Here is a 72,089-nt window from a genome sequence, read left to right on the forward strand (position 1 = left end):
TGAGTAAATTGCACAGCATTTATATAAAAAATTTATAAAAAAAACCAAAATGGTTTCAAAGGAGATAGGTATATTAAATTTTGACTGCCAGACCTTTGATCATTCTTATAATTTTTGGAGACCTCTTCTCGTGGCTTTTACTCCCTCCGGGGAGTGTCATCCTCAAAAAGGCAAATTTTTCTTTCTAACCCTTTCCCATTTTGGAGCATTCCAGCATATTTCCCCACTGTTTTCAGCATTTTAGCATTCTGATGATGTCATTTGCGTCATTGAAATGCATGAAATGTGTCCCCTGGAATGCATAATTTTTAAAGATATTTTAGCTGTTGTTCAGTGATTTTTTTAAAGTGTTTTTAATTTTAAAAATAGTGATTTGAGGAGGCATGATGTGTTCTATCTATTTCCACCCTCGTTTTTTGGCTGATTTGAAAAGATCAATTTTTGTTGATGTCCAACGTTGTTAAAAACTATTTTGGTATAATAAATCTGTTGTGTTGGGTAACAATGACTGTTTATTTTCAGTTTTAAAGCAGTAATTTATGTCTGGCAAGTTGTTTTGGTGAATGGGTTGTGTCGGCATTAGCGCATGGCTTAATAAACATGGGAGATAGTTTTTATCCAATGACCTTTGACCCCAGCCACAGTGTTCAAAACTAGTGCTCATACACAGCAAGGCAGATTCCAGATCTCTGCCTGTGTGGTGTAGATGCTGCTGCTCTAAAGAGAAAGTGCTGATTTGTAAGTAGCCTTGGGTGTTTTTTTTTTACTCCACATTATTCACTTGGGTCGTTTAATTAAGTTTTTCTTTATTGTTTTGTATTTTAGGCTGTTTGGAGAGGGAATGCTTGTGTATATTCCCCTATAGGTATGTGCCCTTTTTAGTACTTTCATCTATGATGAATTTCACTCTGTCTTCATGCCTGAATTACGACTTTTATGTTAACATTTTGCATGTATCTTATTGATGGACTTAGCTCACGTTTGTCAGAATCATTTCACAAATGCTACACATTTATGTACGTAGCCATTTTTGTTCTCTGTTTGTTGTTTATGACTGCATGTTTCTATTATTTGTACGCACATAAAATAGTGTTCATGCTCAGTAGCTAAGTTATTTCAGATATGTAAGCCATTTGACTGCATGTTTTTGTATTTTAATTGCATGTTTAAGATTTTCATATATATATATATATATATATATATATATATATATATATATATATATATATATATATATATATATATATATATGAAAAAATATATATATATTATAGTTTAAAATGTAATTATAACTTATTGTTCTTTATTTGTTTTAAATGTTTAAATGTTTTTATTGTAGTTCTACCCCATGGCACAGCCTTTGGGCAAAACATGGCCACGTCAGGTTTACGTTTCAATAAATCACATTTCTCCATTTCTACTAGTCTGCCTCTGTTGTTGCAGAGAAAGACTTGCATACAATCAGTCTCCAATGCATACAGACTTATCTCATGCATATCCAGTGTGACTGAAATTATCCTGAAATTGTGCATTCAGGAGATGCTTGATAAGCAGTGAGACAACCACCTCCAAAGCAAAATGATTTGTTGTGACTTGCATATACAGTACCTGTCAGTCTCAGTGAAGACAATGACTTTAATAATATAAAGGGCAAAGAGGAAACAGGTTATAAGTAGAAACTCATTAGCAAATACCAATCACAGTTTTACAGATGAGTTTTAAAGGACACATCATTATCTTCTAGGTACATTAGACACAATTATTTTATTTAGATGCCTTGTTGACACCTTCTGCTACTGCTGATCAGATAGCCTTGTATGACAGGCTAGCTGTATTGTATCAAAAGAATTTGCATTAATAATTTGCAAGGTATATCTGCTTCTGCATGACAGAATACTTCTCCCACCTTCTCTTCCCCAAATCATTACCAGGGCATTAGATATATTGTCCCATCAATATTTCACTAACACTGATACAAAAATAACGCATATCAGCTAACGTAACAGAATGCCTGTCACAGAAAGTATTGTTGAATAAAGACTTTTGTTCACAGCCGTAGAATGAGAAAAATTGTTTTTGAATATGGCCCATAGTCTATAAAACTTACTATTCCTTTTCGTTATGAAGTATGGTCCTTAAAGTTGACTTTTCCTCTTTTCCCCTTGGCAATTAAAATATTGACTATACGAGACTGGGATTGCTTAAAACAATTGTTAGAACTTAATTTAAAAAAAGATTTTTTTTCTGTTACTCTGATAGCTCTTTTCCAATGTGCCACCATTTTTGTAAAACTTGTCCCACCAGGTGTGGGCTTTGAACTCTGGGCCCAATATTCAATTGATGCATGCTCCTAACTTTGAGAGTTATGCTCATAAATAGGCCTTTTTGAAAAATTCCTAGGGCTGAGTGCATACATTTTTACTCAAAATTTCACTAAAACTCTTATATTTAGGAGCATAAATAGTGGGTTGCAATGGGGTAGATTTAGGGCGGGAAAGAGAAGTTAGGAGCTTAGCACTGATTTTTCAGTATTATGCTCATAAATTTAGGCCTGCCAGCCTAAATTTATGAGCATAACATTTAAGCTCCGAAATTAAGATGAATTTTCAGCTGAAAAGTTATGCTTCTAAATCTGTCAGAAAATAGGGCATAAATTTAGGAGGTTAACTTGGGAGCATAAATTTAGGAGTTCAGCATTTTCTGAAAATTGCCCCTTCAATTTCAGTTAACCACTACTTAAGAAAATGAAATAAAGAGCTATAACAATGTATTATAATTTGTGTCATGTCACTGCAGAAATAATTCAACTAGGATTATGTCAAAGTGGTTGCCTAACCCAATGCCTCGCCTCACCTTATGCTTGGAATAAACTCCCTGAGCCCATACGCCAAGCCCCCTCCCTACCCATCTTCAAATTCTTGCTCAAAGCCCACCTCTTCAATGTCGCTTTCGGCACCTAACCATTGTACCTCTATCCAGGAAATCTAGACTGCCTCAATCTTGATTGACTGCACTTTTTGTCCTTTAGACTGTAAGCTCCTTTGAGTAGGGACTGTCCTTCTTTGTTAATTGTACAGCGCTGCGCAACCCTGGTAGCGCTTTAGAAATGTTAAATAGTAGTAGTAGTAAAGGACAATTCTATAAAATGGTGCCTATACTTACACACTAATGTGCATCAGAGGCGCCAAAATTGGCAGGTGCATGCATAAGTGCACTAGGTGCTATTCTATAAGGTCATGCCTAAGTGGTATAGGGCTAGATTCTATATATGGCACCAAAAAAAATCAGCGCCAAAAAGAGCACTATTATATAAGACTTGCTTCAAGTTAGGTGGGTATATAGAATAATGCTTATGCCTAGGAGTCGTGCCTAACTTTAGGCATGGCCATTTGCAGCAACTGAAATGTGGCACAAATATATCCCCCCTTATTCTATAACAACGCACATTAATTTTAGGAATGCTGCCATTACAACCATGACCCTCCCATTTCCACGCCCCCCTTTTCAGATCATGCATAAATTTTAGGCACAGATCCCATGCTTGAATGCCAATTAAATCAAATTAGTGCCAATAATTGCTTGTTAAAAAGCCAACTATTGGCACTAATTAGCCATTCTTCAATTAAATTGCATGTACAAACTGGGTGCGTGCCGAAATTTGCATGCACATTTTTGGCGAGTTTTACAGAATTAAGAGGATAAGGCTATATTCTACATATGGCACCTGAAAATTCCACATAGAAAAAAATACACCTAGGTGTATTCCCTAAATTATGCCTAAATATTATAGAATACTGTCAAATTAATAAGGCACTACTCTACAAATGGTATCAATATACAAAACAAAAATGGTAGAGAACTAAAATAAAAAACAGAAATGGTAGAGAACTATTATAGAATAGGCTTAAATTTCTGCACGCTATCCAGCTTATAATCGAAAGTGATTGCCGGCCATCTTCTGACACAAATCGGGAGATGGCCGGTGATTTTTTAAAAGCGGCGAAATCGGTATAATTGAAAGTGGCATTTTTGACTGCATTGCTGCTTTCCCGTTGCTTCGCCGGCGAAAGTTCAAGGGGGCGTATCGGTAGATAAGCGAAGGCGGGACATGGGCGGGCATGGGCGTGGCTACCAGATGGCCGGCTTTCGCCGATAATGGGAAAAAAAAGCGGCGTTAAGCAGTATTTCGCCGGCTTTACTTGGTCCTTTTATTTTCATGACCAAGCCTCAAAAAGGTGCCCTAACTGATCAGATGACCACTGGAGGGAATGCGGGATGACCTCAGTGGTCACCAATCCCCTTCCAAACTAAAAAAATAAAACTAAAAACCTTTTTTGCCAGCCTATATGTCAGCCTCAAATGCCATACCCACCTCCATGACAGCAGAATGTGTTGTATCCTCCGACAGCCTTTCCCTGGTTGCGATATGGCTCTTGGGTGAGTGTGACACCTTTTCTGTTAGGTGCCCTGCAGAGTCACATTGCATTGTGGTGGATGTAGGATACTGGGCTCTACTCCCCTGGTGCTTTCCCCCCCCCCCTGCTAACTGGGTCAGAGTGTGCCCTGTTTTGTTTCCTGTTGTAGTCCATGCGGTAGTGGCCATTTTTGTAAGCCAGATTTAGTTCCCTTTCCTGTGTTACTCACGTTAGAGAACGTAGTTCTTACCTTGCATGGTGCTGAAAGAGGGCATTGTATACCATTGTGCCAGCTCTGACCTACTGCTAATCTTAGTACCAGGGGACTCTTTGCCAGTGGGGCACAACCTCTGATCTGCAGTTAACTGTGAGTAAACGTGCCTATTTCAAGAAAGGACTTTTTCAGAGAGATTAGTCTTCAGATGTGAACTGGTATGCCAAAGTTATACAGCAGCAATAAGTCCTAGAGGCTGTATGCAGGTCCCTGGAACAATTTTAGTGGGTGCAGTACATTTGTGGGTAGTGGGTTTGGGGGGGGGGGGGTTGGGGGGCTCAGCTCCCAAAGTAAGGGAGCTATGCACATGGGAGCTTTTCTGAAGTCCAGCGCAGTGACCCCTAGGGGGGCCAGTGCACTAAAAATGCTGGCTCCTCCCACGACCAAATGCCTTGAATTTGGCCGGGGTTTGAGATGGCCGACATAACTTTCCATTATCGCTGAAAAACAAACCCAGCCATCTGAAACCCCTAAACTCCATGGCATTTGGCCGGGCTAAACCGTATTATCAAAAAAAAGAGATGGCCGGCCATCTTTTTCGATAATACGGTTCCGACCAGCTATAGCGCCGCCGCCAACAGAGATCGCCGGCGATCTATTTGGCTGGTGACGTTCGATTATGCCCCTCCACATAGAATATGCCAAGCACCCCTCCATGTGACCAAATTTAGTTGCGTCCATTTATACCATGTTATACTTGGCATAAATTCTAATGCCTAAGGGGTCCTTTTACTAAGCTGTGGGGAAAAAGGATCCTGCGGTAGCGCAAGGGCAGTTTTTCCCATGCATCAGGATCCTTTTTACTGCAGTGGGTAAAAAGCCCCTAAAAAAATGGCCATGTGGTAAGCTTACTCATACCACATGGCCATGCGTGGGGCAGTTACCACCACCCATTAAGATGGCGGTAAGGGATCCCGTAGTAACCCAGTGTTAATCGGGCAGTGCACAGTGATGCCCAATTACTGTCAGGTTAGCGCTGCACTCTAAAAAAATTTTACAGCACGCCAGAAATGGCACACACTTGAGGTGAAACTACCAACGGCAGCCGTGTTGGGCCAGCGGTTCTGATATAGCATGCAGTAAGCTCACATTGGGCTTACTGACACTTTGTAAAAGGGCCCCTAAATTAGACGCAGAGCATGTGTATTCTATAACAATGTGCATAGATTTTAGAAACACTCACGCCTTTCCCATGGCCATGCCCCCCTTTCAATGATGCACCACTTTACAGAATACACTTAGTGAGTTGTGAATGTAAATCTAAATTAATGCCAATTAGTGCTGATAATTGCTTGTTAACATCCTATTGACAGCACTGATTAGCTAGTTAAAGAATTAAGTTGTGTGCATTTTCATAGAATATGCTTCAATTTCCTCATGGAAATTAAGTTCCAATATATAGAATCTGGCAGATAGTATGTAACTGCAAGGAGATGTATAAAATGATATAGGATGATGTTGAAAGTGCAGAAAACAGAAATTATGCTTGTTGGAGATAGGAAGTTGATTCATAGCCAGCTTCAGTGGCATTTGGTAATGCTGTTTTACCTGTGAAACAATGTTTGAAAGTGTTGGGAGTGATGCAGAACTGCAGGCTTAATATGAAGGCTCAGTTAACTGCACTGATCTAGTCCTCTTTATTTCACTTTCGATTGTTGAGTCATTTGAAACCAATGTTGTCTCCATACGATTTTAGACTTGTGCAAGCTATGGTTTTGTTAAGGGTCAATTATTGTAATGCCCTGTTTTTTTGGTAATTGTAGCATCTCAATGTTTGCAAGTGATCCAGAATGCTGCGGCGCGACTTATTGTGAGGGGACCTAAATGTGCACGTTGCACCAGTCTTGAAACAGCTACACTGGCTGCCAGTGCACTTTTAAGTTGAATATAAAACTTTGATACTCCTTCATCAGACAGTGTATAAGCAGATACCCAGGCATTTTTCCCAGGTGATAACACTTTACCGCCCACGGTGATGTTTAAGATCAGAGGTGGGTATGCAGTTATCGAATGAAAAATTCACCTTGATGTGTTATGCTGAGTTGAGGGTAATGGCCTTTTCTGTGGTGGGCCCTTATTTGTGGAATTAGCTGATGGGTTACCTACATTTGTATAGTACAGTGAGGCAGTTTAAGAAGTTATTAAAGACATATTTGGAGTGGAGGAGTGGCCTAGTGGCTAAAACACCAATCTTGCAATCCGAGAGGTGGCCCGTTCAAATCCCACTGCTGCTCCTTGTGATCTTGGGCAAGTCACTTAACCCTCCATTGCCTCAGGTACAAGCTTAGATTGTGAGCCCTTCTGGGACAGAGAAATATCCAGAGTACTTGAATGTAACTCACCTCCTCAAGCTACCACTGAAAAAGGTGTAAGCAAAATGGAAATAAAATATTTATTCAGGCATGTACTTTTGGCAGTTTGATCTTGCAGTAATTGGGTGGGTAGGAGCAGAGAGTTGTTGGTATATAGGGGCAGCTATTGTCTTGATGTTTATGTTTGTGAGTATATTTATTATGTATGTTTTAATATTGGAACCCCTTTAGGGTTTAGGTGGGCTATAAGTGGAATAAATAAATAATAAATATGGGCAGAGCATGAGTGGGCTATGGGCTTACGTGTGTAACTTATAGAATACCAAAAGTTATGTTCTTTGCATGTTGCACTTAGATGTGCCCTTTTATGCCTGCCATTGAGCTGGCATAAATGATTGGGTTAATGCTAATGCTAGTATTCTAGTACGTGGCACTGATGTGCCTAACCTGGGAGCTGTTTTACTAAAGGGTTGCCACGAGGCAACGGACTTGCCGCATGGCAACGCAGAACTACCACTGGCACCACATGGCCACCGACGGTAGTTCTGCCTCGAATGCCTACCAATTCCAGTGCTACAGCGTGGTGATAACCTGTGAAAATCGGGCAGTGCCGTGGCTGCCCAGTTACCTCCAGGTTAACGCAAAAGCCCTTACCGCCACCTCAATAGGTGGTGGTACGTGCTCCCCCCCCCCCACATGGCCACATGATAAGAATAATCTTACTGCATGGCCATGTCTTTTTTAGGGGCTTTTTACCCACTGCAGTAAAAACGGCCCTAGCGCATGGCAAAAACGGCCTCTGCTGCTACTGCAGGGCCCTTTTTACCGCAGCTTGATAAAAGAACCTACGGAAGCACCAAGTTATGGACTTGCCCCCCTATTCACACATGTGGCACCGTCACAATATATAACAGCAAATTTGAGCAGATTCCAGAAAAGATCATGAAGATTACCATGAATAAAATGAACTTCCAAGCACACCTGGATAAATTGCCAATCCATGTTAAATCTTATCAACTCCCAAAGGACGCTCTCTTTGGCACAATGTAAGTACTATGGCAAGCTTTAGCAGTAAATTTGACAGACTGAGATCATACTTCATGTACCTTGGCTTAGGTGTGAGGTTTGTTACTGTCATGTTAGAAAAATAACCCATTTGGAGACATTGTCCCCAAGAGAAAGCACTACAATGGGGAAAAGATTGAATGAAAAGGATCTAAAGCATCCTTCAATGAGATAGGGCCCAATAGAAAAAAATACTTCTGTTCAAATACTTAAACCCTGCCTTTTCACATCTTGGAATGTGCAATGTGGTAAAGAAGGAGATTGAAGTTAAGGTTGAAATTACATGGAAATTAAGGTGCAATATATAGAATCTGTCAGATAGCGTGTAACTGCAAGGGGATGTATAAAATGATATAAGATGATGATGTTAAATGTGCAGAAAACAGAAATTATGCTTGTTGGAGACAAGAAGTTGACTCATAGCCAGTCTGATAAGAAAAGCAATACTCATGGGGGTAATTCTCTATAGTTCAACTAGAATTGGGTGCTGGGATGATGCATTCTGAGCACAAGTTTTATATTGGCAACTGTGCATATGGGGATACTGCATTTGGGTGATCAGTGTTTAGAGATGTGCATAGCACAAAAATTTCCAGTTCATTTTGGCTTTCTTTCACAATTTTTTGGATGCTTTTCAATTCGTTTCATATATTCATTTTAATAAATGGATATCGATACAAGTTAGAATGTTTTAATGCATATATGTAGTATAATAATGTCTTAGAATGTGTGCACAGGTTTATCCTATTAGAAGACACAGCTGTTTTCTTTTATGTACTTGTTTTACTGTTTGTAAAACACTGAGACCTGTTTGTGATTGGCAGTACACCTAAACCTAAATCTAATTGACTTAAGACATGTTAATTGGTAGGTTAATACACATTTAATTGATTTAATTGTTTACAAAACTGTTTAATCACACTAACAATCCACATGAGTGCCAACAGATGCACATCTCTCTCAGTTTTATTTGCAACTCTCATTGTAAATTCAAAGCTCTTATTATGTCTTAAATGTGTCTAATGCTCCCTGGAAGTATTTTAATGCTTCCTAGAAATGTAATGTTTCATACAATAGCCATGAACTCAACAACCTCAGCGTATCCATTGCTTTCACCATTGAAGATGATAATTTATATCAATGCAGAATGAACCAGTAACTCCCACAATTATGCTTGTAGTTGGGAGCAGCCTAAAAGTAGAGATATTCCAGTGGAAGGTCCCAGCATTGACCATATGTGAAGTCAAAGACATCCACAGTGAAAACCAACAGTGAAATGTTAGGTCATAGAAACCACAGGCTTAGTGCATGTCAGTGGAATTAGTGGGAGTCAGCCTATAACACTGAATCTGGGCCATGGCTTGCTATAATAATGATGAAGTTGAACCAGAGATAGGTCAAGGATGTCAGGACTGCAATAGCGAGAATCAAGCAGTGCTGATCAAAGGTAAGTCACAATAGACAGCACCTATATCACTAGATACGCATCCCCAGTGTGGGCTGCCAGACTTGGGAGAAAGATATCACTGGAGATGATAGCATCAACAGGTTCAGTATCTGGTATGAATGCAAAGGCAAATTTTGGTGCTTTGTGACAAGGGCAAAGTACTCCAGAGAAGCCACAGGGGCATTATGGGTAGGATTAGGACTCTACATGAGTGCAGAAGGTGAAAGATGATGAGACTGATTCAGTTGACATTGTTGACCTCAACAGCAATAGAACAGCGCTTGGTCTCATATTTTATACTTTTTGTCTTACAAATTAAATTATATTTTAAAAATTTGAATTTAATGTGAACCTGCTTCAGAGAGTTAGAAAAAATTGAAGGGGGGGGGGTATAGCAGTGTGAGTGAGAGTGGGGTGCATAACCTTAACAGACACACCCACTCAGATGGTTGAAGGTAAAATGAAAAAACACATTATTAATATTCAATAGAAGGTTCCAGCCAGTTCCTTTCACAGACGTGATAAAAGAACAAAACAACCTTTTGGATTCAAGGATAATCTGTTTGTAGCCTGTTTCTGGCAGGATCACAGGATGCACTAATCTTTGTCTTCAAGATAAATCAAGTTCTGGCCTGGCTCTAGACTGGCATCCAGGATTAAAGCTCCACAAGGTTATTATTATTATTATTATTATTATTGTTATTATTATTATTTATTACATTTGTATCCCACATTATCCCACCTCTTTGCAGGCTCAATGTGGCTTACAATTCATCATGGATACTGGAAATAGAAGAGTATACATTTGGTTTTACAGAAAGCTTTGGGTACATGATGGTGAAATACATGATAGTGTTAGAGCAAAGACATTAAAGAACATAAAGAACATTTCTGGCTATCTTAAAGAATGAACAGTTACATGTGTTGATCTTTGTGGTATATTCTGTCAAAGAGATAGGTTTTCAGCAGTTTGCGGAAGTTGGTCATTTCATAGACCGTTTTCAGGTTGCGTGGCAGCACATTCCAGAACTGTGTGCTTGTATAGGAGAAAGTTGATGCATGCATTAATTTGTATTTCAAGTCTTTACACATGGTAGGATGAAGATTGAGGAATGTGCGAGAGGATTTTTTTGCATTTCTGGGTGGTAGTTCTATTAGGTCTGACATGTAGGCTGGGTTCAAGATAAAACTTGGCCTACATGAATCAAGATTCTGCTGCTTACACATATGTGGTGAAGGCAAGTGCTGGAGGGCTGCTCTTGTGTTCCCTGGGCCTCTCTAGCTTAGCTGTGTTCAGGAGTTTTATCTAGCCTGGACCTTCACTGAACCATGTCCTCTCTGTTCTGTATTGTGGTGTTTAAAGTAGCACTGTGAGGGAGTGTTATTAAGGGGGACCGATAACTCCTACATATTTACTCATAAGGGGTCACTAGGAAGGATTCAATGAAAGTCTCTCTCAGAAATGACCTATTTGTGACATTTTAAGGACTTTATTTAAAACTGGAGACCCAGTTGAGGAGGTTCCATAGACATTGATGGAACATTTAAGGCACATTATATTAAAGTGTGTAAAGTGTTTAACAAGGAAATTAGTGTAAGCTAACAGTTTTTGAATGATAGTGTTCATTAAGCACAACAGAACAATGAATATTAAATTAAGTCAAACAAAATTAATGCATAAGTGGCAATTTTACATGGTGTTTCCCCCCTCCTCCCTTCCCCTTCCCTCACTCTCAACCCTCCCACCTCTCTCCCATTCTCTAAATTACCCAACCAAGACTTAAACAACTAAGAAATCCAAAGAACAATATTAACCTGTACAAAGAGTACTAATTGATATGGGTGTCTGCAGGATCAGAAAGTAAATAGCAGTAATGGAGGTCATGATGGTAACTATGAAAAATTATCTGCAGATCAGGAAGTCAGTAGTGTGAGTCCATCATAAAAGGTTCCCATTTAGTGACAAACCAGGAATTCCTCCCTTAAGCATAAATGTGAGTTGCTCAAATTTGTAAAGCTCCATGCAAACATCTACTCAGGCAGACCTAGAAGGGCCCTGCTTATATTTCCAATATCGAACAATGGCCATCTTTACCACCAGAACTAAGAATTGTTGGTACCATGTATAGGAATCAACTGGTATGAAACCCAATAAACACGTCAAAGGATCATTTCCCCAGTATTCCACAGTCCATTGTTGTATAGAGATCAATACCTACAGCCAAAAAGATGGGATGACCAGAGTGTCCTACCACATATGCTCAAAAGTACCAGCTTGACCACATTTGTGCCAACAAAGTCCCATCTCAGAACTGGAAATGTGAACTAACTGAAGTGGAGACCAGTAAAGTCTAGGAAGAAGTCTAAATTGTACCTGTTACAATTAGTAATCAGTGAACATTTATAGACATACCAGAAAACATGTTCCAAACCTCAACATCCAAGGGTCTCCCCAACCACTTTTCCCAAGCCTGTTGACAGGAAAAGGGAGGAGCACTCTCATGGTCCAACAAGGAACCATATATGTGTGATAGTATCCTTTTCCTATGAGGAATTTTAAATATCACTGTTTCTAGCTTAGTAGCAGCTCTATGTAAATTCCGTTTTGCATCCAATCCTAACAGTAGATCTGGGAGCTGGAAAATTGAAAAAAGGGAATTTTGGTATGAGTCCACTCCTGTAATTGAGCATGAGACATAAGAGACCCCCTGGTTGTAGAGATCAGAATATGGATACTATCCAAATTCTGTCAATCGCCCCTCAGAAAGGGCCAAAGCAAGCAGTAGAACTAGGGTAATTATGCTTCAATTTATTATAGGGAAATAGCAAACCTGGCATTTGCTATCCTTCTCTGACTCCAGTCCAGACTGTCATCAAGGGGTCCATAAACAAATGTAGGGGAGGTTTGGATTGAGAGCTAAGATCTACCCACTTTGGATTGTCAAAAATCAATAAGGGGTTCAGTATGGCATTTTCATGTCTAACCTAGCGAATCTGGGGGTGTTCAACATAAAAAACCCTAAGAGCTTTCAGTACAGCTGCCTGATAATATAATCGCAAATTAGGAAGACCAACCCCTCCCTATGCCTATGGCATGGAAAGGGTATTAATCTGAACTCTCAATCTCTTGCCCTTCCATATAAATGCTTGAAACATCCTCTCCAAAATCCTGAACTGTGCACTCGGGATATGAATGGACAAGTGAGAAAAAATAAATAAAAAGTTGGGTAATACCATCATTTTTATCACTGCAACCCTGTCCCACCAGGTCAAATATAAATGATCCCATCTAGCATATAATGATTTAACCTGTGTGGTAAGTTTGTCATAGTTAAGTTCATACAACCTTTCCACATTGTTCGTAATAGTAATACCCAGGCATCTAACCCCACTAGAAGCTATCTTAAAAGGATTTATGTCCTTGGTTCCTCCCTTTTAGGTTGTGGACTATATTGTTTTGTTATTCCTTTTTAACTAATGCCTAGCTAATGATGTTAACTAGCAAGTTCAGAATTCTATTTCCTTAATTTTTTCCTTATGATTGTTTAGCTAATGATGTTAATTGGCACATTTAGCTTTGTTATTACTTCCTTTCAAAGTTGTTTTTATAAATCATAAATGCAAATTTAAAAAAAAAGATATCTGGTGTTGTTCCTGAGTGGTAAGATTGAAACATAATGCTTCAGTTTTATCATTAATTATTTTAAATCCTAAGACTTCTCCAGAATACTAATCCCCTTTAACAGGTGAAGGAGGGAAGCAACTGGATTTTCCATAAATACCAAGGTGTTGTCTATGTATAATAAATGTTTGTTGTCTTCTCCTGCTATGGTTATAGGTTAAATTTGAGAATTTTCCTGAATTTTCCATGCTAGGGGCTCTAATGCAAGGGCAAAGAGCAATGGGGACATAGGACAGCCCTGCCAACATAGTAAGCGGGGTAAGCACCGACCTCTGGAGGGCGCTGCCCAGGTCTGCTCACTTCTTTTACCTGAAGTTGTGATTCTCCTCTCTCCCCTGGCTTTCCCTCTCCGTGTCAGGAAGTGAAGGCAGCCCAGTAGTGCTAAGGCAGACACGCTCTACTAAAGATGCTTCAAAGAATACAACAAGTGCTATATATGCCTTTGGTGTGGGGACAACTTTTCATTCGGGGTGAGCATACAGAGCCCCTCGAACCCAGGTGCCAATGGGCCTATCTAATCCAGTCTGATCCATCATTTCAAACAGGAATCTCCACTCAAACACCTTTTCAGCATCCAGTGTAACAGAAAGGCCTTTTGTTTTCCTCCTTTGCAGGCATTTGATCAGGTCAAGTGCTCTCCTCACATTGTCTTCCAATTGTCTACCTTTGATAAATCTCATTTGATCCCAATGTATAAGACTAGGCAAAATATCCTCTAAACTATTGGCCAGTATTTTTGCAAGAATGTTCATGTCTATGTTTAGTAAAGCTACGGATCTATAACTAGCACAATGTATTGCCAAACTAGGAAAGAGCAAAGGTCCATCAAGCCTAGCATTCTGTTTCCAACAGTGGCCAATCCAGGTCACAAATACCTGGCAAGATCCCCAAAAAGTACAAAACATTCTATACTGCTTATCCCAGAAATAGTGGATTTTCTCCAAGTCCATTTAATAATGGTCTGTGGACTTTTTCTTTAGGAAGCCACCCAAACCTTTTTTAAACTCTGCTAAGCTAACCACCTTTATTACATTCTGTGGCAATGAATTCCAGAGTTTAATTACACTTTGGGTGAAGAAACATTTTCTCTGATTCATTTTAAATTTACTACATTATAGCTTCATCGCATGCCCCCTAGTCCTAGTATTTTTGGAAAGTGTAAACAGACGCTTCACATCTACCCATTCCACTCCACTCATTATTTTGCAGACCTCTATCACATCTCCCCTCAGCCGCCTTTTCTCCAAGCTGAAGAGCTCTAGCCGCTTTAGCCTTTCCTCATAGGGAAGTCGTCCCATCCCCTTTATCATTTTTGTCACCCTACTCTGCACCTTTTCTAATTCCACTATATCTTTTTTGAGATACAGCGACCAGAATTGAACACAATATTCGAGGTGCGGTCACGATACAATGGAGTGATACCATGGAGTGATACAAAGGCATTATAAAATCCTCATTTTTGTTTTCCATTCCTTTCCTAATAATACCTAACATTCTATTTGCTTTCTTAGCTGCAGCAGCACACTGAGCAGAAGGTTTCAACTTATCATCAACGACGACACCTAGATTCCTTTCTTGGTCTGTGATTCCTAATGTGGAACCTTGCATGATGTAGCTATAATTTGGGTTCCCCTTTCCCACATGCACCACTTTGCACTCATGTTAAACATCATATGCCTTTTAGACGCCCAGTCTCCCAGTCTTGTAATTTTTCACAATCCTCCCGCGATTTAACGACTTTGAATAACTTTCAGGCTTATTTTAGAAAGAGAAGGACGTCCATTTTTCGACACAAATTGGAAGATGGGCGTCCTTCTCCCAGGGTCGACCAAATTGGCATAATTGAAAGCCAATTTTGGGAGTCCCCAACTGCGTCCCCAACTGCTGGGCAGACTTCTACGGTCTGTGCCCTGAAAATGGCAGATACAAATCAAGGTCATGTATACACATAAAGTAGAACATATGAGTTTATCTTGTTGGGCAGACTGGATGGACCGTACAGGTCTTTCTCTGCCGTCATCTACTATGTTACTATCCAGCTCATTTTCGAAAGAGAAGGGTGCCCATCTTCCGACACAACTGATTTTGGCTGCCCTCAACTGCAGTCCGTTGCAGGAGCAGCCAATGTTTAAGGGGGCGTGTTGGAGGCATAGCGAAGGCGGGACTAGGGCATGCTTAACACATGGGCGCTCTCGGCCAATAATGGAAAAAAGAAGGGCAGCCCTGATGAGCATTTGGCCGGTTTTACTTGGTCCATTTATTTTCAGGACCAAGCCTCAAAAAGGTGCCCAAACTGACCAGATGATCACTGGAGGGAATCAGGGATCACCTCCCCATACTCCCCCAGTTATCACCAATCCCCTCCCACCCTAAAAAAAATAAAAACATTTTTCCAGCCTCTATGACAGCCTCAAATGTCATACCCAGCTTCATGACAGCAGTATGCAGGTCCCTGGAGCAGTTTTAGTGGGTGCAGTGCACTTCAGGTAGGTGGACCCAGGCCCACCCCCCCCCCACCTGTTACACTTGTGGTGGTAAATGTGAGCCCTCCAAAATCCACCCGAAACCCACTGTACCCACATGTAGATGCCCCCCTTCACCCATAAGGGCTATGGTAGTGGTATACAGTTGTGGGGAGTGGATTTTGGGAGGCATTTGGGGGGCTCAGCACCCCAGGGAAGGGAGATATGTACCTGGGAGCAATTATTGAAGTCCACTGCAGTGCCCCCTAGGGTGCCCGGTTGGTGTCCTGGCATGTGAGGGGGGCCAGTGCATTACGAATGCTGGCCCCTCCCATGACAAAATGCCTTGGATTTGGGCATTTTTGAGATGAGCGCTCTCGGTTTCCATTATCGGCGAAAACCGAGTTCACCCATCTCTGTCGACCTAAATGTTGGGATTTGGGCGGCCAAGACCATATTATTGAAATGAAAGATGGGTGCCCATCTTTTTCGATAATACGGTCAGTTCCGCCCCTTCCCTAGTTCGCCCTTAGAGATGGGCGCCCTTAAAGATGGCTGCCCATGTTCGATTATGCCCCTCCATGTTACTTGTAGATGTCCCTCTACCTTGTCCAACCATTCCCAGAGAGCTAAAGGTTTTTCTTCCAGTTTCAATACCACAGCATCTTCAATGTGTGATTTCGCAGTTCACAGTTCAGTCAACACATCATTATTATTGGGGCTCACTAGAAGACCTGGGGTACTTGTCAAACTCCCCACCGGGATAGCACTTCCTGTCCGTTCCAACTCACGCTCATGCAGACATTAGTGGTCTTGCCAGGGTACAAATCTTTAATGCTGAGAGTTGATTTGTGCTTTAATACACATGGAATCTTGTATAGGAGTATTGAGCGCAACAGCACAATAAGATATTGCTCTCCAGAGGACTATCAAATGGCAAATTCTGAGGCAGGATCAGGGGGATTTTTGGTGAGGGAAGGAAGAATGGCCAACATACCGGAAATCGGCTAACAGTTAATATAGCATTATAAGGGTAATTCTATAATATGTAAGTCATAAGACTACCAGCATATATGCAAGGATGTGTGCACATATATATGCATGAAAGTTGCAGTTTTGCCTAAGTACTATTCTGTAAACACACATATATTTTATATAGAGTGTATTTGATAGGTAGCTGTATACATGACTTGCATCTGGGTGAAGCATGGGTAAAATTTTCACTTATGCACCTAGCTTACAAAATATTTAAAGTTATACGCACATCATCAGAATATATGCACAGCTCTATTGCTGGTGTACATGTGTGCACCTATGAACATATGTGTGTAAATACCCAGTTACACTAGTATTCTATGAAGAAAAGTAGGCACATATTTCAAGCCTATTATACTAGTAATCATTTCTATAGCACTACTAGATGTATGCAGTGCTGTACACAGGGCCGGTCTTAGCAAGTGCGGGGCCCTATGCAGACCAATTTGGTGGGGCCCCATCCTAGCCCCGCCCCCACCCCAGCTCCACCCCATTAATGATGATATTCAATTTTTAGAAAAATTTTTATTTATGAAATTTCAAATAAAGACAAATGAAGCTAAACTTGTACAGAAAAAACTGATTGAAATAATAAGCACAATGCTATCATGAAACTCCCCCTCCCCAGAAATTATTCAGTTCAAGTCCACTACAATTAGTAGTTCCAATTCTCATAACCCCGGGGGGGGGGGGGGGGGGGGTCAGAGGTGTGGACACACAATCTCTCCACTGCAAAACACTATACACAAACTTGTGCAAAAACACACTCATAACCTTACCAAACCATAACAGCACTAATTCCAAGGACAGGACGAGCACAACCTTATGCGTGGAAAGGCAGAACTGTAATTACACCAGGCTCTAAAACACCAATACACTACCTCGTAAAAAAAAACAAGACAAAAAGGGCTGCAAATGCTACACGCTAGCAGGATACTGCACCTTGATCACACATGAAAAACACATGACACAACAGATATGAAGGCAAAATACTGAACTGGAAAGTTACCTCAAGAAGTCAGACTCAGCATGCAGCAATACTAGAAAAATTGAAACTTACATGCAAAATATCACAGATGCACATTTCCAAAAGCTGACATATTCCAATTAATAAATTCTGAATAAAATACTTTTTTCTACCTTTGTTGTCTGATCATTTGGTTTTTCTATTCGCTTTGGTCCCAGTGTCTTCTGTTTTATGCAGTGCCTTCTTTCCATTTGATATTTTTTCTCTCACCATGTCCACCACCCTCCTGTGTCCTTATGTGTCCTGTCTACCATCTGTAGCCCTGTCCCTATCCTTTCTCGAGTTTCAGCATCTGCCTTCAAAGTGTTCCGATCCAGCCCTTAAATTCAGCAATTTCCCCTCCATGCATATCCAGCATTTCTCCTCACTCCCCTCCTTCCATGTGCATCTACTTTCCTCCCCTCCCCTACATCCATGTCCAGCATTTCTCCTCTATCCCTTCCCCTCCACCCATGTGCATCTCCTTCCTTTGTCTTTCCTTCCCTCTATTCGTGCCCAACATTTCTCCTCTCTCCCCTGCCCTCCATGTCCAGCAATTCCCCTCTCTCCCTGAGCCCTGCCCTCCCATGCTCCTCTGTCCCCTGCCCCCTCCATTCATCCCTATCCAGCAATTCCCCTCTCTCCCTGAGCCCTGCCCTCCCATGCTCCTCTGTCCCCTGCCCCCTCCATTCATCCCTATCAGCAATTCCCCTCTCTCCCTGAGCCCTGCCCTCCTCCCATCCATGCTCCTCTCTGTCCCCTGCCCCCTCCATTCATCAACCCTATATCCAGCAATTCCCCTCTCTCCCTGAGCCCTGCCCTCTCCCATCCATGCTCCTCTCCCCTGCCCCCTCCATTCATCCCTATCCAGCAATCCCCCTCTCTCTTCCTGAGCCCTGCCATCCATGTCCAGGTCCTCTCTCCCTTGCCCTCCTGCTCCCATGTTCAACTGCCTGCCCGCCCTGGCGCCCTCTTCTCCCCCAACCAACAAGGATCCTTTTTCTTTTAAATTTACCCTCCGTCGCTGACTCTCTGGAATCTGACTGGACAGCACAGCAGGCAGCGTCGCTGAAAGCGCTCCTCCCCTCCCAAGTGCCCCCGATGTCTCTAGCAGAAACTTCCTTGTTCGTTCATTCTCAGTGTCCCGCCCTCGAGGGTAAATTTAAAAGAAAAAGGATCCTTGTTGGTTGGGGGGAGAAGAGGGCGCCAGGGTGGGCAGAATAGCGTGTCGTCAGATCGCTGCCGGCCCTGGGAAGAGGCTGACTGAGGCGCGCCATGCGGGGCCCCCCTAAGCGCGGGGTCCTATGCGGCCGCCTCGGTCACCTCGGCCTAAGACCAGCCCTGGCTGTACACATCATATGCCAGTACTTTCTCTGTCCCTAGGGGGCTCACAATCTAAGTTTTTGTACCTGGGGCAATGGAGAGTTGTGACTTGCGCAAGTTCACAAGGAGCTGCATTGGGAATTATAAAAGTACCCTGGATTCTATGTAGTGCGACATAATTTGCACACACAAATCTGGTCGTATTCTGGATTTGCTTGTACAGCTTAATTAGTTTAACAAGCCAATTAGCACCGAGAATTACACTTAAGTAACAATTGACACTGATTGGCACTAATTATAATTTACATGCATAACTGTCTAAACATATTCTATAAAGTGATATGCATAAATTCTGAGACATGGATCTGAAAAGGGGGATAGGCCATGCATGGGTAGGTCATGGGTATTCCTTGAATTTTGCGCAGTTTTATAGAATATGCCCATTTCCCACATAATTTAGGCATCAGCATTTACACCAGGTTTTCATTGGCATAAATGGCTACGACTAAATGTAGTCGTAGAAAATGGGTGCTGGGCATATTCTATAAACTATGCCTAGATTTAGATGAATTCTATAAACCATGCCGAACTTTAGGCCTAGTTTATAGAATACACCTAGGCATATTTTTTTCAATGCCATTTTTTAGGCTTAATATATAGAATCTAGTCTTAAGTGCAGAGTGTGGAATGGGACAGGGGATGGGACAGGAAGGGGCATGCATTGTGTCTTACAGTCAACACATGGTCATTTATCATGTATTAATTGTTAACATGCCATATACAGTAGAGCAGTTTATGCCTCTGTAGGTGGCATTATGTGCATCCACATTATCTGCAATGCAGTTAACACCCAATAACTGTATGGTCTCTATATTTGCTGCATGAGCAGATGCTGGACACATCTCCTCCAGTTATGTAATGCTTTGCAATTACCATGCATTAATTTTGCATCTAACATATGGTAATAGTAGCATTTTAGTGCAGCTTAGTAAAATGCAGGAGTATTTCTTATTGCTCCTGAAATTCCTTTACTTGCAAATGAAATCAGATTTTATTTTTCTGAGACCTATACTTGAGTTTATGGGAGCTTCTGTAACTGAATTTAATATTTAGTTCCAGCTTAAAGTGATTCTAATAGTTTGTTCTGGAGCTCTGTAATTACAAACTAAAACTTTAAAGTGAAGGTAAGATGTAGTGTTTAGAGCCAATACACTGAAAATCACGAAACAATGGTTCAGATTCCAAGTCACTGACTAACACTTCTTATGACCTTTGGCAAATGACATTACCTTTCATTTCCTTTATTACTTACTGTACTTCTACTATAAACTCGTTGAACCATTGTTCCAGAATGATAATAATAGCTCTAAGTTGTAGTGAGCATTATTTGGAAAAAATAGGTTGACAATCATTTTGTTTTTAATGTTCCTAGGCCACTCAGGATAACACTTTAGCTAAAATATTAAGTACATCCATCTAAAGAGCAAGCATATTGGGGGATGTCAAACTTCATGGCTTTTATCACTCCCATTACAGGATGATTTAAAAATCTGTACAACAGTAAAAGTTGATAGGGCCATACATTCGTTGGTATCCTGACCCCTAGCAATAAGTGTGAGACAACCACTAGGAGCCAGAGGTGCCATTGTGAATCCAGATGCATGACAGAGAAGAGGCAACTTAGGATTTCTGCTCTCCATTAAATACCAGGAAGATGCCCAGTAAAACCCAGGGGTTCGGAGGTTGCTGGGGTAATGACTTGTTTCTGAGGAGTTCAAGATGTTGGCGGGGGGGGGGGGGGGTACTATGGCTTGTGTCTGGGAGGATTGATTTGATACTATTTGGAGGGTATTTGTGATGTTGGATGTATCAGAGGGTGGGGGGGGGGGGTGGGGCACATTATCCTACAACTGACCTCTTTACCAGACAGTAGGCCTGACTTAGGGCTCACTGTCTGCATTATAGCAGCCAGGAACCCACAATGTTCCTGCTAGAATCACAGCTCCTGCTAGATGTGCCAAGAAATGCATATGCACTTCTGTATGTCCTTGTACATATTTTGCAAAATGATCCATATTCAGCAACTTTTTTTTGTAAATACAGGGGGGGGGGGGGGGTAGAGAGACTCAATTTCCCTGACCTATTTAATATGTACCTTTAAATTTAGCTGTTCATGCAATATAAAATTATACATGAAGGGCCCGATATTCAGCCACTGGTAATCAGAACTCCTTGCTGCTAAGCTCAGCAGTTGGTAGAAAAGTTCCTGCCATTGTACAAAAACTGAACACATGTGAGGTGCCAGTGCAGGTGGCTTAGGGATGCTGTAGAACTTGGCAGCAGGGAGTTTTGAGCACCTACAGAGGAGGTCTTCAGCTGGTAAGGCTTAGGGTTCCCCACCAGCTACTACAAGGGTGTACTGCTGCTGGGTAGGCCTAAGCCCAAAGTAGGTGGGCCCCTGCTCATCACCTTTAGTGGTAGTACTATGAGACTACTGCTAGGTGTCACTGGTACTATTTACATCCCAGTGCCATCAAGGGCAGGAATGACTGGGGAACACTCCTGGAAATACCCCACTAGACACCAGGGATCTTCAAGGTTGGCCTGAGGGGGTGGTCTATGGTTGGGGAGGTAGGGGGTCTTGCTGATTGGAAGGGTCCAAGTTGGAGGGACTTGAATTAGGGGGAGGCTTCCAGGTCAGGTGGCTTAATGGAGGGGGGGTCTTCAGGTCAGAGGGCTTTATGGGGGCATCTCAGGGGAGCTTACTGGTGGCTCCTTTATGAAGTGCCCTGGAACATTGGACTGTGACTTTGCATTTTAATGATCCTGGGTTGGCAGAATAATGTTGCTTGTGTGGTGGCTCACAAACAGTGTTATTCATATACTGTAGGAGTCAGTAAACTGTGGTACAGAGCTACCACTGTTTTTCAACTCCATGTAATGTGACACCCACCCATAAATGTGGACCAAGTGACCGTGAAGACTTCTCTTCTTCCAGTCAAACACTGTTCAAATAGGACCACCCAGCAAAAATGACTAGTCTGTGATCCCTTTGTAGTAATCCAGAACAAGGGTCAGTCCATGATCTCTTTGTAGTAATCATAACAAGAGTTAGACCACAATCCTCCACAACTAGGGGGCACACAATGAAGCTACAAAGTAGTACATTTAAAATGAATCAGAGAAACTTTTTCTTCACTCAATGTGTAATTAAACTCTGGAATTCATTGCCAGAGAATGTGGTAAAAGCAGTTAGCTTAGCGGGGTTTACAAAAGGTTTGGGTGGCTTCCTAAAGGAAATGTCCATAGACAATTATTAAAATGGATTTGTTTATTTCTAGGATAAACAGCATAAAATTTATTGTACTTTTTTGGGATCTTGCCAGATACTTGTGGCCTGGATTGGCCACTGTTAGAAACAGGATGCTGGGCTTGATGGACCTTCGGTCTGTCCCAGTATGGCAATACTTATGTACTTATGTACCCACTTGTGGTAAAAAAAGGCCCTGGTGTGTGGGAAAAATGGCCCTTATCACTAGCTCAGGGCCTTTTTTCCACAGCTTGGTAAAAAGACTCCTTGGGCTTCAAGGTTCTTTTAGCCCTGATCTGCAGCAACTATCCAGGAGGCTCTGTATGGATGAATCAGCTGGATCCTGTGTTACCTCCTCAAAGTTGCAGCCCAAGGGGACTTTGGGAGGCATAGGTCCATTTTCAACTGCAATGGGCATTGTTCAAATGATATGGGAAGATCTCAGTCTGCAGCTAGTTCCTGGAGTAGACATGAGTGGAAAACAGAGTTCACAGGTGAAGCTTGAAGGAACTAAGCAAATAATGGAGACTGCCACTGAGGGTTTCTATCTGCAAAAAAAACAGCTGCTTTCTCTCTTGAGTTACTATGGAATGCTACACAACAATTGGGATCTACGTTGTGTTGCCAAGTAAGGTGGAATAAAAACTCTATACTTTCTCATTAAAAAAGATTAACTGAAAAAGATACCAATTTTTCAGAAGATATGTCACAAATAAATAAATTGAGTAGAATCCAGATTGTGCATAAAGAAATAGTAAAAGACTTGGGAGCTCATTTTTGAAAGAGAAAAACATCCAAAAAGTGTCATAAAAGCTCCATATCAGGAAAGGCTAAAGAAGTTAGGTGTCTTTCTTCTATGTTTGTGTAGCGCTGTGTACGCCTTGTAGCGCTATAGAAATGCTAAATAGTAGTAGTAGTTCTTCAGCTTGGAAAAGAGAGAGGCTGAGGGAGGATATGATTGAGGTCTAAAAAATCCTGAGTGATATAGAACGGGTAAAAGTGAATCAATTTTTCACTCTTTCAAAAAGTACAAAGACCAGGGGACACTCAATGAAATTACATGGAAATACTTTAAAAACAAATAGGAGGAAATATTTTTTATTCAAAGAATAGTTAAGCTCTGGAACTCATTGCCAGAGGATGTGGTAACAGCAGTTAGCATCTGGGTTTAAACAAGGTTTGGACAAGTCCATAGTCTGTTATTGAGATAGACATGGGGGAAACCACTGCTTGCCCTGGGATTGGTAGCATGGAATGTTGCTACTATTTGAGTTTCTGTCAGGTACTTGTGACATGGATTGGCCACTGTTGGAAGCAGGATACTAGGCTAGATGGACCATTGGTCTGACCCAGTATGGCTATTCTTATATTCTTATACATGACGTCCACAGCTGTGCCCCCTAAGGTGCTCCATCCTTTCTACATCCCAAATAGCTTGATTTTCTATGATTTTCACTTTTTTTCTAAGACTGTACTAGGCCCTTCTAGAGTCTATCTGTTAATGCTATGGCAGAAAATTCAAGTTCTTAATCTATGGTGAAAAGGGTATGGAGACTAGTTAATAATGTTTGCTTCTTTTTTATTTTTTAATTCTAACTGTGTTTATCAATAACTTACAATTCCTCTTTTAAACCCAATCTTTAAGTTACCAAGCACAGAGGAAAATAATATCACTTACCCAGAGAAATGGTCTTTTCTCTCAAACATTTTCAGAAGAAGTACCACATGACTACTGCTGGGTGTCATAGGTGCCATTTTTATTTTTTTTACATTTGTACCCTGAGCTTTCCCACTCATGGCAGGCTCAATGCGGCTTACATGGGGCAATGGAGGATTAAGTGACTTGCCCAGAGTCACAAGGAGCTGCCTGTGCCTGAAGTGGGAATTGAGCTCAGTTCCTCAGGACCAAAGTCCACCACCCTAACCACTAGGCCACTCCTCCACTAGGCTCTCCCCTTCCTCTTATTCCTTGTATTATAAGACTTCCTCTCTGCTTCTTTGGAGCCTGCTGTTGCTGTTGGAACTGGGGCCGAGGGCAGACAAGTTGATAAAAGGCAAAGGACATGGTTCACACTGTGCACTACCTGTTCCTTTTGGAATACTTTGGACCTCGCAGAATTACTTCCTACCTCCTCACTGTTTAACATGTAGCAATCAGATTTTTCAGACCCTCCTCAGCTATGGCACTTTCAGTATCTGATGCATCTAATGGAAATTCCACTCATACGTGCTCATCAGAATCTGTTATTTACCAAAAGATGCTCCATTTACTTTTCAGCAAAGAACAGTGTTTCTTCCTCCCTGCTCTGTTGGCTATACATGCTGCTGGTCTCCTGTCACCCTAACCTGTATGGCCGCTGCCTTTCTTTTACCTTCTGTTGGTGTGAGCACAGTCACTCTGGTATCTGTAGGTGTTGGTTCTCTCCTCGTAAAGAAATCTCTCTTCATTTTGGCTAGTGGCCCTCCACATTAGTGCTGCTGGTGCTAGCCATAGATCTCTCAGGAGCATCAACTGATTTCCCTCCTTTGCCTTTATCCTCGTTTCCATGCTCTGTAGAACATGGAAATAAAACATCTATTTTATACATGTTTGTATGCCTGGCCATGCAGCCAGGCAGGCAATCTGCCCTGTCTATGTTCTTTGGGTTCCTTATTTCTCTGACTTGATTATGCAAGCTGTCTGAACCCACAGTTTTAATAGTCAGCTTTCTGTGACACCGACACAGAATCAATCTGTCTCTGCCTGTCTGTGTGTGTGTGTGTGTGTGTGGGGGGGTGTATTTCTTCTACTCTCACTATCACTGCTTAGTATGTAGCTCTGGACCCTCACCCAAATCTCTGAAAGATTTTGACAAGAGTCAAATTGCTCTGACACTGATAAACAGCCTGCTTGTGCCTGTTTTAGTTTCTTTCTGTTTTTCATTCTTCCACCCTCACTATGCTGCTCCATATGTGACTCTAGACCTACACCAAGGCTAAGAGCTTTTTGCAAGGTGACACTGAGAGAAAATCAGTGCTGCTACTGCCTCTTTTTCTCTATATTTAAAAGCTCTGTCTGTGCTGTTATGATGCTTTTCAACTTTTGAATTCAGAAAGCATTTTTCCAGCTAGCACATTTTCTCTCTGTTTTCTCTGACTGAATGCAGGACTGAAAATGGCACTGCGCTTTACTTTCGTTTGCTTTCCAACTCAGGTGTTGACATCATGAGCCACATGATAAATTTATTTAAAAATTCTATAATAATTTCCCAGTTCAAAGTGATGGATAATTAATTCATTATTCAGAGCTGAAACTTCAGGGTAAGTTTTACAGTGGTTAAACTCATTTCTTTCTAAATACATTTTCGAGTTAAGGTGGTTCCTCACTGGTTACTGATTTTTGTTGTTGTTGAGAATACGGGGTCCCCTATGGGGTCTTTGTTGTCTCCACTGTTATTCAATATTTATTTGCAACCTGTAGTACAGATGATTAGGGAGTTGAGCTTTTTACTTTCTTGTACACAGATGACATATAAATATATTGGCACCTTTAATTCAAAATAGAACAGATCAGATTATGACACTGAACCACTGTCTTCAAAAGGTTAAGAACTGCTACGAAGAGTGTTGTTTAGTGGTGAATGTCTCCATAACAACTTGCCTCAGTATGGGGGAGGGGAGGAAGTGTGGTGGCAGAAATTCTTTTACGAAGCTGTGCTAGCGGTTAGTGGCACACTAGATGTGACAGTGCGTGGTAATCACTACTGCAGCTTTGACAAAGGAGCCCTGAGTGATATTCCTAGATATCATGTAGATATTCCATAGATGTGGTTTGGGTGTGATGCTTGGTGCAGAAGGGACAGGGCAAGAACCAACTGATTATGTGTTTCAGAAAGCGATGACTAAATTGAAGTTAATTTATCAACTATGGCCTTATTTGGAGGATACTGTCTTAAAAGTCGTGATTCAGGCTTTGTTCATGGGTTTATTGGATTATTGTAATATGCTAAATCTTTGGCTACCTGCCAAAATGTTGAAAAATTTCAAGTCCTTCAAAATATGGTGGCTAGATTTCTATTGGGTAAGTAGAAGTATGAAAATGCCTCCCCTCCCCCACACCCATTGCTGAAGTTGAATAGGTTTCCTGTGAAAGTGTGCTGCTATTATAAATTGTTAACAATATTATTTAAAATCCTTTCCAATTCCAGGGCACACTATTTGAAAGATCTTACAGTGTGATACAGCCCTAACAGGCCTTTGTGCTTGGAAACATGAAATTTAATATTGATACTAGGTACTAAGGGTGTAAGATATGTGAAACAGAGGATACGAATATTCACAGTTGTGAGTCCAGAGCAGTGGAACCATTTTGCACTGGAGTTGAGAGCAAAAATCTCTGATTTATTTTTTTTTAAGTCTGAAGACATTTCATGTATCTTATATTATTATTCTTTATTGTATTATGTTTTATTGGTATTATAAACCATTTTGAATTATTGTTATTATAAAAAATTATATAAAACTGTTATAAATAAATAATAACCCAGAAAACTGAGTCACATGGAAACTAATTCTACAAAGTATGTGCTTACAGTTATGCTTCAATTATGCACATAAAAAGGAATAATGGTATATACGTGCAAATGTGTGCACATACTCACATAAATGCCAAAATTCCCTCTAAGAGTTTTATTCTGTAAATACATGCATATCACATATAGTGCATATTTTACAGATAAGCATAAACATAAGCACAGTCAGGGCAGAACACATTCACAACTGGACACATATTTCTTCTATTTAGCCACAAATGCACCAGTTCTATGGCTCTTGTACATGCTTGCACATAATTTATAGGTGCATATTTGTGCTGTTGTGCTAGTATTCCATAAAGAAAAACATGTGTTACTTTCCTTTATAGAATAGGCTCTTATGGGCATCCTCTGGATACCTAATTATAGGTCTACAGTTAAAGAATTGCATCCTACCTGCCTACACCCTAATGGCCATTGTTCTAGATAGATAGATAGATAGATAGATAGATAGATAGATAGATCCCAGCTTCCTTTTTAAATTGATATAGGCATGGCATAATAGAGTAGCTCAGTGGTTAGGGAAGCAGGTTGCAAACAATGGGATCTGTGGAAGTCAGGGTTTAAATCTTGTTTCTCCCACTGACAATCTTTGCAACCTTAAACTATTTACTTCTCTATCTATTATCTCAGGTACAGCTTACATTGTGATCCTATGTGGGGTCATTTGCTTTGAAATTTTATGTGGCAAAAAGGTGAGTAATATTTATTTTCAGTAGGTATGTCCAGAAAGATTTTAATCCTGAATTTAATCTAAAAAGTTAGAATTTGAAAACAGTCAAATAGGCAGTCTATTACTGTACTAGCAATTATTAGCAAACTTCTCTTTTAGGGTATATCTTGCATTATTTGGGCATATTTCTTAGGGTTTAATATGTTAATGGTAACCGATTTTGGGGACAGCAAAGGAGCAAATCTGAAACTAGCAGGTCATCCAGACAGGTGGTGGGTGGGTGAGGGGTTAATCAGTAAGTCTTTTTTTTTTTTTTTTGCGTTTTCCATCAGACAGGAGAAGGAGCTAAGTTAGGATGTCTGCACTCTGTCAGGCAGCAGGGAGCAAGCTGATCAGATGTTCATCCGTTCAAGCAGGGAAACAAGCAGGGAGCTGTCCAGCGTTTCAGCACTGGAACTTGTCTGTGGTAGCCACTTGCAAATTCTCCTGCGTTTTCATCCTAATGCAGCCCTCAGCTACTGTCTGCAAAAGAATATTCTCAGGGAAGGAAACAGTCAGTACAGTTATCAAGGTAAGAGACAAGCAGGAGTCTTCGAAGATTACTAAGGAAAATATATAATTATTACAGATAATGAAAAGGAAACCGATGTTAAAATATCGGGATTATTCCTTTCTGAAAAATATTGCTAAAGGTTGTGCTTTGTTGCAGACTGATGCACTTTTCAGCTAAATGGATGGTGTATAGTAAGTTTTTTTTTCCTATTTTCAAAGTATGATTTTGTTATTTCTTTTGAAAGTATGAAATCTAAATGCAAATAAGTAGAGGAAAGAGTTGCAATAAAAGTATGCACTTGAAATAGTTATGCAAATGGTAAAGGCAACTGATGCTTTCTGTTTGATTTTTAAATTATTACAGGCTAATAAGATGTTAAGATTGATTGGTAGTAAGAGACGGTTTGCTAAAAAGACTGGTTCAGAAGGATATGCCTATGTCTGTTATGGTGAAAGATCGACTAATACAAGTAGAAGAAAAGCAAATATTGTACTTGTTAAAAAAATGAAAGATGACAGTTATGCACTTTCAAAAGCAGGGAAGATTGATTAAAATATTGTAATCATATCTCTAAGGGCATTTGGGGTCATAGAACAGATTTGAAATTATGTGGCAAAGGTTTATTCTTTCAAGCATGGATAAGGTTTAACCCTGATGCTCAAGCTAATATTTGTGAATCAATGCTTAATTATATATTTGAAGTTTTTTTTTCACAGCAAGTTTAAGATTTCACAATGATGTCTCTAGGTATTGTAAATAAGAGTCATCTACATGTAAATAGGTTATAGAAGGTTAATATAAAATGAGAAATTATGCAGCAAAGAGCAGTCCAGATACAGTAATGGTTTAAGTTGTTTTCTAGAGCTGAATTTCTTATGTTTTGAACATTATTAAGTTCAAAAGGCATCAATATTTAACATAGAAATATGCCCTGAAAAGCCAAAACACAGTAACTGTTGAGAATGTAAAAATGAGAAAAGTCCGAACAACTGATTTCTTTGAATAAATCCTCATGGTGTAATTCTTGACCAAAACTAATACACTACTAAGGCTCATTTTCAAAGCATTTAGGGGCCCTTTTACTAAGCCATGAAAGCGTCTACATACGCCGTGAAAGCGTCTACATACGCCTAATACATGTCAAAATGGAGTTATCACACAGCTACCATGTGGCCCTTGCGGTAATTTCATTTTTGGTGCACGTCCACTACGCGCACCCAAAAAATATTTTTTATTTTTTGCTGCTCATCAGCTAAGCATGCCAAGTGGCATTTGTCGCGTGTAGGTCATTACCATTCAGTTACCGTGTGAGAATTTACCGTTAGGTCAATGGCTGGTGATAATGTCTCAGACTCAAATTGAATGCATGGCAATTTTGATTTTGCCACACATCCATTTTCGGCAACAAATAAAAATAGGGGGGGGGTTTACAGGCGCGCTGAAAAATGGATTGGAGTGCACCCAAAACCCGCGCCTACACTACCAAAAGCCATTTTTCAGTGCACCTTAGTAAAAGGACCCTTTAGACTTACAAAGGTCCACAGGTTGCTATGGGTCTCATTTTCAAAAGAGAAAAACATCTAAAAAGTGGCATAAAGCAGCATTTGGACATTTTTCTCATAAAACTGTCCAAATCAGTATTTTTGAAACCTATTTGTAGATGTTTTTCTATGAAGTCAGTCAGAAGTGTGCTCAAATCACAAGGGGGCATGTTGGGGGAATTTCAAACGTGGGATTAAGGCGTACCTAACACTTGGACATTGTACAGCCATAGCAGAACAAAACAAAAATGTCCAGGTCTAAAACCAAGATGTTTTGGTCTAGACCTGTTTTCAGAATGAATAAGGCACAAAAGGTGCCCTAAATGACCAGTTGACTGCTGGAGGGAATAAGGGATGACCCCCCCCCCAATATACCCCCAGTGGTCACTGACCCCCCCCTCTCACCCCAAAAAATGTGAACTGATTAACTTGTTAACTAATAAAGTTAAGCACATTGTTATGGAATATGCTTCAATTTCTGCATGAAAATTGAGGAGTGATATACAGAATCCCAGGGGATAAGGGGTATCTTATCATTTAGTACATTTTAATTGTTAGCATACACTAAATTGTTAGCGTGCCTTAGTAAAAAGACCCCTAAATGTGCACTAATCATTAATGCATGCTAAATCTGTTAGCATACCTTAGAAAAAAGGACTTCTATATAAACTACTTAATTTTATTTACCAGCCCCTGTGACAGCTGCAGATGATAAAGTCAGGTCTATTAGAGCAGCATGCAGGTCCCTGGAGTAGTGTAGTGGTCAGTGCAGTACACAGTGGGGGACTCAGGTCCCTATCTCCCTCTACCTGTCACACTTGTGGTGGAAACTGTGACCCCTCCCAAGGTCACGAAAACCCTACTGTACCCACATAAAGGTGCCCCCTTCACCCATACTGGCTATTGTAGTGGTGTACAGTAGGGGACAGTGGATTTTGGGTGGGTTTTGGAGGGCTCAGGGGACAAAATAAGGGAGCAAAGGTGATGTATAGCTAGGAGCATTTTTATGAAGTGCACAGAAGTGCCCTCTAGGGTGCCCCATTGGTCTCCTGGGATATATGGGGGACCAGTCTACCAAAAATGCTGGCTTCTCCTACATCCCGATGGCATGAATCTCTATGTTTTGCACTGATTGTTTGGGGGGGGGGGGTTCGAAAATAGACCAAAATACAAAACATCCAAATCACAAAACCTTGTTTGAAACAGTATTTTCAAAAAGAAAAAAGAAGTTTTTATTTTTTGAAAATGATCTTCTTTCCTATTTGGATTTTGGACATTTTGTGCAAAAATTGGACTTAGACATCATATTGAAAATGCCCCTCCATGTAACTTTGTAAGTCCAAGTGTTTTGAAAATACTGTGTTCTGGCTTAACATATCTCCAATTTATCAAGAGAAACTGTGTTTTGGACTTTTGCTACAGGCTTGAAAATGCACCCAAATGTTAAATGGCTTCCATATTAAGGAATACAAAGTAACTACAGAACATCTGGCGAGTTAGCTTAGTTTTGACGAAAATTTGAACTATTGTTTACTGGCTTTCAGGGCAATATATATCATTGTATTCTTTGTGGAATTTCATGCAGGACCAAAAATGATAATAATCTAATTTTTATACTACAGACTATGGGGTCCTTTTTATTAAGGTACACTAATGGATTTGGTGTGTGCTAATGATTAGGATGCGCTAAATGATAAGAAGCCAATTATATTCATATGGGTGTCTTATCATTTAGGAGTCCTTTTACTAAGGCAAGCTAACAGTTTTAGTGCACACTAACAATTAGAATGCACTAAATGATAAGACACCCATAGGAATATAGGACTAAATTCTATATATTGCGCCTTGATTCCCACATGGAAATCAAAGTGTATTCAATAAAGTACACTTTAATTTAGGCGCACATTATAGAATTGCTGAATGCTGCTCTGGACGACTAAATTTAGTCAACTAAAACCTGGTGTAAATCCTGACGCCTAAATTAGGCACAGAGTAGGTGTATTCTATAACAATGTGCATAGATTTTAGAAATTCCCATGACCCATCCACTCCGCTACTATAACTATGCCCACTTTTCAACTATGCGACTTAGAATTTATGTGCACCACATTAGAGAATATGCTTACCAAGTAGTGTGCATAAATTCTAATTAATGCCAATTATTACTGATAATTGCTTGTTAACATGCAATTATCAGCACTGATTAGCTTGTTAACTAATTAAGTTATGCATATTGTTATGGAATATGCTTCAATTTCTGCATGAAAATTGAGGCACAATATATAGAATCCCGGGTGATAATGGGCATCTTATCATTTAGCACATTTTAATTGTTAGCATACACTAAATCTGTTAGCGTGCCTTAGTAAAAAGACCCCTTAGTGTGCACTAATCATTAGTGCATGCTAAATTTGTTAGCACACCTTAAAAAAGGATTTCTATATAAACTACTCCTTACCTATTTTTTTCTTTTGTCTCCAAATTAACATTACAATGGGAAGCAGATCAATAAATATGATTGTGATTTGCAAAATGTTTATCTTGCTCAGTTGCTTGGTTTATACAAAACATATTTTCTTATAGTATATCTGAAATAACTACATAAAGATGTCTCTAATAAAACAAGATGGCTGCCTATAGAACAGAATTATATAGAAAACAAAGGGCCCTTAGGAAGAGAAAACAATAATCAATACCTGAAGGTAAAAAAACAAAATTGACATTATCACTTTTTTATTTTTTAAATTTTATTTATGTATTTATTTGTTTTTTTGCTTTTTAGGATGGATAGCATCTCCTTGAATTCTGAAACAGGCAACTTTTCTATCAATTCTTCATGTGCTGATGCAGTTCTGAACTGCAATACTGAAAGCCCTTATGGGCTCAACGAATCAAGTCCAATGATTTCAAATTTTTATTTAGCAGTACCTCTTATTTATTCAGTGATCTGTGCAGTGGGGCTGACTGGAAACACTGCTGTAATCTATGTCATTCTCAAAGCTCCCAATATGAAGACGGTAACCAACATGTTCATCCTTAATCTGGCAATTGCTGATGAGCTCTTTACTTTGGTATTACCCATCAACATAGCTGATTATCTGCTCTTGCAATGGCCTTTTGGGGAGTTCATGTGTAAACTGATCATCTCCATTGACCAATACAACATTTTTTCCAGCATCTACTTTTTGACTGTGATGAGCATTGATAGATATCTTGTTGTGGTGGCAACAGTGAAATCCAAAAAGATATCTTATCGTACCTATAGAGCAGCCAAAACTGTGAGCCTATGTGTGTGGATGTTTGTTACTGTGATCATATTGCCTTTCATCATTTTTGCCAAAATCCATGATGAGTATGGCAGACTTCAATGTGTCTTTGTCTTTCCAAATCCAGAAAGTACTTGGTGGCAAATGAGTCGAATTTATACTCTGATCATGGGCTTCACCATCCCTGTCTCTACAATTTGCATATTGTATACTATGATGCTATACAAACTGAGACACATGCACCTGAACACCAATGCCAAAGCCTTGGACAAGGCAAAGAAAAAAGTGACATTCATGGTTCTGATCATTCTAGCAGTGTGTCTATTCTGTTGGACTCCTTACCACCTCAGCACAGTGGTGGCTCTCACCACAGATATCCCACAGACTCCTCTAGTCATTGGCATTTCTTTTTTTATCACCAGCTTGAGCTATGCAAATAGTTGTCTAAACCCCTTTCTGTATGCATTTTTAGATGACAATTTCAGAAAAAGCTTTCGAAAACTTGTAGAGTGTAGGACGTCTCAATGAATATAAAGTAATAATACATGATTCTTGTATACATATGTTTTAAGAATATGGAAGTGAAGTGCACTGAGGGGTCTTTTTGCTAAACTGCATTAAGCACTTACCACCAGATTCTATATAGGGTGCCCAAATTTGAGCATGCTTCTGAGATTTGTGCACAACTTAATTAGCTAATGAGCTGATAACTAACCATCAATAATTAGATACTAACAACCAATTATTGACATTAATTGGCACCTATTAGAATGTGCACACACATCTGGTTGCACACTATTCTATAATACTGGGCATCTAAATCCCAAAAGAGAGTGTGGCCATGGGAAGGGCATGGGTGGTTCATGGACATTCCAAAACATTGTGTGACATATTATAAAATAATGGGTCTCTGTAATCAATAAGCACCAGGATTTACTCCAGGTTTCAGCAGAGTTGTGCGCAGGAACAAATGCTAAGTACTATTCCATAAAAGGCAAATGCCCTTTTCAGAATAGCACTTACCACCTGATTCTATATAGCTCACCTAGTATTTCATACTGAAATCTAATCGTATTTCATAAAAGTGCATAACTGAACTGGCTTAACAAGCTAACCAGCATTGATACTAGCACTCAACAAGCAATAATGAGCACTAATTGGCAATAATTAGAATTTACGTGCAAAACTGCACCTAAATTGTAATGCATACAGTTCAAAAGGGGTATGGTTATGGGGGGGAATGGGCAGTTTGTGGGCATTCCAAAATTTAAGCACATAGTTATAGAATATGGCCCAGTGCACATAAATCAACTAGCAGGGAATTACGCCACATTTTTATTGGTGTAAATGGATACCCCTACTTTTAGATGCTGTGATATCAGCTAAGCATATTCTAGAAACCATACCTAAATCTAGGCACCGCTTATAGAATAAGCTTAGGCAGAAATGCTTACTGCATGGATATTTTTAGGCGCCTTATATAGAATCTGGCCCTTAGCGCCAACATTTTCTGGCACTCATTTTTGAGCTAGATATATGAAAATTATTTTAGGTTGTGGAAATGAAATCATTAGATACTAACAAATCAAGAAAAATTTCCACGTTTGAACGTTTGAAATGTTCAACTATACTCCTGTTTTGTGTGTAAAGAAGGATAAAAAGCACTAGATGGAGGCGTGTAAAGACAAGATTAATGACCGATTTCCAAAAGTGTCCCATAACCAAACCCTGAAGCAGATAGACGAAGCGCGGGCCACCGTTGGCTTGGGGTGAGGGAACGAAATATAGAGGAAATCTCTAGTGCCGGCAGTCTGAAAGATAAGTGTTCTTTCAAACTATATATTCACTATACTACCGTCTCATTGTAGAGACATATTGTGCTATTAAGCAAGATTGTCATACACATTCATCGATGTATTAATGCATTAGATTACAGTATAATACAGTAATATACAGAAGGTTTTTGGCCAATGATGAACAGAGGACTCATTAATAAGTCCGTTTAAGCTCCGATAGATGAAGATAATCTAGGAGCTCTGTGAGGCCTTTTTATCCTTCTTTACACACAAAACAGAAGTATAGTTGAACATTTCAAATGTTTTCACCCAGTTGAAATTTTTCTTGATTTGTTAGTATCTACTCATTTTTGAGCACCATTTATAGACTCCCCCCCCCCCCCCCCCTTTAGGGGCTATGCAGTATTTTGCAGTTAGGGCATGGTAAACCATATGTTCTTTTTGTGTTAGGGAGTATGTCATGGGTAAAGACTAAGCATGGAAGGTGTTTTGTGGTTATCGTGCTTCAAACACTGCATGCTAACCAGCTAATGCACAGTTAACATGGAACCACTTTCCACCTCCTGAATAGGAGGCAATAAGTGCTGCTGTGCTAACTTCAAACAGAATACCGCACACTAATGGAACTTTTATGTGTATGTTTATTTAGCACTTAATATACTGCTTTTCAAATAAGGAACAATCAAAGTGATTTACACAATAAAAGCAAAAGAAAATTTGTCAAAGGAACTACCAATCACAAATAGGAAAGAGGAAGAGAATCAATGGGATAGGGTAAAGTAGAGAGGAGTCTCTTTGCTGCCAATGAAAGCCCCAAGAGGCAACCTTACTTGGAAGCTCATGAGAAAACGGGTGAGTTTTGAGTCTTATTTTAAATTTAGGGTAAGAGAGTGCAACACAAAGGTGAACAGAAAGGGAATTCCATGGGAATGGTGCCTTGATGGGCAGATGCAAATTGTGTGCGGAAAACAGAAGGGGTCATTAATCAATGTTCAGTACTGGATCTCAATGCTTCAGTAGGGAATAAGGAGAGAAGAGAGAGGCAAGATATGAGGGTTGGCCAGTATGCAGCATCTTATGTGCCAGGAATGAGGTGAACCAGTCAAGGACTCTACCCAAAAGACCTATGCAAGTGCTTATCATTAGCAGAAACTCATGGTTGACAAGGTCAAATGATGCTGTGAGAACCAGGAAGATTTTTAACATGGGAGCTGAACAAACAAATACTGGGAATACCCCCAATGGTTGCCATATTATGGGGTCCTTTTACTAAGTCATGGATAAAAAGTGGCTTGTGGTAGTGTAGGCACAGGTTTTAGGTGCGCGGAAAAATATTTTTCAGAGCACGTACCAAAAATGCCTTTTTAAACTTTTTGCCGAAAATGTACATGTGGCTAAATCAAAATTGCCGTGCATCCATTTTGGGTGTCTGACCTTAACACCAGTCATAGACCTAGTGGTAAAGAACCTGCATGGTAATGACCGACGCGCATCAGATGCCACTTGGCATTCGTCCGAAAATAAAAAATATTTTTCAGACGTGCACCAAAATGAAATTACCGCAAGAGGCATGCGGTAGTCGGGCGGTAAGTTCATTTTGGCACGCGTTGGGTGCGCGTAGACGCTTACACGGCTTAGTAAACGGGGAACTATATTTGCAACTGCCATATGATAAAATCCCATGTTAAACAGTAACAACTGCACATTTTACAATGGTTTAGTAAAAGGGCCCCTAAGAGTGCCATATGAGTTTATGTTGAATAGACATGAGGGTACATGGCTGCCCTCATGCTTTAAATAAAATATTGCATATTAATATACAAATGTAATAGTATATGAAAACAATTTTAACATTACAATGGGACAAAGGGGCTTTCTTAAAAAAATACTGCAACCTTAAATTATTTCTCTTGCACTATAGCATTACCGCATTGTTTAATTATAAAATTATATTATGATGTATGTACTATATATTTTATTGAAAACTGCCTTGTAATAGAATCGCATCAATATAAGTTTTAAAATAATTAAATAAAATATTCAAATAATATTCATTGGACTGTAAAAAAAACACACATTCATTATAAAACATGTTTTTTTTTAATGAAACTGATTGCTTGAAGTCTGCTTTAATGAAATCTTGCTGAATTAGCTTTAAACTGGCGAGTTTTTCCTCAGCTGCAATACTGGTGACCCTCCCAGTTAAAAGAATCTATATATAAGATTTATCCTGGTTTAAATATTTTTATTGATTTTGTTACAAAAGAGAAAGCAACAACAAGCAACAATGCTAACCTATTACATAGTGTAATAAAGACCAAGTATTCATGTACATTATCAAAGGTTTATGGGAGAGAAAAAGAAAGAAGAGGGAAAGGAAAAGAAAAAGAAAACAAAAAGGGGGAGGGGGATGTATATTGGTTGAGGATATATTCAGCATACAGAATAGTTCATACATATAATACTAAAGAGTTGCAACATTGCTCATCTTACTGATGAGAGATATGACATTAACACAGACCACTTTTTCTTATAGCTGACAAAGCGTGGTGTTTTTTTTTTTTAGCCAGATACGTTTCAAATGTGTAAGTTTGGAGCAACAAATTCCACCATTCCTGATGAGAAGCTAGATGCAGAGTCTTCCAGTGTGAGAAAACTACTTTCAGAGCTAAAGAAAGCATAGTATTGACAAGCGTAGATTCATAGATTTATAGCTGGAAATGATGGTTTATTCATTTCTAAATGATCATTGTTTTCTATTAGAATCTTTGAAAATACATTCGAAAGCAAAAGTCAATGACTATACCATAATTAAGGCAATAAGTTGCAATACACAACAAATAATAGTCAAAGGGATCAGTATTTAAGGAGTGCCAAGGTAGTCTGGGGATAGAGTCTGGGCTGAGCTGAGAGTTACCTGGTTAGCAGCAATATTCACTAACCAGGTATATATCTGGATAGTTAAGATAGCAAAAAAGACCGGCCCAACTCTGTGGCTCTTTTACTAAAGTGTGCTAGTCACTTACTCTTGCATTCTATAAAGATTGCCCAAATTTAGGCACAGAGCTCAGATCCATGCACAAACTAATCAGCTGATGAGCTAACAATCAATTATAGACACTAATTGGATAATTAGGATTTACACAAAGATCTTCCTGTGTACTATTGAGTTGCACGTAAATTGTCTTACGGGCAACTCAAAGCAGAACATGGCTAGGGGAGGGGCATGGGCAGGTCAGGTCAGGGGCATTCTCAAAATTTAGATGCAGTGTTACAGAATAGGGTAATTTACATGACCAACTACCATTATTTACATACCAGCATTTACACCAGGTTTCATCAGGTGGAAGTCCTCATGCCATTCTATAGAGGTTGCTTGGTGCCAAGTGATCTTTATAGAATTGGTGCTTAGCACGGATCTTAGCCGTGCCTAACTTTGAGCACCATTTACTGAATATGGCCCTTTAAAAAATCCACACCAAAAAATATATATACCTAGGCGTATTCTATAAAGTATACCTAGATTTAGGCGTATTTTATAGAATATGCCTAAATTTTGGCAAGTACCTGGTGTATTCTATAACAATGTGCATAGTTTTTAGAAATCGTCAACCACAGAAGAAAGCTTTTTGAGCAGTGCCATTCATATTGGTTTATAGGAGCTGAATAGTTTCTTTGACTGAACATTTTCCAGGGACTCCTGAGGCAAGCCAGAGTGGCCAAAACACGATTCGTGTCTAGTCCATTTTTTTGATTAATAAACCCTTGCTATAAACTCTTGCTGTGAACTTTTCTCGAGTCCAGTAGAAGTTTGATTGGCATCATCTATCTTGTCACCTTCGCTGTGCCTTTCTCCTAGTTTTTAGAAATCCCCATGACCTGCCCATTCCACACCCATGGCCAGCCACACCTTCTTTTCAGCTATGCACATTAGAATTTACACATATCACTTTACAGAATGCACATAGACATTTGTGTGCATAAATTCAAATTAATGCCAGTGTCATTAATTGCTTGTTAATTGTCAATTACCAATACTGACTGGCTTGTTAACTAAGTTGCACATGCAAATCCAGAATATGACTGTATTTGCATGCACAACTTAAGTTGAGCTATATATAATACAGGGATTAATGTACAATTTGGTGTGTGTTAACTGCTACCACACAAATATGATAACTGCTTTTGTGTCATCTTTACAATTAGTACATGATATTGCACTCATTAAGGGCATTTTGAGTGTAACTAGGTACGGTATGAGCAGTGAATGGGCATGGAGAGTATATTGCAGTTAGCGCATAGTAACTACAGCATGCTGACCAACAATTTTGCAGTTAGTACACGTCCATGAGCACCTCTTAAATAGAAAACACTAATTGGTGCAGATTCTATAACACAGCATGTAACTTAATTGCCTTAACAACTTGATATCAGCACTTAAGCAATAGTGAGCACTAATTGGCACTGATTAGAATTTAGGTGCACAACTCGCTAAGCATATTCTGTAATGATGGGTGCTGAACTCTAACATGCTGGCAAATAGGGTGTGGTTATAGGTGGGGAAATGTTTTTTTTCATGGGTGTTCTGAAATGTAGTTGCCTAGTTATAGAATATGGCCCAGTCTGCCTAAATCTATGCACCAGGATTTACGCCATGTTTTAGTTGGTGTAAATGGATGTGGGCAGATTTAGGTGCTGGAATATCAAATAAGTGTATTCTTTAATTGGCGCCTAAATCTAGGCTGATTTCATGCCAATGTTTTGGGCGCCATATATAGAATCTCCTCCTAAAGGGGGGACTCTAAAAAATCCATGTGGAAAACATTTCCGCCTAAGCGTATTCTATGAGAGGCACCTGCATTTAGGCACGATATATAGAATATACTTAGTTGATATGCCAGCACCTAAAACTATATGCGTCCATTTACACCAACAAAAACATGGCGTAAATCCCGGCACATAGGTTTAGGCACAGATAGCCATATTCTACAACTATGTGCCTAAATTTTAGAATGCCCCCAAAACACCAATTTCCTCGCCCATAACCATGCCCCTTTTTCTCTCAGTGTGTTACAGAATGTGCTTAGTTGTGTGTGTAAATTCTAATTATTGCCAATTAGTGGTCATTATTGTTTGTTAAGTGCTGTTATCAATGCTGATTAGCTTGTTAAGCCAATTAATTTATGTGTGTTGTTATAGAATGCACCTGGATTTCAGCACAGATCTCTAGGCGCACTATATAGAATCCGGGGGTAAATGCATGCTCACTAACTGCAACCAGGTTACCATTTGCTAATGGATATTTTAACACTCAATTTGCAAAACAAATGCTTAACATGCGTCCTAATAGGTGCCAGGTTAAGTTTGCACTTAACTTCTTGTATTAAGGTGCAGTAAATGTAAACTTTAATGTACTTTAGTAAAAAAAAAATCCCTTTACCTGGGTAGCTATCCGGTTCCCAGGCTGGTACCAGATAAGTCCCAGTAGTCGGCTTACACCCTGATATTCAGAGCCAGTATTTAGGAATGGTCTGCTGCTTATTATCTGGGTATAAAAAGCCCATAGCAGCTGACCACCATAGACCAAATATTTACCCATATCAAATAGGATTAGAAAGGCTAGCACAAGGAAAACAAATAGGGGCCTTTTTACTAGGCTAAACTCTAATGCTTGTTAAAAATAGCTAGCATGGCAAAAATCTAAGCTAGCTGTTTCAAGGGGTGAGTGGGCATAACAGGGGTGGAGCAAAGCAACACAAAAGTCAGGACGGACAAATAGCCTTCCCAATACATCCACAGAGAAAACTCCAGAGATGGGATAAAAAAACTGGAGAAAGACTCGGCACGGAGCCGCCGTGTTTCGGTGTACAACGCCTGCCTCAACAGTCATAAAACATATAGAATGTTGCTCAAAATACGTCTGCTGATGATTCATATAAAGAATTGGCAAATATCCCACTTGGGAAAATGCTATTATATGGTGCAGCTTGTTGAGAACACTGCGGGAAAAACCACATAGAGACTACATATTCTAATTAAAAGTCTCTGAACCTTTTAATTAGACTATGTGGTTTACGTGGTTTTTCCAGCAGACCTATTATGAGCAACATTCTTTAAGCTTTATGACTCCTGAAGCAGGCTTTGTATGCCGAAACACAGTTCCGTGTCAAGTCTTTCTCCAGTTTGATGCTTCAATAAACGTCTGATTGTTTTGGACCCCATCTCTGGAGTTTTCTCTGTGGATGTATTGGGAAAACTATTCGTCCATCCCTACTTTTGTTTTGCTTTTGTCCTGTTTCTTTTTTTTTCTATGTAGGGGGGTTTCTTCCTTTTGCGCATGTCATGACAGGGGTGGAACAGATGCATGGCCATTGATGATAGCTAGTACTTGGGACAGTACCATGTGCTGCACTTACCACCAACATGCTACCGGCAGTCCTGTAGTATGGCCACAGCACTTTGGCAAGGATCTCTGATCCCGCCAACACCCAATGCCCCTCCTCAGCACGCCCCTGATCCAAATCCATACCTTCTAATTACATACCCCAACCCCATAGCCTGAATAACAAAACGTGATATGCCCTCCATGATCAAAAAGACCACCTTCACATGTGCCTATCCCAAACCTTTCAGGCCCCCATCACTCTCAGGACTTACCTGCAGATGATTGTGTGTGGTATAGTGTACCAGGGCAGAAGCAGCTCTGGATCTCAATATGATCACTATGACCCCTAGTCATAGTCTCACAGTACTACTATTAGGAGTCAGCCTTCCATATAAGGAAGCACCCTCCCTCTATGGAGGGCTGACCCTAGTGGTTGTTCTGAAAGACTGCCACTAAGGTTCATGATGGCCATATTGAGATCTGGAGATAGATGGGATTGCTCCAACCCTGGCTCACTATACTACCAACAGTCACCTCTGGGTAAATCTTGGGGGTAATTGGGGCCACGGGTCCAAGGTGAGGGGAGGGTTGGGATATGTACATCAGGGTAGGGTTTGGGGTCAGGGGAGGAATGCATCACCTTTTGCTAATTGGGGAGGTGGGTTTGAGAGGATCATAAATGGTATGTCACTGGGGGATTCAGGGAGTCAGGAGACTGGATTGGGGAAGTGTAAAGGAGAGGAATTGGATGTCAGAGGGAATGTATGTGAGTGGAGCATCATTGCGGCATTTCTCTTCCTGATTATTTGTGTATTTCTGCAAGGGCCACACCATGTTATCTGCAGTTCTAGATAACACAGGTTATCTGGCATTGCATGTAACATGGTGCCATGCAGTATGGCTCTGACCTGTGGGGTAAATGCAGGACAGATGCTGGGCCCACCCCGTGCATTGTCTGCATAGGCTTTGCATTTACTGTGGGTTAAGTTTTCCTGTTTATACATGGTAATTGTAAAACCTTACTGCACTTTAGTAAAAGGGCCACTTAGAAAATTAGAAGAGAGATCAAGCTCCTTCTGTTCACAACCCACAATATATCAGATCTAGGTGTTATTAAAATATGTCACATAGCTATCTGCAATGAACATTAAAAAATGTAACCTGAAATATTTCTATTGATGCTTTGGAAGATAACACTGCAGGAGTTAATCAAGTCACTTGATAGTGCATTTTGCATTAGATCCAATAAAGATTGGATTTTTAAAAAATATTCTTTCATCATTGTTATGTTTCTTTTTTGAATTGTAAGGTAAGGGTGTACCCAGATGTTGCCAGAGCCACACTAAAAGATGTCCATTGTTTTTGGGCTTGGGACCTCATGTTCAATAACATTTTTGGATGAACTATCCCCCAGATTCTATATATGGTGCCTGAATTTGGGTGCTAATAGTTGGGCGCTGATCCAAGATGTATGCCCAACTAAATTGGCCAACGAGCCAATAAGTTCCAATAAATGTTAGTTGGTACTAATCTGAATTTGTGTTGCAGAGGTTGTCTTTTCAGGCAAGGAAGGGGGTATGGAGCTGTCATTTGGGGTGTCTGCTGTCAAGAAGGGGGTTGGGAAGGGAATTGTTGGGTGCTGCTGGGGTGGGGGGAAGACTGGCATTGGGGTGGGGACTTGATTGGGGGGGGGGGAATTGTTGGCATAGCAGGACTTGAAACATTGGGATTCATAGCTGCCCCTACAGTAGGCACTTAGACATGCTTTGGAGCAGATATAAATTCCAATATACAGGTTTCCCAATGCAAACATGGATTCCCTATGTGAAATAGGGAATACGCTTCTGTAATGTTAACTACTACTACTACTACTACTATTTAGCATTTTTATAGCGCTACAAGGCGTACGCAGCGCTGCACAAACATAGAAGAAAGACAGTCCCTGCTCAAAGAGCTTACAATCTAATAGACAAAAAATAAATAAAGTAAGCAAATCAAATCAATTAATATGAACGGGTAGGAAGAGAGGAGGGTAGGTGGAGGCGAGTGGTTACGAGTCAAAAGCAATGTTAAAGAGGTGGGCTTTCAGTCTAGATTTAAAGGTGGCCAAGGATGGGGCAAGACGTAGGGGCTCAGGAAGTTTATTCCAGGCGTAGGGTGCAGCGAGACAGAATGTTAACCCACCCAGACCAATACTTTTCTACCCCCCCCCCCTACCTTGTTGTCCAGAAATACTCAGCTTCCCCAATTCTTAATGTCTCCTGTTCTGAAATGGCATTTAAATACCTGGGTCTCTCCAGATGATGATGCATCTAAAATAAGAGCCATAGGTGCTTCACGTGAGTTTATAAATCATGAGCACAAATTCAACAACAATAGCATCTAGAAGGAAGATGTAGACATCATACCTGCTTTAGAACACCTGCAAATGTTAGCATGTACTTTATATCCATTTTATAAAATATGAGAGTAAATTTTAACTCCTCTCAAGCTCCGCCATAACTCATCCCATGAGCACACCTACCATAAAAGCATGCACGTGCCAGCTTCCACTGGGCATACTTTTAAGCATTGCCTAATTTCATAAGAACCCCTTTACATGCCTGAAACAGCATTTTAGGCATGAATGTTGTTTATAAAATCATGCTCAGAATGACTAAACATGGCAGGGCGAGGGTAGTGAAAATAATTATTTAATCAGCATGGACATTTAGCTGCTGAATATGTAGCTTATGATGAAGTACTGACAGATAAATAACAGCCTAAATTCAAATATTTAGCCCAAACAATTCTACAGCTACACAGATATCCTGCAGCTACTCATATCCATTAAACCAGACTTACCTACAGCCTTTGAATTGACTGCCTGCCTGTGCTATAGCAATCCAAGAATGGGTTGAAAACCTCAAACATTTTTTTGAACCAAGAAAAACAAAGCTTCTATTGAGCCTTATCAAACTCAGTCACATACCCAACCTCAAAATCCCTTTTGGGAGCCATAAACTCACCCTTAAATCACAGGTCAGGAACCTTGGGATACAGCAGGACTCAATAGTTATGCTGATTCGCCAAATTCAAGCAACTTTCAGGAGCTGCCTCTATGATCCATAACAATTATACTGTCTCTTTCCATACATCAGGAAGACAAGCCTCACCCAGTGGTTCACAACATGAAAACATCGAAGCTGGATTATTGTATTGCAGTTTACATTGCTATGGCTACAAAGGGTGTACAAATCACACCCATCCTCTGAAATGGGATCAGAATCCTTTAATAAAAGCACAGTTGAACCTGACATGATCTGTGTTTCGGCAGTGAACAGCTGCCTGCCTCAGGGACCATAAGCGAACTTCCACATGAAGGTAAGAAACAAGTATGCGTGGTGCAGTATTTCAAAAATAATATGGGAATACGTGAATAATCCCGGACAAAGCAACAAAGCCGTTGGAACAAAGTTCTGTCATGGCTTTATTTCTATGACCGTAGGGAGGGAGCTGAAACAGTGTATCCACATCACGGCTTTAATGCAGATACACTGTTTCAGCTCCCTTGCTGATTCTTATTAAAGGTCTTTTTTTTAAGACCAGCTACATACTACAACATCTTAAGGTAACCATCTTTTGGAGAGTTATCCATTCACCCAGCTACTAAGTCTCCTGAGGCAGGCCTGTGGCCGAAACACAGATCTGTGTTGAGTCATCAATAAATTACTTCAGATATTTGTCTGGTGTCCTGGTCTCTTGAATTATTTGCCCAGATTATGCAAATATGCATGTGTATTATAAAATACCATTATTCTACATGCCTACATGTGTGGAGGAGTAGCCTAATGATTAGTACAGCAAGTTTTTATCCTGGTGACCTGGGTTTATTTCCCATTGCAGCTCCTTTATGTCCTTGGGCAAGTCACTTAACCCTCCATTGCCCCAGGTAGAAAAACTTAGGGCCCTGTTTACTAAGCTGTTCTGTAGGCATGCAGTGTTTTTAGCACGCACTAATGCTAGAGACACCCATATATTCCTATGGGTGCCTCTAGCGTTAGCGTGTGCTAATTTTTAGCACGTACTACAAACGCTAGCACACCTTAGTATACAGGGAACTTAGATTGTGAGCCCTCTAGGGAGAGAGAAAGTGCCTGCATATAATGTGTACAGTGCTGTATATGTCTAGTAGTGCTATTGAAATGATTAGCAGTAGTAAAGTAAGTGTTCTCACCTGCAAAGCAGGTATGATTTCTGCTGCCATTCACGATTATCTCATGAAAACACAAAGGGCCCTATGAGGGGCATAATTGAATGAAAATGTCTATCTCCATGGGCGTTTATCTCCGAGAACGGGTCCGTGAAGGGGCGGACCGAACCATATTTTCGAAAAAAATAGACGTCCATGTTTTATTCGACAATTTGTGAGCTGGGCGTTTTTGTTTTTCAGTGATAATGGAAAATGAAAGCGCCCAGCTCAAAAACAAATAAATCTAAGGCATTTGTTCGTGGGAGGGGCCAGGAGTCATAGTGCACTGGTCCCCCTCACATGCCAGGACACCAACCGGGCACCCTAGGGGGCACTTTTACAAAAACAAAAAAAAAAGGTAAAAGAGCTCCCAGGTGCATAGCACCCTTCCCTTGTGTGTTGAGCCCCCCAAATCCCCCTCAAAACCCACTGCCCACAAGTCTACACCATTACTATAGCCCTAAGGGGTGAAGGGGGGCACCTACATGTGGGTACAGTGGGTTTGGGGGGGTTGGACGACTAAGCATTAAGCAGCACAATTGTAACAGGTAGGGGGGGATGGGCCTGGGTCCACCTTCCTGAAGTCCTCTGCACCCCCTAACAACTGCTCCAGGGACCTGCATACTGCTGCCAGGGAGGTGGGTATGACATTTGAGGGTGAAAATAAAAAGTTGTGAAACATCATGTTTTGTGGTGGGAGGGGGTTAGTGACCACTGGGGGAGTCAGGGGAGGTCATCCCCGATTCCCTCTGGTGGTAATCTGGTCATTTAGGGCACTTTTTGGGGCCTTATTCGTGAAAAAACAGGGTCCAGGAAAAGTGCCCTAAATTCTAGCTACATACGCATACTTTTTTTCCATTATCGGCGAAAGGCGCCCATCTCTCCTCGGCCGATAACCACGCCCCAGTTCCATCTTCACCATGCCTCCGACACGCCCCCGTCAACTTTGTACGCTTCCGCGATGGAGTGCAGTTGAAAACGTCCAAAATCGGCTTTCCATTATACCGATTTATTCGTTTTTGTGAGATAAACGTCTATCTCCCGATTTGGGTTGAAATCTAGGCGTTTTTCTCTTTCAATTATAAGGTGGTATGTCTCTTTATAAAATAATTCCTAAGTAGGCACTGATTTGCCACCTGAAACCAGTCACCATATAACCACCCACCTTTTCACCACTGCTTTTGGCTCCTAGCCACTACTCAATTGCCTCCCCTTGTTCCTTTTCACCCAGTACTTCCCTCGCCCTTAATTTGTCTTGTCTGTCTGTATTATATTTTTAGATTGTAAGCTCTATTGAGCAGGGACTGTCTCTCTATGTCAGGTGTTCAGTGCTGCATGCGTCTGGTAGCGCTATACAAATGCTAATAATAATAATAATATCATAAAATTAACCCATTAAAGTTAAATGACATTATTTTCAGGTATATTGAGATGGCAAAACACCTCATGTTTCCCAACATAGAATTCAGTAATGCCTACTTAATTAGATCTTCATATTTAGGTTTACCATTAAAATTCTTCTTTAAGCCATGATAAGGTTACTGATGCATTTTCTAATTACCTACTCAACAAAGCATTTTGTAGAAAGTTAAAAAAAAAGGAAGAATCTCTTCCTTGAATAGTGACCGCAAGACTAAGACTAAAGATAAACTGAAGCCATAGAGGTTATTTTTTACTTCACAGTATGTATGAAGGCTAGAATATTCATTAAAAAAAGAAAAAAAATACAATTCTATGAATGATATGAAAGAGATTAAAAATAAATTTTTGGATGTATTGAGATAATAAATAAACCAAAACTGAATCATACATATCCAGGTTGCCATCAATGTTATTAGACCAAAAGATGCCACGTTATATTGATAGCAGTAAGAAGTTAGATCATATCAGAAAATTAAATTTTTACTGTAAGATAGACATCTTGGCCTTCGTTTTTCAAAGACCAAGCTAAAAACATTTGTTTTTGTTGATTCTGTATACTGTATATATCATAAATACACTCAACCAAGGAGCAATGCGTCTGTGAGTCAGCAGCATGAAAACAGAATATCTAAATGAATTCACAATACTGTTGTAAGAAATATCTGATCATTTAAATCCTGAGAACAGGAATAGTATGGAATGTAGAATCATGTATGAATGTTTGCTGCCATCTGCTGTCTGAATACTCACATAACATTTGTGTGTGTGTGTGTAAATTGAATTGCTGTGGAAACCTAACTCCCATTTTTCTTGTCTAGTTGGTATATCTTTGTATAAAAAAATCCTCCATAAATGTCAGATTATTTTAGATTCAAAGCATTTAGGTGCACAGTCTATTTGGCAAAATCAGGACCAGCTCAAGGGTATCCAGCATCATCCCTTCCCTACCCACCCACTCCCCATTCCAGGTGTCCTACATTATCTCTTCCCTACTCTTCAGGTATTCAGCATCTCACCTTCACATTCCTATCCCCCACAAGTGTCCAGAATTTTCCCTTCCATTTCCTACTACAAGTATTTCCCCCTTCATCCGTCTACCACCCCTCAGGTGTTTAGCATCTCTAAGTACTTCCTTAACCTCCTCAGATTTCTAGTAACTCTCTTGTTCCCCATGCCATTCAGTGTCCAGCATCTCCCCTTCTTTTTACCACTAGGTATCCAACATTTCTTCCTTTTCTCTTCCTCCTGCCACCATTGCCGCTGCTATGTTCTCCACCAGACCTCAAATCTGCCTCAAAAGGCAGCATGGTGGTGGGCCTGTGAGCACCATCCCCCAAATTTTATATAGCTGTGCATGCACGTTATAGAATAATGCCAGTTTCAAGCATAACTTAATAAAATAATGAGCCAGTAATTGATATTAAATAGCAATAATCGGCACTACGTAGTGTTAAATTGTGCTAATTGGCACCAATTAGAAGCTACATGTGCAACTGACCTTAGTTGATATTCTATAACAGGTACACAAAATCCATAGTGTGCAAGGGCAAGGGGCCATGGACTGGGGAAGAGCAAGGGTGGGTCAGGGGCATCATTATAGAAATGATGTTTAACGCCCAAATATTTGGCACCTAAATTTGATGAACTTTCTTGAATATACCCTCATGTGCACTAATGGCCTTCCAGTACCACCCTTCCAATGCAAACGTCCTGTTGGAGGGCATGAAGTATTGCAGGCCTTCAGCATGTGTGCACAGGTGCTCAAAAGCCCATCACCATGCTGAAATGAGTTTGCTGCCCTGTCACTGTCTTGTTAAACAAAGCAGATCAAGAACACCATAAAGAGCAAACAAGGATATGCAAAAAATAGGATGAAAATCTAGCTATACTCAATATCCACAAATATTTGATGTATGTATTTTTAAATAGAGGAAAAGCCTCAACATCTAAAGGAACACTCTATCGTTGATGATATCAGCATAAGGAGGTCCTCTAAATCATCATAGGCAAAAACCTCTTCTAAATGTGGCTAATATGCTCAAAATACTTTTCATAGAAATACCGTGTGAAAGTTCACTAATCGATTACTTATCTTTTTATACAACAGTCAACAGACACCATCCACGGCCCAACTCCAGCCAAAGTTTTGAAATACTGCCTCAGGGTCCGTGGTGTTTGACAGAAAAAGCTGAAAAGAAAAGAAAACATACATCAGTGCAGTCCTCCCGAACTCAGCTGCTGAGAGATGCGACCGGACGTACCCTGTGTATTGAGCTGATGTCCTCACCTTGATTGAGGAAAGCACCCTGCAGGTTTTTTATGTTTCAATCTCATGTCCTGCTTGGACTATTAGCCCCTGACGCAGCCCTTGTGGGCGAAATACAATCTGTGTCGGGCGAATCTCTGAAAATAAAGTTTTGAACCATATCACTGATTGATCTGCTTTGTTTGTCTCCATGTTGGATTTTGTAGATCGCTTGCCATCTTGTTTCTTAGGACTGTCTTGTTAAAGACATGCTTCCACCCTTTGAGGTCTGCTACGCTAGATGGACACCTGGTCTGCTTAGTGATAGGGCCAGCCCTAGACAAAAAAAAAAATAGAAGTTATATTCTTTACTAGTATGAGATACTGCAAGATTTCTTTTAAGACATTATACTGAAGCAAACTCTAAGGACTGTAGTTATCAAATGTGTTAATGTGCTTGAGCCCAATTTCACTTGCAAGTTGAGCCTCAGAATGCCATTTTTGTACTTTCTGTCACTAACAAATCTTTAAAAAAAAACCTTCACTTTCCATTTTACTTTTTCTTCAATTAATAGTAGTATATCTTTCCTTTCCTCACTATTTTCGTAGCTTCTCTAGATATTATTGCCTGCCTTTCTTTTTCCGCAATCTCATGTAGTTTACAAAGGCTACACTTAGAAAAAAACAACCAGTTTGATGCAGTTTGGTGGTTTCGAATCACATTTAACTATTTTGAGTTTACTCAAAAGCTTAGTATAATCAATTGATAATCTGCACATAGGCATATATTTTACTTTAACATTACACAAGACATTTCTAGCACTTTGGGGATATTTGCACCTGTTAATTTTATTGATCTACCTAACAGTGTTTTTTGGGGACAATGATATATGTTTATTTTCTTGTGCAAAAACTAGCAGTTCAATAAATATTCCTTCTTCTCAGGATTACATAATATTGAACTTATTCTCACCAGTAGGCTTATTGATTTTTTATCTTTAATAGTTATATTCTATTTATTTTATATGATTTGAACCCTTCATTTTAGATGTCATTAGTATTCTTGTAATATGTATCTGGTGTTTAAATATTTCTGTCTATGGTCTTTTATATTTGTTTTTACATTTATTATATTTAGTACTGTGGGATTTATCAATTTATTTGAATCCTCATTTTTATATGTAACTACATAGTCTTTATGGAGTTTTTTTTATTGTTATCAAGATATATTATACAGTGGGGGAAATAAGTATTTGATCCCTTGCTGATTTTGTAAGTTTGCCCACTGACAAAGACATGAGCAGCCCATAATTGAAGGGTAGGTTATTGGTAACAGTGAGAGATAGCACATCACAAATTAAATCCGGAAAATCACATTGTGGAAAGTATATGAATTTATTTGCATTCTGCAGAGGGAAATAAGTATTTGATCCCCCACCAACCAGTAAGAGATCTGGCCCCTACAAACCAGGTAGATGCTCCAAATCAACTCGTTACCTGCATGACAGACAGCTGTCGGCAATGGTCACCTGTATGAAAGACACCTGTCCACAGACTCAGTGAATCAGTCAGACTCTAACCTCTACAAAATGGCCAAGAGCAAGGAGCTGTCTAAGGATGTCAGGGACAAGATCATACACCTGCACAAGGCTGGAATGGGCTACAAAACCATCAGTAAGACGCTGGGCGAGAAGGAGACAACTGTTGGTGCCATAGTAAGAAAATGGAAGAAGTACAAAATGACTGTCAATCGACAAAGATCTGGGGCTCCACGCAAAATCTCACCTCGTGGGGTATCCTTGATCATGAGGAAGGTTAGAAATCAGCCTACAACTACAAGGGGGAAACTTGTCAATGATCTCAAGGCAGCTGGGACCACTGTCACCACGAAAACCATTGGTAACACATTACGACATAACGGATTGCAATCCTGCAGTGCCCGCAAGGTCCCCCTGCTCCGGAAGGCACATGTGACGGCCCGTCTGAAGTTTGCCAGTGAACACCTGGATGATGCCGAGAGTGATTGGGAGAAGGTGCTGTGGTCAGATTAGACAAAAATTGAGCTCTTTGGCATGAACTCAACTCGCCGTGTTTGGAGGAAGAGAAATGCTGCCTATGACCCAAAGAACACCGTCCCCACTGTCAAGCATGGAGGCGGAAATGTTATGTTTTGGGGGTGTTTCTCTGCTAAGGGCACAGGACTACTTCACCGCATCAATGGGAGAATGGATGGGGCCATGTACCGTACAATTCTGAGTGACAACCTCCTTCCCTCCGCCAGGGCCTTAAAAATGGGTCGTGGCTGGGTCTTCCAGCATGACAATGACCCAAAACATACAGCCAAGGCAACAAAGGAGTGGCTCAGGAAGAAGCACATTAGGGTCATGGAGTGGCCTAGCCAGTCACCAGACCTTAATCCCATTGAAAACTTATGGAGGGAGCTGAAGCTGCGAGTTGCCAAGCGACAGCCCAGAACTCTTAATGATTTAGAGATGATCTGCAAAGAGGAGTGGACCAAAATTCCTCCTGACATGTGTGCAAACCTCATCATCAACTACAGAAGACGTCTGACCGCTGTGCTTGCCAACAAGGGTTTTGCCACCAAGTATTAGGTCTTGTTTGCCAGAGGGATCAAATACTTATTTCCCTCTGCAGAATGCAAATAAATTCATATACTTTCCACAATGTGATTTTCCGGATTTAATTTGTGATGTGCTATCTCTCACTGTTACCAATAACCTACCCTTCAATTATGGGCTGCTCATGTCTTTGTCAGTGGGCAAACTTACAAAATCAGCAAGGGATCAAATACTTATTTCCCCCACTGTATGTACTTTTTATGTATTTTTCAGCAATTTGATTACTGTCTGTTTTTATTATTGTTTTGATTTACAAGGCTCTTTGGTCTTATTGTAGACATTTTAGACTCCTGATGCAGGCCAATAGGCCAAAACACAGCTCATGTATTGGGCCCTTGCTTATGTGAATCAGCATGACAGCACATTCTATTGCATGATCATAAATTTGGTAAACAATATATTCCTTCCTTTTTCACACATTGCTTGTAACATTTACAGCACACCTTATCTTCTTTGGCTAGACAACACACACATTTCATGGCTAGACTACACCAGTGGTGTAGCCAAGGGTGGGCTGGGGTGGGCCCAGGCCCACCCACTTTAGGTTCAGGCCCACCAAGTAGCAGCACACCTATAATGTGGCTGGCAGGGACCCCAAGCCCCACTAGCCAAAAACTCCCAACAACTGTTTGCTGCCGGTGAAAATCTTCTATTTAAAAGGTATATGGGGGAGAAGGGAAGTTTGAAAGACCATATGGCATGCAGGCAAGAGAGAGAGAAACCAAATCACTTGTAGGACAAGGCGGAGTTCTGCCCACCCACCTTGGGTCCAGGCCCACCCAAACTTGGGTGTCTGGCTACGCCCCTGGACTACACACACATTTCCTCCCTTATGCCTGGTTTCATGTCTAGTTTCAAGGTCCTGCATAGCACATTTAGGGCCTCTTTTACTAAGATGCGCTAGCAGTTTTAACGCACACTAATATTTAGAGAGCGCTAAATGTTAGCGACATCCATAGGAATATATGGATGTTGCTAATGTTTAGCACACCCTAAATATTAGCACATGCTAAAAATGCTAGTGCAGCATAGTAAAATGCCCCCTTAGTTTCAGCAGGTACAGATGACAGACAATATTCATAGCTCATTTCCTCCAAGGTTACTGCTGTTTTCAGAAGAACCTAACAATTCTTCTTCATATGACTGACACAAACTCTACACTTCTATTTGGTCCCCTACTGGACTCCTCCCACAGTTCCCCTTTGATTCTGTTTAGAATCACACATAGTTTGCAAAATAATAGTAGTATTAACTATAACAGTTCTTGGGAATGCCATTTTGCTGAGCTACCAGATGGAGCAGCAACATTGCAGATAACAGCACATGACAAGAAGTGTAGCAATGAATCCCATTATTGCAAACAAGAAGCCATGCAGCCAGCTATCAAACCAATCAAAGATACTTGACAAAAACCTATTCCCTGCTATGGAGTGCTGAATGCTAGAAGACACATTTCTAAGGTCTTTAAGTTTCTTATGGATACTATTAACAGTCAGATTAAAACAACACTTTTCCTTGAATTCTTTGCACTCATGATTGGTCCTAGAGAACAAATAATCAATGACTAGGCAGTTTTGGATAATCGCTTTCCTCAAACTATGGATTTCCTGGGTCAAGACTATAATGGGAGAAGAAGTAAGGTTAATAGTCTTAGCTAAGACACAAGAAAGATTGATTAATTCTATATGCACATGAAGTGCCAACCCAGGAACACCAACAAAAGAGGTGGAAAAGGCAAGAGCTTCAGCTTCAGAAAACAAATATACTTCAGATTGACAGTCAGAGGAAAGCTGGGTGGTGAGTGATCTAGGGGAGAAGTTATGAGCATGACTGGAGGAGGGCCATCTCAAAAATACTCTGGTGGTAAGTCTTCCAATAATGCAAGGACCTCCTGAGGCATTGACAGGAACATACAAGAAAGCCATTCTTCCACACAAAAGGAACCAACCAATGGGTAATAATTCTGTAATAAGCAAGTTCTTATGAATGTCATTCAGTTTGTTTAAGCTTTGTGTTAAATTGTGTCTACTTGGAAGTTGGACAGCAGGGATACATTGCTGGCTAAACATTCTGAAGCCACTTTGACCAACTGTTGCAAGCAGGATCATATCTTCTGAAATCAACAACAAGACTTTGTGATCAAAATTGTTTCTGTGAAATAGTTCCTTGTCTGGGCAGAGAGCTATTAAGTGGAACTTGGATACATTTTTTTTTTTTTTTTGCTGGTGGCTCTGGTTGCTTGGATTGATCACCTCCTTCAGCACTCCACTCTTGCTGTTGTTAGATTAAACATCCTTAGTCTAAATAAAGACAATATAATGTACAAACTAATAAGTGCAATTAAGGAAGGATTAAGTAATTTTTACATTACAACTGCATTGCAGCAGGATTAGACTTAGATTTTTGTCAGCTAGTTATAAATCACAACAGCATTTTTTAACAAATTTCAGCAGTTTGTGAAATATATGCCTCTGTCACATTTTAACTTTCCAAACCAGTGAGACACTAACAAGTGGACAGTCAATACATCAGTAATCTACAATACTCAACTCGAGATGCTTGATGAAGTTGGTGCTTGAAATAATATAGCCACTGTAGGAGTATTTGCTGTGATCTCACCCACCCGGTGTGCACATGAGAGCACCTTTACAGCCAACATGGACGCTGCAACCTTTCACCTATATGTCTGACTACCAACTGTGCAGAAGTCAGCATTTCAGCTTGTAATAGATTTACTGAAGCCTGCACCACCTCCAAGGTCACTCTGTATCGGGGGAGAATGCATGTCCCTGAGAGAGAGAGAGCTTACGAGATAAGACGGACAATGGAAGCTTCATACAGATGCTGGGAGTACATGGTGGGATTATTTCTGATTGGCTCCCAGAAAACTGATGGGTCGGAGAAGCGGGAACAGAAAGAGAAGAAAGCTGGAGTTGGCGGAAAGAACGGAGAAAGAACAGAAGAAAAGAAGAGGAGAGGACTTGCATTTCTGCAAGCACCTGATTTACCTGAGAGACTTACTGATAATACCTGGCAAAGCTTTTCCCCAGGTTACAGCTGTCTACAGGATCTATACTGAGTCTGTATCATCTGTTGCTGAGCAAGACAAGTGCATCACCTAAGCTCGTGGGACCTTGCTGAGACATTCAGCTGAGGTATCGGAAGGAACCTGATCTGGTGACCGGAACGGTGAGATCATAGCTTACTTCCTTCAAGCTGGGTTAGATAATTGGTCTGTGCTCGGACCCATCAGATGCGTGACGTCAGGATTTATGATCTCTACTCGCTGTTAGCCTAGTATAAGATTTGTGTGGTAATCATTAGGATCTCGGTATTGTGTTTATCTGTCATTACAGATTAGCCACTAGGATAATCATAGTTATTCTCTATATTTTTGGTATCATTGTGCATGCAATCAGGAATTGCTGATGCTATAAGCTGATAAGGATTTTTCTATATTTTTGTATATAACACTGTATAAATAAACTAATATATTCCATTGGTCTGTCCGTTATTTTCCATGTAGCGAATGTCGGGCGGAGGCCACACCCCCTAGACATAAGCGAGTACGTATGTAGGAATTGGCCTCTTACAAAATCTATATAACCACCTACAAATTGGGGGCGTTCGTCCGGGACGGTTGGTGCAAGAATAGCAGAAGTTAAAACTTTTCTGGGTCTTTTCAGAAAGCTGGTTTGACCTTCTGTTTCTCTTTGCACGAACTGCAGTTCCACCCTAGCTGACGGCAGACCTTTGTTTATACAGCTGTGTTTTATTGCTGTAATTGGTTGACAGATTTATTACTCTGAGCTCCAAAAGAGAAATAACGGTTTCTCTAACTCTCTGTCAGGAAGGAAAACAGGGTGTGTTTAGTCTTTAACATGGCGACCGGCACGGTTGGCACATTGCCTGAAATGCTCCTAAGTGAACAGGAGAAGGGCGTGCTGAAAATATTACTGCCACTCTCTCATAGTAAGACGAAACCAGCACCTCCTACAGTAGAGTCTGTACGTGCTTTATTTAGTAGCAGTTCACCAAATAGCTCAGAAGTATATGCTACGGTTTTAAATACTATTATTAAAGAGAAACAGCATTTGTCACAATGGATGCTTTGTGAACTGGGCGTGTCTCTTTTGGCAGTTAAAGACTCTTTGATGAATGAGATAAGGGAAATGTCTGTACCTCTAACAGATCGCATAGCGGACTTGCAGTTAGATTTGTCCCAGACTAGGGAAACTGTCCAGGAGCGAGACAGCGAGTTAGCTGCATTACGAGTTGATTTAGAGACTGCCAAATCTGCTTTAGCAGGGACCAGTGTAAGCCCCGCCCCACCTCACTCCTCTGAAGAGATGTGTACGGAGTGCCAGACATTGTATGATAAGTGTAAAACTTTGCAGTGTGACCTATCTGATTGTGAAGCACGTAATTGCACATTAAAGCAAGAAATTGCCCAGTACCTCGTGTCTTTTGATTCGTTGCAAGAGAAATTTTCTCGTTTGACTGGTGCTTTACACAACCAGACTAGGGAAACAGATAAGTTGCAGACATTATATCGGGAGCTAAAACAGGTCTCAGAAGGTGTTCAGAGTGAGTTGCGCAGGGAGCTAGTGACCACTCAAGAAGAATCTGTGTCTGTGTTTCAAGATTGGCACGCGGCCAAGCTAGAGTTGGCGGAGTTAAAAGAGAAGCAGGAGACAGTCTCACTGCAATTACAATGTACAGTGAAGGACAGAGATTCATTGTCTAAAGCATTAGATGAGTGCACTGTAAAGATTTCCACAATGCAGCAAGAGCTTACGCACATGGCGCAGGAAGAAGTACCGTATACCTTAGAGTTCCCCGACAGTTTTGCTGCGGGTCACCCAAGCCCGGCTCCCGAAATGAACCGTTACGTGAGCCGGGAGGGACCCGAGTTAAACACACCCATTGGGGGCATGGCTTCGGCTCTTTCCCGCCCCTCTGTACAATCCAGCCCCATAGTGGCTGGTGACTGAAGCAGCAGACCCGAGACAGTGACACACCCATTGGGGGCACGGGATCAGGGACGGCCTGCTGAAATCATCAGCTCACTTGGTCAGGTGCCTAGCTCAGGGTTTCAGCCTTCGGCAGATCCACCCAGTTTTAGCAATACACCTGCCCCGAGGTTCTCTACACCTGGTAGTGATCAGCGGCATGTCAGGCCGGAACCCAAGAAAGGAATGTCTATGGAGAGGCAAGCATATATTATAAAGATGCTACGCACCGTAATAGCGCCTTTTAAAGAGTCTGCCTCGGTATCCATAGAAACCCATCTTAAGGCAGTGCATGAACTCCTGCAGACCATGCACGTCTCTTCTGAGGATGACATCAGAGCCCTCCTCAAATGGACCTTTAGCACCGAGTGCCATGAAGTTCTAGATTTGATCATGTCCGATAACCCCGATTTACGGTCAGTGGAGCAAGCCTTAGCGAAGCGCTACGGTCTCTTTGCCAACTCTCTTGAAGCTAAGCGTGCAGCGTATACTATTAGTTGTAATCCGGAGGAGAGTCCGCGGGAGTGGGCCCATCGCTTGAAGCGTGCATTTTACCAAGGGGGGGTGCCGCCTGATTCTAAAGATCTTGAATTTGGTGATTTCAGGGAACTTTTTATACAGGGTCTGCCTGATCCGATAAAGATTCCCTTGGCAGGAAAAAACGCAGAACCCTATTCCAGCCTTCTAAAGCAGGCTGAAGGAATTTTTGAAATCTGCCGCGCCAAGCCAATCGCAGAGACTCCTAAACCGGCATCCAAGAGTCGCAACAGGGTGATACCACCCGCTGTTTGTGCGGTCACTTCCACGCTTTCTCTGGAAAACAAAGCGCCGAGACCAACTACGCCGCCGGGCTCTCAGGCCCTGCCGCGGGATGCAGCGCCTCCTATTGCACAGGAGGGACAGCAACAACCTAAAAAGAAGCGGTTTAATCAGAAGAAGTGGAATGCAGAGAAGATCCGTGCTATGCAAGCTCAGCTGGACCAATTGATGGCAAGATGTTCAATCGCGGAGTCTAGCAGTGTACCTAAGACACCTTCATCTCATAAAAAGGTCAAATTCCAGAAGCAGAAGGCCCAGTCTTCTAGACCGCCGACCCCTCCGGGGCTGAGTGTTAAATCTGTTGAGGTGGAACAGCCATCCTCTTCGGAGGAAGAACAAGCATGACTAGACGTGGCCACAAAACCTGTTACCGCAAGCGTCCCCACTGTCCACGTGGATGCGTTGTCGTCCATCAGTGAGGAGTCCCCCGTGAACCATGCTGCGTCGCAGCCCTCGAACCCGGAAGGGCCTCTTTCAAAAGACTCATCCCAGGAAGTCAGGTATTTTCTAGGTAAGCTTATATCTAAAGGTTACAGATATACCGTGGAGTTGTTAATTCAACAAGTACTTTCCTGTGAAGGTCTCCTGGATACAGCATCAGAGGTGACTTTGGTCACCCAGGGCCTGTTTCAGAAACTCGAGGCATCTCTAGGGGGGGGTCAGGATGTGCTGCGTGTCACACCGTGCGACTTGTCACTGGTGGCCTATGGCAATCAAAGTATTGGAACTGTGGGACAGGTTTGGCTATCTTTACAGCTTGGACAGATGACCGTCAGGCACCCTGCCATCATCACTACCAGTGAGGGTGAAGAATTTCTGATTGGAAATGACCTTTTGAAGAGATTTCGGCCTGTTTTGGATTATGACGAGGAAACGATCTGGTCTAAGGTCACTCGACTCCTTAAATATGTGCGAGGGAGATACTGGCGTACAGTCGGTGATGCCAACTCTGTGGAGCTACAGGACACTCCCCTGCGGACTGATCTCCGGTGTTCCGCGGATCCGCCCATGCGGGAGCCTCCGTTGACAGAGGCACCAAAAGGGGGTCAGAAGCATGAAGAGCTGGTGCAACAAGCGGACCATCTAGAGATTGTTTCACAGGACACAGCATCACCTGAAATCTCATCTCCTATCTCTGGTCCTGATTTTGCTCATCCTTGCAAGGTGACTGTCATCACCCAGAAAGGTGATGAATTCACCATACCAGTTCAGGTGGCTAACACCCAATTGCTTCAAGCTACTTTACTGTTCACTAGTGATCTCTCCTACATCAGTGACTCGTTGTACAGCCAAATTCGTAAGTCTGTACAACTTCCCTTCAGCAGATGTTCCTCTACTTCGGTACAGGTACCGGGACAAGGCTCCAAGCCGCTTGACGGAATATGTGGCCTTCCCTTGACTGTGGGAAAGAAGACATTCACTCACCACTTCTCTATTGTCCGGGGCGTGAGGGAACCCTTATGTTTGGGGTCAGATTGCCTTGCACGACTGGGAGTTTATGTGGACTTGGTGAATCTAGTCCTGTGGAGTAGAATGCAGAACAATCCAGTGGAACTTGAACCTATGGCTGTTTGTTTGAAGTCTGGACAGACCATTCCCCAGGTCTGTGAGGTAGTCTGTGACAAGGATGTAACCATTCCAGGTAGGGTACGGGATTTTTCCCTCAAGCTTCGCCTCGCTCAAGGACAACGTCTGCTGGATGAGGTAGTGTTCTTTAACCCACATGCCCACTTTTGAGACCTTGGATTGGCAAGTGGTGTTCTGCCATGTTTGGAGGTCACCGGTACCACCTTATACCTGTTGGTCACCAATCCACAGTCTGCTGAAGTTGAGCTATCTGCTGGAGATTCTTTTGGCTTTCTAGTTGGCCAGTCTTTCCATGATGTCGAGGTAAGTTTGCCTATCCTTGGCAGGCTGCCTCCTTCTTGGGACACCTGCCAGGGGGGGGGAGACGACTGACAGTTGGTTTACCTCTCCCAGGGGCCTCATATCTCTCGAGTTTGTTTGGCCCTATGATGCGACGTGTGCTCAGGTACAGGTGGAAGATGACTTCTTGTTTCTGTCCAGGGAAATGTCTGTACCTCAGAAGCCTCGAAGGGTGAATTCTGTGGAAACCTCAACCTTGCAGGAGGACATTGAAGAACAGGTGGAAATTTCATCCAACCAACCTTTCTCAGAGTTTGATGCTATGGTGAAAGAGCAAGTGGAACAGGCTGATGCTTGTGCTACTCACACAGAGAAGAGGAAGTTGACTCAGTTGTTGTACAATTACAAGGACCTTTTTGCTGTAGATTCGTATGACTGTGGACTTACGAACCTACATGTCACCAGAGTGCCTACGGAACCTGGTAGCAAGCCTGTCTTTGTGCGTCAGTATAAGATTCCATTGGCGTCCTATGAGTCTGTACAAGAGATTCTCAACACCTTGGAGACCAGGGGTATCATCAGACAATGCAACAGCACGTACAACTCCCCTCTGTGGCCCATCTTGAAAAAGAATAACAGCTGGAGAATCGCTCTGGATTACCGTCAGTTGAATAAGCGAGTACCCTTGTCCCGGTGGCCTATGGCTCCACTGGATCAGAACCTTGCAACCATCAGGGGGGCTAAGTATTTCACCAGCCTGGATTTGGCATCAGGGTTTTGGACAGTACCAGTCCATCCCCACGATCAGCATAAACTGGCTTTTACGTTTGGGAAGAAGCAGTATACGTGGAACAGGACACCCTTTGGGTTTCTCAATTCACCTGCTGAATTCAACATTTTCCTACACAAAGCCCTACCAGATGCTGAAGCTCGAGGAACAGTGGTCTATGTGGATGACATTCTGATCAAGAGTCCTACCTTTCAGGAACACCTGGAGGAGATGGAGCATGTCTTCACACAGTTGGCAGATGCTGGAGCTAAACTGACTCTTGCCAAAGGACAATGGTGCAGGAAATCACTGAATTACTTAGGGTATGAAATTTCTGCTGAGGGTCTGCGACCCCAGAAGAAGCGAGTGCAGTCTTTACAACAGTTGAAACAGCCCACCAATATCACTGAACTTCGTTCCTTTCTAGGAATTTGCAACTACTCCAGACAGTTCATAGATGAGTATGCGGAGATCACCCGACCGTTGGTCAAGTTGTTGAAGAAAGATACACCTTGGGTCTGGGGGCCAGAACAGAAATCTGCTATGCAGGAGCTAAAAGACAAACTTAGCTGCTTCCCATGCCTCGCATACCCCGAGGGAGGTCGTGAGTTCTACGTGGACTTGGGATATTCCCAACACTCTATGAGTGCTGTCCTATATCAGAAGTATGACACGGATAAGAGGGTAGTGGCGTATGCCAGTAAAGGACTAACGGATGTGGAGAGGAAGTATTCCGAATGTGAGAAAGCACTCCTGTCTACCGTTTGGGCTTTGCAACACTTCAGAAGTTACATCCAAGGTGAGAAGCTAATTGTGGAGACTTGCCACCAGCCCATCAGTTTCTTGGGTAGTGACCGAATTAAGACCGGTCGAGTGTCAAACAGCAAAATAGTCTCCTGGACATTGGCTCTTCAAGGCTGGCCTCTGGAGGTAAGGTATGCTCAGAAACATCGTAACGCAGTAGCCCAAGGTATGGCTGACCTACATGATTGTGCAGAACAGGATTCCATTGCAGGTATTCCCGAAGCAGATGTTCCCCCGCTAGAGAAAGAACCTCATCGACACCATCTGTATGATGAACAGACTTGTGCTACCATGCCTAAGGTCTATGTAGATGGTTGTGCTTACCGTCGTGATACAGTCAAGGAATTGGTTGCAGGAGTAGGAGTGGTATGGGATCCAACCAATCTTGAAGAGACCCTGAAGCACAGCTTGGGCTCGCGAACTAATCAGTACGCTGAGATTGTGGCAGCTCTGGTGGCGGTACAGTCTGCAATTCAGAAAGGAGTCCGACAGTTGGTCATATGTACGGATTCGGACTATGTGAGGCAGAATTTTGTGTCCCATTTACCCATCTGGAAGCAGAAAAATATGTTAAATTCCAAAGGAAAACCAGTACATCATGGAAACTTGATCCGGATTTTGGATCAACTGGTAAAGGACCATGACATGACCATCTATTGGAAGAAGGTCAAGGGTCATGCAAAAGTTGACAGTCCCGACAAGCTGGGAAACGACTTGGCCGATCACCTGGCCAAGGAGGGTGCGCTTACAGGAGAATTATGGCGACCCCCAGATGTGGAGACTGCGGCTGTCCATGCGGTCACCCGACGACAGGCGAAGCAGTCCAACGACACGCCGGTGGTCCAGTGGTGCAGGGAAGTCCCATCCTTTGATCTTGTCATGGCACAGAAATCCGACCCGGTGATCGGGAGATTTTATGAGTACATATGGAATCCGCAAGACTGTTCCCTGACGGAAGAACACAAGCAAGATGAGGAAATGAGGATACTCTACGCCTCCCGAGAGAAGTTCAAACTTCACAAGGACCTGCTTATTCGGACGAGCAAGCATGGCATTGAGCAATGGGTGGTGCCTAAAGAATATCGAGGCATTATGTTGCAGCATGCCCATGACGAACCATGTGCTGGACATCGAGGGGAGAATATCACCTATGAGACCCTAAAGCAAGTAGCTTATTGGCCTCACATGCGACAGGATGTACAGTTGTACACGCGAGGGTGTTTGACCTGTTGTCGTTTCCAGCCATCTTCACCATCTCACCGAGCACCACTTAGGAAGAAGGGTATCGCCATGCCCTGGTCGGATATCCAGATTGATTGGGTTGGTCCTGTAGTTCGATCCACTCGTGGTAACAAGTACTTGCTCACAGTCACCTGCTTGTTCACCAAGTGGTTGGAGTGTCTGCCTGCACCCAACTGCACGGCAGAAACCACGGCTACCTTACTACTGAATCATGTGTTCAGCCGGTGGGGTTTGCCTATGCGAGTGGATTCAGACCAAGGTTCTCAGTTCACGGCAGAGGTGATTCAACATATGTGGAAGATGCTTGGAGTAAAGAGTAAGTTGCACATAGCTTACCGACCTCAATCTTCGGGACAGGTGGAAAGAGCTAATCGCACCATCGTGACCATTCTGAAGAAGTATGTGTCATCCTTAGGTAAGAATTGGGACCTTGTCTTACCATTGGTCCTTATGGCGATTCGTTCCACACCCCACCGTTCCACCGGAGTGTCTCCTTTTGAGATGATGACAGGTAGGGAAATGACATTACCAATGCATTTGTTGTACAGGACTAATGATGTGAACTTGTCCAGTGCTACCTCCACTCATGAATATGTCACCCATTTGCGTAAGCATTTGCAAAGTGCCTTTGCCTTTGCTCAGAAAAATTTGGAAAGTAGCGCTAGAGGTAGAAAAGCCTATTATGATCAAGGGACTACCTCTAAAGAATACCAAATTGGCGACAAGGTATTCTACTTCAATTTTGCCAGAAACAAGGTTAAAGAAAGGAAGTTTCTGCCTAGTTGGCGTGGTCCATTCCCAATAGTGGAAAAAGCTTCACCTGTGGCTTACCAAATTTGCCTCAAGAAAAATACTAAGGGTGAAGACACCCTTAAATGGGTCCACATCAATCAGTTGAGACCACGTCATCCCAGTCATTTGATTCCAGACATATGTGTTGATGACACGAACTGTACTAACACCCCAACAGCATAGTCTGTTTTCTTTGTACCTTGCAGATGCAGAAAAGAACCCTGATGATCGTGTTCTGGATCTCCGTGCTGCTGGGATCGTGGTCCAAGATGATCGAACCTGGTCCCATGTCTGGAGTTGTTCTGCAAGATACCCCTGGCTTCCTGATTACCCAGTCCCAGATTGTTCCCCAGAAAGTAGTTGTGTCCCTTGACCCAATGCATGTGCTACTGAAACATTTCAATATGAGTAACTTATCTCTGTCTGCTGTTACCCATTCCTGGTTTCTCAATTATATGCAAAATGCCCGTGCACAAGTGAAGAACATTTTGCATCAACTGGACAAAGTCATGGTACAACCTATGCAACCTTATAATTCCAGGTCCAGATCTAAGCGTTTTCTTGGTCTGGCCGGTGGTTTGATTTTTTCGGCCATTGGTTCACTTTTTGGTATTTCCATGTCTGTTGCCAACGTAGTTTCTGTCCAAAAGCTGCAGGCCAATATACAAGCCATCCAAGCAGACTTGAAAGCCATCGAGACCAAATTGGTAGTCCAACAGAGCCAACTTGTGGCCCAGGGTAAAACTATTGCTGATACGGTCACTCTTGTGAATTTACATACACATAAAATTAGTGCTAACACAGCTGATTTGTTGACAATTAAAGGTACCATGAATGAAGACCGTGTGTTTATACAACCTGTTAAGGACCTTATCCAGGATTTATTTAGGGAAGTAGATACTAGTGTTAGTAAGCTAATGCAGGGACAGATACCAACGTACCTGATACCATCTGATGTTGTTAAAGATGCCTTTGCCAAAGTTACCCGTTTGTCTATTGAACCTTTTCAAATTCAAATCGCATTTCATTTAGGTACTGCCTTTCCCCTTTATTTGGATATGGAGCGTATGGAAATTGCCTTCATCCTTAATTTGCCATTTATTATGCCTGAGAATGTATACCAGCTCAAACAAGTTGTAAATGTAGGTACGTGGCATGAGAATTTGTACCTTAATGTTGATACACCTAAGTATGTTGCTTACCAACAGGATGCTCCGCAACATTATTTGGTCCCTAACTTAGACCTTTGCCACAAAACTAAAGATGTTAATTGGCTATGCCCTGGTAAACCTTTCCTGAAAGACACAACAGAAGCTCTTTGTGGCTTGTCCACAGAGAATGTCCAAGAGAAGTGTAAGGTTACCGTGTCAAAATATGACGATTTTTCTGATACCACTGTAGCTGTACTGGATACGGTATGGTTAGTTAGCACACCTAGTACGGAACTTACTGTCACCTTTCAGAAGCATGATGTAATCAACCGTTACACTCTTCCTTGCAATGTTTGTGTGATCGCTGTACCCAAGTATGCTGTTGCTCATGTAGGAGGAGTTTCCCTGTTTTATCTTGACACAGACCCGGTTGTTTCTGAGTTGGAAGTGCTTGATGTATTTCGTGGACATCCTATTGACTTTGCTATGGACCTTATACCATTTTTACAGTCCAAAGACTCTCACACTGTTGAATTATCTGTCGACCATGAGACTCTCGAGGTTGCAGATTACAAACGTCGTTCATCTGATGTCACCCAGTTCCATATGTCCACTCACGTTGTCATCCCACTTTTGACCATCTCGTGGTTCATCATGTTCCTGTGTGCTGTAGTGTTTTGGAGAGACCTTCGTCATTTACGCTATCGCGTAAACACTTTGTCACCTACGGCGATGAGATTGCAAGACTTTATGTAGTTACATCTGACCAGCGTTTTGCCAACAATTTATTCTGTTTTCACTTTTCTGTACTAATATGCTTTGCTTTGCATGATGTGATTATGGTTCATGATTTGTTTGATTAATTTTCACGTGTTAAGACTTTTAACTAACTGCACATGCGGGTTCTATTATTCAGTATTTTGCTGTATTAGCATTTTTGATTTCCTTGTGAACATTATTTTGCTTAATAGAACTGTTGGAAGTGTGTTAGTTTGCATTAGTTGAGATTTACTTTGAAACTTTTTGTAGTTGACCATGAAGTTGTACCTGAATCCTGACTGAACTGTCTGGCTTATTTTTGTAGTTAGGTTGGAGAAGGCCTTTACTCCTTTGTAGTAATTTCCATCTCCAAGGGGGGGAATCTGTAGGAGTATTTGCTGTGATCTCACCCACCCGGTGTGCACATGAGAGCACCTTTACAGCCAACATGGACGCTGCAACCTTTCACCTATATGTCTGACTACCAACTGTGCAGAAGTCAGCATTTCAGCTTGTAATAGATTTACTGAAGCCTGCACCACCTCCAAGGTCACTCTGTATCGGGGGAGAATGCATGTCCCTGAGAGAGAGAGAGCTTACGAGATAAGACGGACAATGGAAGCTTCATACAGATGCTGGGAGTACATGGTGGGATTATTTCTGATTGGCTCCCAGAAAACTGATGGGTCGGAGAAGCGGGAACAGAAAGAGAAGAAAGCTGGAGTTGGCGGAAAGAACGGAGAAAGAACAGAAGAAAAGAAGAGGAGAGGACTTGCATTTCTGCAAGCACCTGATTTACCTGAGAGACTTACTGATAATACCTGGCAAAGCTTTTCCCCAGGTTACAGCTGTCTACAGGATCTATACTGAGTCTGTATCATCTGTTGCTGAGCAAGACAAGTGCATCACCTAAGCTCGTGGGACCTTGCTGAGACATTCAGCTGAGGTATCGGAAGGAACCTGATCTGGTGACCGGAACGGTGAGATCATAGCTTACTTCCTTCAAGCTGGGTTAGATAATTGGTCTGTGCTCGGACCCATCAGATGCGTGACGTCAGGATTTATGATCTCTACTCGCTGTTAGCCTAGTATAAGATTTGTGTGGTAATCATTAGGATCTCGGTATTGTGTTTATCTGTCATTACAGATTAGCCACTAGGATAATCATAGTTATTCTCTATATTTTTGGTATCATTGTGCATGCAATCAGGAATTGCTGATGCTATAAGCTGATAAGGATTTTTCTATATTTTTGTATATAACACTGTATAAATAAACTAATATATTCCATTGGTCTGTCCGTTATTTTCCATGTAGCGAATGTCGGGCGGAGGCCACACCCCCTAGACATAAGCAAGTACGTATGTAGGAATTGGCCTCTTACAAAATCTATATAACCACCTACACCACTGATCTCATGTTGTACACAGAATTTACAGTTAGCTACAAAATTTTTCTCATCTGGTTTATCATATCTCCCCTCATCCATCTCTTCTCCAAGCTGAAGAGCCCTGGCCACTTTAGCCTTTCCTCATAGGAAAGTTGTCTCATCCTCTTTATCATTTTTGACACCCTTCTCTCTACCTTTTCTAATTCCACTATATGTTTTTTGAGATGTGGTGACCAGAATTACACACAATATTCGAGGTGCGGTCACACCATGGAGCAATACAAAGGCATTATAATGTCCTCATTTTTGTTTTCCATTCCTTTCCTAGCATTCTTTTTGCTTTCTTTGCTGTACATTGAGCAGAGGGTTTCAATGTATCACCAACAATGACACCTAGATCCCTTTCCTGGCCAATGACATCACGTAGCTATAGTTCGCATTCCTCTTTCCCACATGCATCACTTTGCACTTGCTCACATTGGGGATCCAAAAGGGGGTGGCTATGTGGGGTGTGGGATGGTCGGGGCATTTCTAGGACTTGAGCACAAGTTATAGAATTTGGGTAATCTGCGTCTAATTTAGGAGTAGGGATTTACACTAGGGTTCAGCTGGTGTAAATAGTCATGGCCAAAATTGGGCACAGTTCCATTGCTACAGTGGCGTAGCTACAGGGGGCCACGGGGGCCTGGACCCCCACAAATTTCAACCGGGCCAATGGTTTGAGTGGCGGGAGTCCCCAACCCCCTCCAGCCGAAGCCTTCTTCAACGCCGGTCTCTGGTGCAGCTGTGTTTGCTGCCCTGCTCTTCTTGCTCCTCCTGTGCACGCTGGTGCTCCTTTACATGAAACTGAGAAGGAGCGTCAGTGTGCACAGCAGGAGCAAGAAGAAAGAAGAGCAGGACATCAAACGTGGCTGCGTCGGAGACCGGCGCTGAAGAAGGCTTCAGCTGGCGGGGGTTGGGAACCCCCACCAGCAATGGTATTTGTTTTTGCAGGGGGGGGAGCAGCAAGGAGGTGAGGGGAAGTGGCAAGGAGGCGAGGCAGTGGGGGGGGGGCGGCGGGGAAGCACTCAAAATGTGCCCCCAACCTCGGGCTCTGGCCCCCTCCCACTGTGAGGTCTGGCTACGCCCCTGCATTGCTAAGCTGTATTTTATAAATGGTGCCATTTGGAATGCCATTAATAGCAGTGTTTCCCAAGTCCAGTCCTGGTGTACTCCTTGCCAGTCAGGTTTTCAGGATATCCATAATGAATATGTATGAACTTGATTTGCATACAATGCCTCCATTATAAGCAAATCTCTTTGATGCATATTTGTTGTGGATATCCTGAAAACCTGACTGGCAAGGAGTACTCCAGGATTAGACTTGGGAAGCACTGATTTACAGAATCCAGCTTATAATCGAAAGTGATCGCCGGCCATCTTCCGACACAAATCGGGAGATGGCCGGCAATTTCTTAAAAGCGGCGAAATCGGTATAATCAAAAGCGGCATTTTTGACAGCATCGCCGCTTTCCTGTCGCTTCACCGGCAAAAGTTCAAGGGGGCGTGTCGGTAGATTAGCGAAGGCGGGACATGAGCGGGCATGGGCGTGGCTACCAGATGGCCGGCTTTCACCGATAATGGAAAAAAAAGCGGCGTTAAGCAGTATTTCGCCGGCTTTACTTGGTCCTTTTATTTTCACGACCAAGCCTCAAAAAGGTGCCCCAACTGACCAGATGACCACTGGAGGGAATGGGGTATGACCTCCCCATACTCCCCCAGTGGTCACCAATCCCCTTCCAAACTAAAAAAAATAAAACTAAAAACCTTTTTTGCCAGCCTATATGCCAGCCTCAAATGCCGTACCCACCTCCATGACAGCAGAATGTGTTGTATCCTCCGACAGCCTTTCCCTGGTTGCCATGTGGCTCTCGGGTGAGTGTGACACCTTTTCTGTTAGGTGCCCTGCAGAGTCACATTAGCAATGCATTGTGGTGGGTGTAGGGTACTGGGCTCTACTCCCATGGTGCTTTTCCCCCCCTGCTAACTGGGTCAGAGTGTGCCATGTTTTGTTTCCTGTTGTAGTCCATGTGGTAGTGGCCATTTTTGTAAGCCAGTTTTAGTTCCCTTTCCTGTGTTACCCATGTTAGAGAACATAGTTCTTACCTTAAATGGTGCTGAAAGAGGGCATTGTACACCATTGTGCCAGCTCTGACCTACTGCTAATCTTAGTATAAGGGGACTCTTTGCTAGTGGGGCACAACCTCTGATCTGCAGTTAACTGTGAGTAAACGTCGTTATTTCAAGAAAGGACTTTTTCAGAGAGATTAGTCTTCAGGTGTGAACTGGTGTGCCAAAGTTATACAGCAGCAATAAGTCCTAGAGGTTGTATGCAGGTCCCTGGAGCAATTTTAGTGGGTGCAGTACATTTGTGGGTAGAGGGTTTGGGGGGCTCAGCTCCCAAAGTAAGGGAGCTATGCACGTGGGAGCTTTTCTGAAGTCCACCGCAGTGACGCCTAGGGTGGCTGCTTGGTGTCCTGGCATGTCAGGGGGGCCAGTGCACTAAAATGCTGGCTCCTCCCACGGCCAAATGCCTTGAATTTGGCCGGGGTTTGAGATGGCCGACATAACTTTCCATTATCGCTGAAAAACAAACCCGGCCATCTCCAACCCGGCAAACTCCACGGCATTTGGCCGGGCTAAACCGTATTATCGAAAAAAAAGATGGCTGGCCATCTTTTTCGATAATACGGTTCCGGCCAGCTGTAGCACCGCCGCCAACATAGATCGCCGGCGATCTATTTGGCTGGCGACATTCGATTATACCCCTCAATAGCGCTTAGCACACATTTTTTTTGGCACCCAAATTTGGCCACTGTTTCAGAATTGAGTCCATAGTGACTAGATTCTCCAGTTGCTCTTCAGGAATCAGGAGACCCAGTTCCTGTACTGTAAAATCCATGGTTACCCTAATATGATTTTTGAAAAATATACAGATTTGAAAATTATGGGGTCCTTTTACAAAGCAGTGCTAAAAAGTGGCCTTAGTGCATCCTTACATGGGTTTTCCTGTGCGCTACGACCAATTTTCTTTTTTTTTTTATTAAAAAAGAATTAGTACGTGAGCCCTTACTGACACCTATTTTGTAGGTGGTAAGAGCTCACATGTTAATTATGTGCTAATTAGCATGCAGGAATGCAAACACACTAACTGAGCAGTGCAGAAACACCCATTCTATGCCTCCAGACACGCCTCCTCGACGAAAAAATTTCAAAAATATTTAGCACACGGTTTACATGTGCACATTGCAATATTACTGCAGGATGCCTCAGAGCATCCCATGGTAAGCCCTTTTTAGCTGCAGTAACCACACACTAGTGCTTACCGCAACTTATTAATAGGGTCCTTATATGTTCCCTGGCGGCTGGTGAAGATATAATTTGCTTTGAATATGGGCCTAAACAATAACAATCATCATTTCTGGATCCTAAAAACTGCCATCCTTCTCAGACTTGTAGCCTCTTTCCTTGGTATAGCAGGAGAATAGGGCAGAAATAGGTTGGGGGCTGAGGCAAGAGCCAGGAGGAAGCTCTCAAGATGATGGTGGTTCTGCTTATTCTCCACCTTCTGCCTCTTCTTGGTTTTGATAACAAAAAAAAACAGTACCAGGAGCCTTCAAAATAGGGATACAGTTCCTTTAATCAAACGCATTTATGAAACAATCTTCAAAAAGACCTGACATGGACCATGTTTCGGCACTCAGCGCCTGCGTCAGGGGTCAGAGAAATGTCCTCTTCTCTCAGAACTTCTCAGAAAAGGTTGGTTTTGACCAGCACTATGAGCATATCAGCAGCAAGAGGCTCCTGCAGGATCCCTGGGGAGGGGGAAGGGGAGAATAAAAGAGAGAAGGATAAGGAAAGAAAGAATGTGACTGAGGAAACTAGTACTGTATGCATGGATATGCTATAAAATATATTAATCGAACAGTAAAGTCACCAGTTAATAATGAAGGAAAAGCCTCAAAGAGCTCCAAGTTAATAATTTCTGTTGATCTCAAGCGCTACGTTGTGTAGTCCTGCAACGGATTGCACCTTCCCTCAGAGGTGGAGATCGACGGAAACAATTGCTACAGCAGAAGCAAAAATGGATATTTATGCTGAATTCATTGGAGGCTAAGGGTTTAAATTCCAGGACAAATGATGCCATTTCATCTAATTATCTCTATTCTTTGGGACATGGCTGTCATGTTTTTTTTGTATTTTCTTCCTGCTTTGCTGTTCTTCATGCTAATTGGTTTATTGTGATGTGAGCGTCTGATGTCATTATGTTTAAGAGGCAGCCATTTTGATGATTGTGAAATGATATGTGGAAGCAGCAAGATGTTATAGCGCTCTGTTGAACAGTAAGTCATTCTTATGCTACTGGGTTGTTAGGAGTTAAGAAATGCTTTAACTGCTTTTGCTTTTTTTGACGGCCCCGCTTATGTGGACCCTGATGTAGTAATAACAAATATATATATATATATATGAAACACTGGCCATCGTTGGTCCCAGGGAACAGAGAAGCTGGCTGTGACGTATGCTAAAGCTAAGTCTGCTTATTAACTAGTTTAAATTGTCTCTATAAAAATGAAAAGGAAGGATTTTATGCCGATGATGAAGAATAGATCATGGTTTGATCATTTTAGCTCTAAATGTTGAATAACTTGGGAATCTTTGAGGCTTTTCTTTCTTTATTGACGGGTAACTTTACTATTCGATTAATATACTTAAAAAAATTGTGAGATTTTTTGATGAATTATTGGTAGTTTTTGTGTCTCCACAACCATTTTTGAATTTTGTAGTGTATGCTATAAAATATACATGAAACTAGGCTCAAAACTGAAAAATCCCCTTGGGGAATAATGTGCAATGCAGAATGTCAAAACAAAAACTATGCCCAAAGCGCTGCTTGTCCGCCATTCTGATTGATACCAACACCCCCCCCCCCCCAACAACATTAATACAGTTTCTTCAGCTCTTGTTATCCCTGAGGAAGGTGTGCCAAAACAGGGCACTCTGCTGGACAGAGCTGAACATATCAGATAAGTTAAAATTTGTGCATTTATATAATTTGACATTGTTGATGGTGGCTGATCTATCTTTTCAAGAGTGTTCTTTTTTTAACTAGGAAGGCAATGGACATTTGAATTAATAATTTTGCTCCATGAGACATTTACATAAGTGTTATTATTTTTGACATATTTCATTGTGTAAAAGGGCACACAAGCACTTTAGGGAAAGATATGTGATGCTGAGAGAGCCAGTATTATCAGCCATTGATAATGGAGATTGGCGCATTTACATAGCTTCCCTCTCTATGATTCCCTAATGTGTCTGTACATACCTATTTCATTGAAAATTAACCTCACTCTGTATTTGTTTCTTCACCGTAGGTAGCTATCACCTTACAGTATTATGTGAGCCACATTGAGCCTGCAAATAGGTGGGATAATGTGGGGTACAAATGTAACAAATACATAAATAAATAAAGTTGGGATCCTAGAATCACAGGGTCAGTTCTGTATACTGAACATCTCCTCCCTAAAACACTTTATATTTGCTTAGCTCATATAAACATCATAGTGTTCTATTGTGGATTAAAAACTGGTTAAAAGATAGAAAACAGAGAGTATTTATTTATTTATTTATTGCATTTGTATCCCACATTTTCCCACCTATTTGCAGGCTCAATGTGACTTACAGAGAGTTGTTATGACATATTCATTACAGGATATAAGATACAATATAAGATAGTGTGCTAAAGTTGAGTAAAGGAATCGAAAAGGAAAGGTATTAGGCGGGATAGTATAG

The 72,089-nt window shown here is 41.6% G+C and overlaps 1 protein-coding gene across 1 annotated transcript; it reads left to right on the top strand.

Moving 5' to 3' along the window:
• The first annotated feature begins 22,543 nt into the window (after nucleotides 1-22,543).
• NPBWR1 (neuropeptides B and W receptor 1) lies at nucleotides 22,544-33,524 on the top strand. Its single transcript, XM_030189137.1, has 2 exons — nucleotides 22,544-22,959; nucleotides 32,452-33,524. The coding sequence occupies exons 1-2, from the start codon at nucleotides 22,544-22,546 to the stop codon at nucleotides 33,461-33,463; spliced, it is 1,428 nt and encodes a 475-aa protein (XP_030044997.1). The 3' UTR covers nucleotides 33,464-33,524.
• Nucleotides 33,525-72,089: the final 38,565 nt, after the last annotated feature.

Source organism: Microcaecilia unicolor, chromosome 1 (genome assembly GCF_901765095.1).
Source record: "Microcaecilia unicolor chromosome 1, aMicUni1.1, whole genome shotgun sequence".
Lineage (NCBI taxonomy): Eukaryota > Metazoa > Chordata > Amphibia > Gymnophiona > Siphonopidae > Microcaecilia > Microcaecilia unicolor.

Bases quoted from the DNA above. Each gene is read 5' to 3' on its own strand.
- NPBWR1 (XM_030189137.1), top strand. From the start codon at position 22,544: ATGGCCCTTATCACTAGCTCAGGGCCTTTTTTCCACAGCTTGGTAAAA. The intron at 22,960-32,451 runs GTAAGGTGGAAT...TTTGCTTTTTAG, and splicing joins GATCTACGTTGTGTTGCCAA to GATGGATAGCATCTCCTTGA.